At 45.7% G+C, this 72,089-nt stretch overlaps 1 protein-coding gene across 1 annotated transcript; it reads left to right on the top strand.

Moving 5' to 3' along the window:
* Window positions 1-21,520: 21,520 nt before the first annotated feature.
* Window positions 21,521-25,455, top strand: LOC150024708 (uncharacterized). Its single transcript, XM_090296116.1, has 2 exons — window positions 21,521-21,720; window positions 24,345-25,455. Exons 1-2 carry the CDS (start codon window positions 21,521-21,523, stop codon window positions 25,453-25,455), a joined length of 1,311 nt encoding a protein of 436 aa, XP_090152242.1.
* Window positions 25,456-72,089: the final 46,634 nt, after the last annotated feature.

Genomic DNA, 72,089 nt, shown 5'->3' on the forward strand with positions numbered 1-72,089 from the left:
TTTGAAGAATGTAAACCCTTTGAAGGTTGATGAAAGACTAGATGTGTTTGTTGTTGCTGAGCTGTCTTTTAGATAGGATCTGGGGTAGATTTTATGTATAATCCACTCTTGATTGAATCCAAAGCATAAGCATTCTATATCCTTTTAAAAGAAAAGTGTTTTTCAAACTAAGTGAAAAACAACCTGTTGTTTTGTCAAAACAACCGATTGTTTTATACTTAAGTGTTTTTAGAAAGGTTGAAAACTGTTTTTCAATGGTTGACTTGCTGTCAAACCAAAAAAATCGATTGTTTGTTTTGGGACCATAACAGAAAACTGTTTTGTGCTTTGACTGAGCATTAAATGATTTTCTAACTATTTACGCTCCAGTTTTTAATGCTTTGACCAATCTTTAAATGCAATGAATAGTTTGTTAAGATTTTGTAACAAACAACAACTTTGAATATATATAGAAAAACAGATTTTGATTTTTTCAACTGATTTGAGATTTTGAAAAGTTGAGAATTGCTTAGAGATTGCTTTTGATCAAAGTGTGTGAGATAGGATTTTCATCTTGTATTGATTTCAGATTTGTTTTGTAACAAGTGTAATCCTTTGTATTCTTTGAAAGAAACCTTGTGTTTTTGCTGAGAAGTGTTGTGTGTTCTTGAGGGGATCAAGATCAGCATTCTTAGTGTTGTTGTGCTTGACCAAAGGAAGTGTGTGTCTTGAGGGGATCAAGGTCACTTCTTTGTTTGTGTTGTAAGTAATCTAGGGTTGATTGCTTAGTGGATTCCCCAGTGATTTCTGGGAAGACTGGATGTAGCTTTGGGTTTAGAGTGAACCAGTATAAATCTCTGTGTGCATTCTCTCTATCCTTAATCTCTTTAAATTCAGTTTTTATATTTGTGAACTGGTATAAACAACCGATTGTTTTTCTGGTGCTGTGCTTATTTTCTTTGTGTTTTGGCAAACTGAATTCTGATTTAAGTGTTTCTCGAAGTAATTTCATTCTTGACTTAAAAGTTTGCGAAAACCCTCTTTAAACCATTCACCCCCCCTCCCTCTAGTTTAAAGCCATACATTCTAACAATTGGCATCAAGAGCTTGGTTCTTGAAATTTATTCAAGTGTGATCCTAAAACTGTTTTTTAAATGGCTGATAGACTACCTTTTGGGGAAGGTGCTTCAATCAACAGACCACCTCCGTTTTGTGGTTTGAACTACCAATTTTGGAAAGTCAAAATGAAAATCTTTGTGGAATCACATGACAAAGGTATTTGGGATGCAATTGAAAATGGTCCTTTTGTCCCAAAATTTGAAAAAGATGGATCTTCCATTAAAAAACCTTGGTCTCAATGGACTAATTCTGAAAGCAAGAAGCCCAAATTTGATTGCATTGCTAAAAACATAATAACCTCTGCTTTAAATTCAGATGAGTTTTCAAGGGTCTCTCAATGCAAATCAGCAAAGGAGATGTGGGACACCTTGTTGGTAACTCATGAAGGTACCAATGAGGTGAAGAGAGTTAGAAAGCATATTGTAATCCAAGAGTATGAGATGTTCAGAATGCTCAAGGGTGAAACAATTGCTAAAGTGCAGAAAAGATTCACGCACATTATCAATCATCTCATGAGCCTTGACAAGACCTTTGAAAAGGAAGAGCTAAACATCAAGATTTTGAAATTTCTTGATAGAGCATGGCAACCTAAGGTAACTGCAATATCTGAATCTAAAGATTTAACATCATTCAGTATAGCTCATAAAGGCAGATTTCCCAAACAAAGAAGGCAAGGAGAAAAGCCTAGCTACAAGGAAAATAAGGGCAAGAGAAAAAGAGCCTACATAGCTTGGGATGAGAATGAGATATCCTCTTCAAGTTCATCATCAAGTGAAGATGAAAGAGCAAACATTTGTTTGATTGCTGAAGAAGATGATAAATCTTGCAGGTCAAGTGAAGTAAGTTCTTGTGCTTCTTTAAATGAATAAAATTATAGTGAATTGCTTGAAGCTTTTCAAGAAACTCATGATGAAGCTAATCGATTGGTTCTTTCAAACAACCGATTGAAAGAACTTAACAGCTGGCTTGAAAAGAGAGTTGTACCGTCCCGTCCACGGGCGTTGACCAAAGTCAAAGTCAACGTCGGGGTCAAGGTCAACATATGGTGGACCACACGAAGGGCCCCAAAGAAAGGAAGTCAACAGAGTGATTACATAAGGCGTCGCCAAGACAAGGCGTTGCCGAGAAAGGGCGTTGCCTAAACAAGGCATCGCCAAGAAAGGGTGTCGCCTAAACAAGGCGTCGCCAAGCAAGCCACCAGCAGGGTTACTCCCCGACACCCATGGGTAGGAAAGACCATGGAGGGAGTGACGCCACAGAGGCTTCAGGCCCGCCTAGCGCAGAAACAATAATAAAGAAAAGAGAAAGGTGGCTTCAAGGCCATAGTACTAGCGCCAGTAGAGAGCAACTTGACTCGTGAAGTGCCCATGCCACCCTAGGGAGACCCTTGGGATAGATACGACTCATTAGAGGGTCATGCCCAGGGGTAACCAGGTGCAGCGTGCGAGAGGAAGGTAGATACGTTCTCAGAGCGAGTGACTAGAGGTTGGGGGGCATGAGTTGGCACCCACGAAGTCACCCCTTGCGCCAGATGCACTCCCCGGGATGAGGACTCACGCGAGGAAATACCCCTAAGCTGGGTCACAGTGTTGTGAGGCCCTCCACGTATATTAACGGCCAAGTCATGAGGACACAGGAGGACACGCGGCAGGGAGAATAGAAACATCAATGGTTTCCAAAGGGTTTGTCCGGTATGAGGTAATTAAAGCTATTTAAAAGTAATTAAAGTTTACGTTTCGAGAGTTTTAAGGTACTTTAAATGCTTTAAGTGGTTTAAACGCCTTAAAGGCGCTGAACGTTTCATAACCTTAAATGCGCTTTTAAGACGCTTTAAATGCGAGAGACGTTTAAAGGGAACCTGGGACGTTGGAAACAGGGATCAAACTTCTGGCAAATTTTCCCGAAAACACACTCTAGTTGCTTGTTCGAGCTCTTATGCTACGCACAAGGGACTAGAGAAGGATCGTTTGCCAGAACCAGAAACAGCACACAATACACAGTTCCTTTTACCACCTTCAGAGTGCCATCCACGGTGCTCCGATACGGAGGTGTAGAGTTTTGGTGTTTCTTGTTAGCTGACTTGAGCATCGGAGTGCAAACGACCGCTAGGGTGCCCATTTGTCCACTTCTTTGCAGGTGCTCACAGATTACCAAAAGGAAGGTGTCCCTAGCTGACGGGAAAGGTCGCGCACAAAGACGTACCCAGGTCAACCGGCAAGAACATTTGGCGCCCACCGTGGGGCCGATTTAAAACATCAGTCCCATCACAAGTTTCAGAGAGTTTATCAGAGCTACCATAACGACAGGAGGAATTCAGAGGAAAACGTTGAAGAATGAGGGCCACGAGACAAGGTTCCGCACGCGCTGCGAGTGAGGAAATGACCATGCAACAGGTCATGGATATGATGCAAGGGCTGCAGGAGGAAATGGCGGAATCGAGGGCGGAGCAAGAACGTATGCAGGCAGATCTCGCGGCCTCCCACTTGAGAAACGAAGAGCTCCATCGTATGAATGAGGAGTTGCGCCGTGGTTTGGGCAATAACCAAGGGCAACGTGACCTAGATGAGACCGAACGTCTCACCCCACCAAGGGAGTTTTCCACGCCATTCTCGCAGGAGATTCTAGAAGCAGTGATCCCCAACACGTTCACAGGGCCCAAGGTGATCTTCACCGGGATGAAAGATCCTGAGGCACATCTCACTGCATTCCACACGCAGATGGTGCTAGTAGGCGACTCCGATGCCGTGAGGTGCAAGCTCTTTATGAGCACCTTGACGGGAATGGCCATGGATTGGTTCATCAATCTTCCAGATGGCCATATCACTTCCTTCCCGCAGCTATCGCGGTTATTTAGGGAGCAATACCTAGCGAACAGGGCCCCACCGCCCGTTTCGTATGATCTGTTCGACGTAAAGCAGTACCAGGGCGAGACTTTGAAAGAGTACATCAACCGTTTCAGGGCCCAAGTAGTAAAGGTTGGTACTACGGAAGAGCCCATGATCGTGTACGCGTTCAGAAAAGGCGTGTGTCCCGGCCCCTTTTGCGAATCCATCATTCGCAATCGCCCCAGGACCTTCGCTGAAATAAGGCGTCGCACGGTGGAGCATATTGCCTCTGAGGGAGAGGTGTGTGAGAAGCGCACGAGCGTCGCATCCTCACGCCCGAGGGCACAGACACCCATAAAAGAGGATAGCAGAGATCAACCGGCGGCTAATGTGGTGGAGATACAGATCGATGACAAGACGTTCAAACTGGGGCGTTTGTTGAGCCAAGAAGAACGGGACGAAATGGCAGAGGTGATTTCACGCCACTTAGATGCTTTTGCGTGGTCCGCCTCAGACATGCCAGGCATCGACCCTGACTTTCTATGCCACCATCTTAGCATGGACGCCACGGTTCGCCCCGTGCGACAAAGGAGGAGAAAGTTTAACGAGGAAAGGCACCTCGTGGTGAAGGAAGAGACACAGAAGTTGCTAAGTGCTGGACACATCCGGGAAATACAATACCCCGAGTGGCTGGCCAACGTCGTTCTAGTGATGAAAGCGAATGGGAAGTGAAGGATGTGTGTAGACTTCACAGACTTGAACAAGGCGTGCCCCAAGGATTCATACCCACTACCCAACATTGACGCCCTGGTGGATAGTGCCTCGGGTTGCGAGATGCTGAGCTTCTTGGACGCTTTTTCAGGCTACAATCAGATCAAGATGCACCCGAAGGACGAGGGTAAAACAACATTCATGACGGAGACATGTAGCTACTGCTACAAGGTGATGCCGTTTGAGTTAAAGAATGCAAGCGCCATCTACCAGAGGTTAATGGACAAAGTCTTGGCGCCTATGTTAGGCAGGAATGTACAAGCCTACGTGGATGACATGGTGGTAGCTTCGCACGATAGAAGGCGACATACAGCCGACCTGGAAGAGTTGTTCGCCACCATCTCAAAATATCGCCTCAAGCTGAACCCTGAGAAGTGTGTCTTTGGGGTTGAGGCAGGAAAATTTTTAGGCTTCATGCTTACAGAAAGAGGAATTGAGGCAAACCCTGATAAGTGCGCAGCCATCATTGCTATGAGGAGCCCGACATCAGTGAAGGAAGTGCAACAACTGACAGGGCGAATGGCAGCATTATCAAGGTTCATTTCTGCAGGAGGAGAGAAGGGACACCCCTATTTCCAGTGCCTCAAAAGAAATAGTCGCTTTGCGTGGACCGACGAGTGTGAAGCAGCTTTCATCAAGTTGAAAGAGTACTTGGCGACGCCACCCGTCCTTTGCAAACCAGTGGTAGGCGTGCCCCTCCGACTATACTTTTCGGTAACAAAACGGGCCATCAGTTCTGTGCTAGTCCAGGAGCAGGACCAAGTACAGAAGCCCATCTATTTCGTGAGTAAGGCCTTACAAGGCCCAGAGACGAGGTATCAGTCGCTGGAAAAGGCAACATTGGTCGTGGTATTCTCGGCCAGGAGGCTCCACCACTACTTTCACAGTTTTACGGTGGTGGTGATGACGAACCTCCCCATCTAGAAGGTACTGCAGAAGCTTGATGTTGCTGGAAGGATGGTTCGCTGGGCGGTGGAGCTGTTGGAGTTTGACATCCAGTACGAGCCCAGAGGATATATCAAAGGACAGGTATATGCGGATTTCGTTGCAGAGCTCTCACCCGGAGGCGACCAAGAGGTGGAGTCAGGATCGCTGTGGTCGCTCTCAGTCGATGGCTTCTCCAATCAACAAGGAAGTGGAGCAAGGATAGTCTTGGAGGAACCCAATGGTGTGCTAATTGAGCAAGCTTTGCGTTTCGCTTTTAAAGCGAGCAATAACCAGGCTGAGTACGAGGCACTGATCGCGGGGATGCTCCTGGCCAAGGAGATGGGTGTGCAGAACCTCCTGGTGAAGAGTGATTCACAACTGATCACAGGGCAAGTCTCGGGAGAATTTCAAGCCAAGGACCCACAAATGGCGACGTATTTAAGGTACGTCCAGCTGCTAAAGGGAGCATTTAGCGCTCTTGAGCTAGTACATGTCCCAAGAGAGCAGAATGCCAGAGCTGACCTGCTTGCCAAGCTGGCCAGCTCAGACAAGGGGGGCAGACAGAGGACAGTAATCCAAGAGACGCTCAAAGCTACGCAAAAGTTCGTGGAAGATAACAGGGTGGACGTCCTCCATATTTGTACAGCGAGAGGGAGACCAAGGAGTCATCGTTCCTTGACTCAAGATACAATGAAGACGCCCCGCATCAGCACATACGCGGACGCAACCAAGGAAGGAAAGCATAAGTAGATATATGCTTTAGCCGAATGAGACACTTGGATGACGCCATACAGACGATACCTGGCGGATGGGATTCTCCTAGCGGAACCAGAGGAGGGCAAGAAGATTAATGGGAACGCTGCAAGATATACCCAGGTAGACGGGGTATTGTTCAGACACGGGTTTACACACCCTATCCTGACGTGCGTAAGTGGCAACGAGTGCATCAGGATAATGGCGGAACTCCACGAAGGTATCTGTGGGAGCCACGTGGGAGGAAGGTCTTTAGCTTCTAAAGTGGTACGCGCAGGTTTCTACTGGCCAACAGTGAAAGAGGATTGCGTGCGGCACGCCCAGCGTTGCAAGCAGTGTCAGAGGCACGCTGATTGGCACAAGGCGCTGCCAGAGGAGCTGAGATCCAAATATAGTCCATGGCCTTTTCATACGTGGGGAATCGACATCCTAGGCCCGTTCCCCCTGGCGATAAGGCAGATGAAGTACTTGATCGTCGCCATTGAATACTTCACCAAGTGGATAGAGGTGGAGCCCGTGGCCCAGATCACTGCACCCAAGGTGCAACACCTTGTTTGGAAGAACATCGTGTGTCGCTTCGGCGTGCCTAGGCGGCTGGTATCCGAAAATGGCACCCAGTTTGCAAGCCAACAGCTGAGAAACCTGTGCGCAGAGGTAGGCATCAAGCAGGGGTTCGTATCAGTCGAACACCCCCAGACAAATGGGCAAGTAGAGTCAGCGAATAGAGTTTTGCTGAGAGGGCTGAAGAGAAGACTAGAGAAAGCTAAAGGGGCGTGGGCAGAAGAAATGCCAAGGATTGTATGGGCATACCACACCACGCCCCAATCTTCCACCATGGAGACGCATTTCAGTCTAGTATATGGGTCAGACGCATTCCACCATGGAGAGCTCGCCACGTTACCAGAATTTTGTGGCTGAAGAATCCAACGAAGAGAGGCGAGTGAATCTGGACTTATTGGACGAAGCCAGGGAAGAAGCAAGAATAAAGGCTGAGGCAGTGAAGAGAAGAGTGGAGCGACAGTATAGCTCCAAGGTCAAGCCCCGGCAATTCCAGGTTGGTGACTTAGTCATGAGGAAAGCTCACCCATATGAGCTAGAGAACAAATTGTCTCCCAAATGGACCGGACCCTTCAGAATCACCGAAGCCAAGGGGAATGGTTCATACCATCTAGAGACTTTGGAAAGAGGTCCCATTCCGCGCAGTTGGATTGCGGCCAATTTGAAATTTTATTTCAGTTGAGTTATGTTAGTGGAGAGTAATGTAATACGATTTGTAAAGGGGACACTCTTTTTTCTTCTCGGGGGTTTTTTAATGAGGTCACCCAAGTAAAAAAAGAAGTTCGAGAAAACTTTGTCTTAGTTTTTCTCTTCTCGCTCGAAGTGTAAGACCAAAGGTTAAGGAGATAAAAGACAAAGACTCAAAGCAGCGTTAGGCGTTGCCAAGATAAGGCATCGCCAAGACAAGGCGTCGCCGAGATCAAGCGTCGCCAAGGTTAGGTGTCGCAAAGATCAGGCGTCACCAAGAAGAGGCGTCGCCAAATGACATGTCGCCAAAAGAAACGCCACCAAGGTGGGGTGTCGCCAGAATGTAGGCATCGCCAAGACGAGGCGCCGCCGAGATCAAGCGTCGCCAAGGTTAGGCGTCGCAAAGATCAGGCGTCACCAAGAAGGGGCGTCGCCAAATGACATGTCGCCAAAGGAAACGCCGCCAAGGTGGGGTGTCGCCAGAATGTAGGCATCGCTAAATGGGGAGACGACAGCGGAATTCGAAGCAAGTAGTAAGAGCGCATGCATGCGTCTAGAGATCAAGATAACAGGTAAGTCCAACACGAGACAAAATCCGGGAGCTTAGTCCCTGGGCAGGGGTTAAAGGATTCCTTCGGGACGCCCCCTCCTCAGGTATGAATAGCTAGCCCCGGTATCAAATGTTTGATAAGGTAAAATCTGGGAGTCTTAGTCCTTGAGCAGGGGTTGAGGATTTCCTTCGGGACGCCCCCTCCTCAAGTATGAATAACTAGCCCCGGTGTCGGACGGGAGTCTTCGCCTTGGTGTTTTGAGGACGATACGACGCTGCTGTAATAAGCCTCTCCTCAGGCGTGGGCACCAAGCACCAAAGAGATAAGGGACCAGTCGCCTTGGTGTTTGAGACACTCCATGGACGATGCGGCGCTATTATACCGGCCCTCCATGGGCGTGGGCACCAAAGCGCGACTTTGTCCCTAGTGTTAGACACGCTAAGGGCACCCAGAGCAGGCCTCCCCTTAAGCGTGGACACTCAGTACAGGTAAAATAAACCCTCCTAAAAACAATGGAGGGGAGTGCCGGAGGTAACGCACGCAGCATGGCAGAGGAAGCAGAAGTAAACGCAAAAACACATAAATGATGAGTGCAAGTACGAGATTTCAAAGACCCAAACATTACAGTTGAGGCGCCAAAGGACACGAAAGGGGGCATCGTGCGATTGAGCCACGTGTCAGGAGATGTGAGGATGACTCTTAGCGTCACTTTTTCTCGCTCAGAGAACGTCGTGTCGACAGCGTCCCCAAGGGTACAACGCACCGGCGAAGAAGAGAACATCGTGTCAAAAGCTCAGAAAATGTCAAGATCAAATCGAGCAGGGGAACGTCCCCTCAGTAATATGGAAAATGCCACGTAGATGGCGTGGGCGAGACCTTAGTCCTTTTGCTAAGGCAAACGTCCCGCCCTAGGGCATTGACCGGAGTCAAAGTCAAAGTCAACGTCAAGGCCGAAGTCGACGGAACACACCAGGCGTCGCCAAGATAGATGTCGCCAAGAAAGTCATCAGTCATCAGCAATGTTACTCCCCGATACCCTTGGGTAGGAAAGACCATGGAGGGAGCGACTCCGCGGGAGGCTTCAGGCCCGCCTAGTGCTTGGTGTTTTCAGACACCCTGAGGACGATACGGCGCTGCTGTAATAGGCCTCTCCTCAGGCGTGGGCACCAAGCACCAAGGGTTAAGGGACAAATTATCTTGGTGTTTGAGACGCCCCCATGGACGAGACGGCGCTGTTAGACAGGCCTCTCCATGGCCGTGGGCACTGAAGCGCGACTTTGTCCCAAGTGTTTAGGCCCAGAGCAGGTCTCTTCTTGAGCGTGGACACTCAGTACAGTAGACAGATGAGCCTCCACACCCTCGAGCAATGACGAAGCCGGAAGAGATCAAGTTCAAATTTTGCATTTGAGCAATGGCGGAGCAGCCAGCGCCTTCACGAGGCAGAGCCCTCGCAGATACGAAGGCTGAGCAGGTTTCGAGGTGAAAGTTAGAAGTGATGGGTAAAAGAAAGAGAAGAGAAGGTTACGTGCTACCTGAGCGCCATAGATACAAGTTCGCCCAATATAGCGAAAGAAACAGATAGAAGTACAGGCGAAGCAGTTGAAGCATACAAGAATGAAGAACAAAGGTAAAGATAGCAGTCAAACAACACTTAATTCCTCAGAAACATGCAAGTGTTAAAGTGAAGATTAAGGACAAGGATAATGTCAATTAATACCCACTGTTCCAACAAAATACAAATAGTTCAAAGTAGTTACGAAGTTATGAAGTGCAGAAAAAACGTAAAGAGCAAAGATGGAGGCTGAGGGTTTGCAGTTTAATCGCCCAGTTCAAGAGGCACAACTTTCCCATCGACGACGTTGATCCCTGGGTTCTCGCAAGACGCTTGAACCAGAGCCTCCTTGAAGCCTTCGTCGAACACGCCCACCATCTTGCCGGTGAGCTCCTGGTTTTCCCTCTCCAGCTCGTCGATCCTGGAATCCTTGGATGCCAGCTGTTTGTCCAAGAATTCGTTCCCCACCTGGAGCTTGTTCGCCTCGGTATGGAGTCTATTATATTCAACTTGGAGAAGGTCGAAGGCCTCGACCTTTGCCGCCAGGGCGCCCTCAGTCTCAGCCAGCTTCCGCCCCCGAGCAACATATAGTTCTTCAAGTTTTTTCTGCTGCATTTCGGAGGCACGAGCCACCTCTTGGAGGCCAATATTCTGGATTTGGTGGGAGGTGAGGTGGGCTAGCAGGTCTACATACGCTTGTTCAACCTCATGCGCGTATGCTTCAGCCCCCTCCTTACCTTCTTGGGCCAGCTTCACTGAAGCTTGGTGGGCTTCCTCCCTAAGCCCCCAAGCTTGCTTCTCCTTTTTCAGCGCCCCCATCTCTTGCTTTAGTTTTCGGAGGGCCTCCCTCCCCTTGGCAACACTCTGGGCCTCCCTCCCCTTGCAGGTCTCCTCTTTTTGAAGACCAGGACGCCACCTGAATCTTCACTATCATAGTTTATCTCCAGCACCCTTTTCCCTTTGTCTGGGCGTGCTAGAGCATGTCTTGATGCCGCGGCCAGTGGGACCGCAGCAATGAGAGGAGGAGAGGCAGGTGTTTGGCATGTTTGGGGATAAGATGGTGGAGTCGGTAGGGAAGTGACAAGAGCTGGGGGAGTAGTGGGCGGCACGTCGAGGGCGACGGAGTCCCCGCCTCCTTTGTGGACTTTGCTTTCTTCAAGAACTTGGCAAGTGCGAGGCGCCTTGAAGAAGCCATTACCGAACCTGCGACAGTCAGAATAACCAAGCAAAGACTAATTCAGATGAGCAGAATGGGAGCAGCAGTCAAGCACATGCAGGCAACCACAATGGTTCAAGCAATACAAGTAAGTTCATATAACCACAACGGTTCATACAATACAAGTACATTCAAATGAGACCAAGAAAAATACAAGCAAGTACCAAAATAGGTGGAGAGGCCGTGAGCATTGAACTCGTTAGCGATGAGCTTGGCGGTGTCGAAGACCACCCCGAGCCCAGCCATGGCCTTGCATACCTCCCTGTCAGCGGAGGCAAGCTCATCCAAAGCCTTGGGCTTAGTCGATACAGGGGAAAGCCCTCCAGTGCGGTGGGGTCGTGTTTAAAGGCGCGCACCTTGAAGAACTTTCCCTTCCACCCCTTGAACGAGTTTTAGAAAAGAGTGAGGATGATGCGGCCAGCGACGCCAGAGAAGCTCATCCAGAGGCTCTTGCCCTGTTTCTTCACCTCGAAAAACTGAAGAAAGACGTCCACAGAGGAAGGGATGCCCAGATACCCACAGAGAATTTGGAAACCCCTCACGAAGGCCCAGCTGTTGGGGTGAAGCTGGGCAGGGGCAGTGTTGATTTCAGTAAGCAACTCGCTTTCGAAGGGAGTGAGAGGAAGGCATAGGCCCACTCGTTTAAATACCATTTGGTAGACGAAGAAGAAAGGGCTTCCCCCGGTGGCCCTTTCATCTACACAAACGGGCTCCCCCGGCCTTGCACGACAAACGAAGATGCGGGAGTCATGGGTCTTGTGGAAGGCGTTGAAGTTATAGAGAGTGGGGTCCCCCCTATGGGCTTCAACGTCTTCGACGGAGGTCAAGGTGGAGCACTCCGCAAGAAGCTCATCGGAGGCCTAGCGGTATTCCTCCTTGTAGTGGGACCTGGGGGGTGGCGGATCGGCAGTGGCCTTGTTTCGTGCCATCGGATCAAGAGCTGAAGAATGAAGAAAAAGAAAGGGTTCAGCGAAAGGGGGTTTGAGGAAAGAAAAGGGGGAAAAAGAGAAACCCTACCCACGCGAGAAAAAGAAGAATGAGGGGAAAATAGAGAGGCACAAGAACAACACGAGAATATAAGAAAGTAAACAGTCTCAGGCAGTTCATCCATACATCACAGTAATGCAGTAAAGAGGGAGAGTCAGCAGGGGTGGAAAAAACTGTACCTTTGAGTATCGGAGTAGGTGAGGAGTGGAAGTGCGAAGGAGAGAACAGAGACCGCAGAGAAAGAACTCGAAGAAGATGAACAGTGCGAGAATGCGAAGAGAGTGGATGAAACAGTGGTTTCGAGCGCGGGGTTTTGGGTAACTTAAACGTTACGAGGAGCGCGAGAGGCAACAGATGGTGACCGTTTGATGATGCCACGTGTCGCAGGATTAGGCGCTCGCTGGGAGCGCAAGAGGCTTTGGATGATGACCGCGTGATGGGCCACGTGGTGAGCGATTAAGCGTGACCCAAAAAGCGTTACTTTTCCTGATTCAGGGGATGTCCCATCAGCCATTAAGAACATTTCAACTGCTCAGGGAATGTCACGTCAATGGTTCGGGGAATGTCGCGTCAGTAAGAATGACACGCCACCAGGGTGCCACGTGGATAGCGTGGGGCGAGGCCTTAGTCTTTTCGCTGAAGACAAGTCATCAGCTCAAGATTGGGGGGCTTGTGTACCGTCCCGTCCCCGGGCGTTGACCAAAGTCAAAGTCAACGTCGGGGTCAAGGTCAACATATGGTGGGACCACACGAAGGGCCCCAAAGAAAGGAAGTCAACAGAGTGACTACATAAGGCGTCGCCAAGACAAGGCGTCGCCGAGAAAGGGCGTTGCCTAAACAAGGCGTCGCCAAGAAAGGGCGTCGCCTAAACAAGGCGTCGCCAAGATGAGGCGTCGCCAAGCAAGCCACCAGCAGGGTGACCCCCCGACACCCATGGGTAGGAAAGACCATGGAGGGAGTGATGCCACGGAGGCTTCAGGCCCTCCTAGCGCAAAAACGATAATAAAGAAAAGAGAAAGGTGGCTTCAAGGCCATAGTACTAGCGCCAGTAGAGAGCAACCTGACTCGTGAAGTGCCCATGCCACCCCAGGGAGACCCTTGGGATAGATACGACTCATGAGAGGGTCATGCCCAGGGGTAACCAGGTGCAGGGTGCGAGAGGAAGGTAGATACGGTCTCAAAGTGAGTGACTAGATGTTGGGGGGGCATGAGTTGGCACCTAAGAAGTCACCCCTTGCGCCATACGCACTCCCCGGGACGAGGACTCACGCGAGGAAATACACCTAAGCTGGGTCACAGTGCTGTGAGGCCCTCCACGTATAATAACGGCCAAGTCAGGAGGACACGCGGCAGGGAGAACAGAAACATCAATGATTTCCAAAGGGTTTGTCCGGTATGAGGTAATTAAAGCTATTTAAAAGTAATTAAAGTTTACGTTTCGAGCGTTTTAAGGTACTTTAAATGCTTTAAGTGGTTTAAACGTCTTAAAGGTGCTGAATGTTTCTGTACCGTCCCGTATCCGGGCGTTGACAAAGTCAAGGTCAAAGTTAACGTCGGGGTCAAAGTCAGCATAAGGCGTCGCCTAGGTGAAGAGACGCCAAGTGCCAGCGTCGCCAAGAGGAAGCGTCGCCAAGGTAAGGCGTCGCCTAGGTGAAGGCATCGCCCAGTTAAGGCGTCGCCCAACTAGGGCGTCGCCCAGGTCAAGTTCCACAAAGGCAAGGCAATGACAGTGTGGCTTCCCGATACCCTTGGGTAGGAAAGACCATGGAGGGAGCGACGCCGTGGGAAGGCCTCAAATCCCGACGATCCGGGGTAGTAATAAAGAGAAGAGAAACCTGACTCGTGAAGTGCCCCTGCCGCCCAAGAGACGCCTTTGGGATAGATACGACTCATGAGGAGGGTCACGCCCAGGGTAGACCGGTGCGGGGTACGAGAGGAAGGTAGATACGCTCTCATAGTGAGTGACTAGATGTTGGGGGCATGAGTTGGCACCCAAAGGGTCACCCCTAGCGCAGACGCACTCCCAGGTAGGAGGACTCACACGAGGAGATACCCTCAGATGGGGTCACGGCGTTGTGAGGCCCTCCACGTGTACAGCAGCCAGGTCAGATTAGAAACACCATTTTGTCAGGTACAAGGTAATTAAGGTTATTTAATACAGTTTCCGTTTCGAGCGTTTAAGGTACTATAAATGCTCCCAATCGGTTTAAACATCTTAAATGCACTACGTTTTATAATTAAATGCGCTTTAAGGCGCTTTGAATGCGGGAATAGCTTAAATAGCGCTTTGAATGTTGGAAACGGGGTTTGAACTTTTGGCTAATTTTCCAGAAACACTCTAGTTGCTTGCTCGAGCCTTGAGGTTACGCACAAGGGACTAGGGAAGGATTTTGGCCAGAACGAGAAAATATACACTAGACACAGTTCCTTTTTACCACCTTTAAAGTGCCATACACGGTGCTCCGATACGGAGGTGCAGAGTTTTTGGTGTTTCTTGCTGGCTGACTTGAGCGTCGGAGTGCAAATGGCCACTAGGGCGCCCTTTTGTCCCTCTTTGCAGGAATCCACAAGATAATCAGTGGGAAGGAGTCCCTAGCTGACGGTTGAGGCCGCACACGAAGACGTCCCAGGTCAACCGGACGGAACAGTTTCATAACATTAAATGCGCTTTTAAGACGCTTTAAATGCGAGAGACGTTTAAAGGGAACCTGGAACGTTGGAAACAGGGATCGAACTTCTGGCGAATTTTCCCGAAAACACACTCTAGTTGCTTGCTCGAGCTCTTATGCTACGCACAAGGGACTAAAGAAGGATCGTTTGCCAGAACCAGAAACAACACACAATACACAGTTCCTTTTACCACCTTCAGAGTGCCATCCACGGTGCTCCGATACGAAGGTGTAGAGTTTTGGTGTTTCTTGTTAGCTGACTTGAGCGTCGGAGTGCAAACGGCCGCTAGGGCGCCCATTTGTCCACTTCTTTGCAGGTGCTCACAGATTACCAAAAGGAAGGTGTCCCTAGCTGACGGGCAAGGTCGCGCACAAAGACGTACTTAGGTCAACCGGCAAGAACAAGAGTGAAGGCAGTTGAAGAAGAGCTGGAAAAATCAAAGAGGTATTTTAAAAATCTGGAAGATCATTTCAAAAGCTCTTCTTGCAAGTGTGACACTCTCATTTGTGAAAATTGTGAAAACCTTGAAAAGAAAGTGCATTATCTTGTAAGTACTGTGGATAAGCTTTCTAAAGGAAAATCTAACTTTGAGAATGTCTTGGCATTTCAAAACTATGTTTTTTGGAAAGGCTGGTTTAGGTTTTAATCCACAAAACAAACAAGATAAGTTTTCAAAAAAAAATTAAAGAAAGCCAGTAAAACAACCGATTGTTAAGTCGAAACAACTCGTTGTTACATGCTTTTACTGCATGAAAAAGAGCCATTTGGTTAGCTTCTGCAAAATAAGGAAATTTTATGTTCCCAGAGGCTTCATGAAATGGATTCCTAAAGGATGTATGATTTCAAATGAGAAAAAGAAATCAAATGGACCCACATTTGTAAAGGGACCAAATCTTGTTGCTTGAACTCATGTTTGTGCAGGAAATCTAAAGAAGTGTGAGGGATTGAGTCATCTGATAAAGTTCTTGGAAGAAAAAGGTTAACATTGAAGTTGAATCAATGTTTTGTATCTGTCCAAAGGATCTCAATGGTCAAAAAGAGGCGTCTTGATCAAAAGCATATGGCTCAATGAAGGATCATCACAAAGGATAAGACCTTCCTTATCTCTATCTTTTATTCCTGTTCAAGTTTATAATCATGTTTAAATATCCTTTTTAAAATGTTCAATTTCATCTGCTTTGAATCCCTTATGCTCATTATCAAAAATTCAAAATTTGTTTTACTGCTGCAGAAAAACAACCGATTGTTTCCTCGAAACAACCGATTGTTTTGTGTCTGACAGCACTGTGAAGGAATCAATTTAATTTCTTTTTTGAATTTCTATCTGTTGCAGATCACATTAAAGAAAGAATCCTTGGTCAATGAACCTGTGTTGAAAGCTGATCACGTTCAGAAAGATGTTACAACAGTCATAAAGGAATATATTCCAAAATCTTGAAAATTTAAGAGCTTTTATGACTAGTCAAAGATCACATGTGATGACCATGTGATTTTCTGCTTTTTCTAACGTTTTTTGTGCAAGGCTTGGTCAAGTCTTTTCTCTCTGAAAATCTGGTACCCACTCATATCATTGAATGCAGTATGGTTCTGTTCTTGCTTTAAAATCTGTTGCAGCTGATCTCTTTCACAAGAACAACCAATTGAGCCATCTCTTTCAACATCTCTTGATCTTTTTGTGTGAGTTCTATCCACATCATCAAGGAACACATGCAAAAAGCCATGAGGTTAAGTGACTATCACTATCCATATGCTATTTTGATTTCTAAATTTTTGCTGTATTTTGAAGTGAATCTAGAACATGAGTTATTTGAGTTCGTTAAGTCAACTCAAGAGATGAACAATAAATCTCTTAGCAAGATGGGATTCACCAAAATAGGTGGCAAATGGATAAGCAAAGATGGTGACTGTTCCGGCCGGTTGACCGGGATCGTCTTTGCGCGCGGTTTGTCCTTGCGAGCTAGGGCACCTTCGTTTGGCTCCGTCTGCAATACCTGAAAAGAAGTGAACAAAGGGGCGCCCTCGCGGCCTTTGCACTCCGACGATCAAGTCAGCTAGTGAGAAACATCAAAGGTGACGCACCTTCTGAAGGTGGTCAGCAATAACTGAGTGACTAAAACTGTGTTGCCCTAATTGCCTTGTGCTCACAGTGGGTGCACAGCGAGAACAACTAGGGTTAGTGCTCTATGTAAAACTTGCGAGAATTAGGTTAAAACTTAGGTTAAAACTCGGATCCCCCTCAAATGCTCCCAAGGTCCCTTCTTATACATCTCTCATCATTAGAGCGCATTTAAGTGCATTGAAAGCGTATAAAAATGTCCCTTGGAATATACGAATCTTAACTTACTCAACGCGTACCTTGGCAAACTTTCCCTGAAACCTTTAATGAGCACGTGGGTATTGCCACGTGCCCCGTTTGACTTGACCGTTATTCTGTGTAGAGGGCCCCACAGTGCCGCTACCCAACTTAGGGTTTTTCCATCGTGTGAGCCCTCTTCTCTACGAAGTGCTTTGTCACGTGGGTTGACTTTTTGGGCGCTAACTCATGTGCCCTAATCACTAGTCACTTCCCCTGGGGGTGTATCTGCCTTTCTCTCGTATCATACACGTGGTTCTCCCCTGGTCATGGCCCTCTCATGGGTCGTATCTGTCCCAGGGTCTCCCAACAGTGGTGTGGATACTTCACAGGTCAGGTTTTACCCTCTGCTGGTACTAGAACTTATGGCCTTGGAGCCACCTTTCTTTGTTACTGTTCTGAACCGTTGAGGCCCGATGTCTTTCTTGGGCGATGTTCTCTTCTTGGGCGATGTCTTACTTCAGGCGATGTCTCTACTCGACGATGTCTCTTCTTGTGCGATGCCTCGAGCGGTCAACCTGTTGGCTTTCCTTCCCTGGGTCCCTTGAGGAATCCCACCATGTGTTTGACTTTGACTTCTAGTCAATCGTCCGGGGACGGGACGGTACAGTGACCATGGTGCCTCATCAAGTGCTGTTGTTGATCTTGATGAAGAGGAGCATGTTGTTGATATGGATTTTCAACATGAAGATCAACCTGAAACAAATCAAGATGCTGGACCCAGTGCTGGAAGTCAGGAAGATGGAATGCCAACCATGTCTTCTTTTGAGAGATACATGGTCAATAGGCTTGATGGATTTGTGGAGAATAAAAGAAATCTGCATGATCTGTGTGTAAGCAACTTCCAGAGCATTGATAACAGGTTCAACAGCATGGATTCACGCTTCATGACTTTGGATGAACAGATTGAAGTTGTTCAGAATCAGATTTTTGATCTACAATATGCCAAAGATGACTAAAGAAGAAAAACAATTGGTTGATATCTCGGAACAACCGATTGTTTTTGGTGTTATATTAGTTTTTCTGTTTCTGCTCTTTAATTCTGCTTTATCAAGAACAATTATCTTTATATCTCTTCATTTTGTCTATTTGTGAAGACAAATAGGGGGAGATTTATGCTGTGTGTTGTTTTCGTTATTATTTCTACAAAACAAATTATGGTTGGTTAAAGAAAGCCTTATAGGTTTTTCTGCTCTGATATTTTTTGCTCTGATATACTGTTTTTGTTTTTGTGCTAACCATATATTAGAAGTTCTTTGCTTTGCTTAAACTGTGTCTTGCAAGAACTGCTTCAGATTCAATCAAATCCAACACAAGCAATCACGGATTTGTCTTCATCAAATAGGGGGAGATTTTTGAACCAAGTGTGTTCAAGCTTTGAAGAATCCAAACCCTTTGAAGGTTGATGAAAGGCTAGATGTGCTTGTTGTTGTTGAGCTGTCTTTTTGATAGGATCTAGGGTAGATTTTACGTATAATCCACTCTTGATTGAATCCAAAGCATAAGCATTCTCAATCCTTTTAAAAGAAAAGTGTTTTTCAAACTAAGTGAAAAACAACATGTTGTTTTGTCAAAACAACCGATTGTTTTATACTTAGGTGTTTTTAGTTGAAAACTGGTTTTTAATGGTTGACTTGCTGTCAAACCAAAACAACCGATTGAATCGTGGAAACAACCGATTGTTTGTTTTGGGACCATAACAGAAAATTGTTTTTTGCTTTGACTGAGCAATAAATGATTTTCTAACTATTTACGCTCCAGTTTTTAATGCTTTGACCAATCTTTAAATGAAATGAATAGTTTGTTAAGATTTTGTAACAAACAACTACTTTGAATATATACAGAAAAACAGATTTGAGTTTTTCAAATCATTTGAGATTTTGAAAAGTTGAGAATTGCTTAGAGATTGTGATGTGATTCCAATAGCCACATAGAACAAGATTCTTGACACTTTGAGGAATCACCTTGAGCTGGAAAATGTAGAGGCACTTTCTTAGAAGTTGGATCATAGTTCTAAGATCAAGAACTCACCAAAACAAGTACCAAATCCCAAACTCATTTGGATGAACCAAATATTGTCAAATTGAATCAACAAAGGAGAAGGAAAAGAACAAACCGAACAGAATTGAACTTCAAAACAAAAGAACCGAACAGAATTTAAAAACTAAACAGAAAATAGGTGCTGGAAAATTAAAGGAACCGAAACAAAAACAACTCAAAACTCAAGGCAATAAGAACAAATTGAAGAAGAAGAAAGGAAGGAGAAGAGAATGCTCATGAAGATGGAGGAATGGTTGGATGATCACGCCACTAGAAGAATGGATGCTCCTAGATGAGTGTGGAAGCCGCCACTTGAGGAAACCATGGTCCTTCAAGATAAGACTAGAGAAGAAGCTCAAAGCTCTCCAAATGCTCACTCCAATTTTGAGTATAGTTTCTTTAGATAAAATTCAAATCTGAATTTTACAAAGGAAGCACCTCTATTTATAGCCTAAGGTGCTGAAAAATAGGTGGGAAATTTCAAATAAACTCATTTGAAATTCCCACCAAAAACAAGTCACATGGGAGGTGTGACCTTTTTCTACTATGACACCTCCCAAAAACTACACCTACACCTATCTACTAATACACCCCCCTAAAGGTCCTATTTAAAACCTAAAAGATGCTATAACAAAAGAGGTTTCTAAGGTTTCCCTCTAAGCACCTTCAACTAAAGACACTACAAAAAGAGAAAATAAATGTCCTCTTGCTCCCAAGGCTTTGAACATGCTTCTTGTAATCCTTTGAGGTGGACTTTGACCTCCATGGGCATCCTCCATTTGTGCCTCCACCTCTTCTTGAGCTTGATGAGTGGCCTCCATGTTCTCTTGGGCTTGATCTCCATCAGATTGCTTTTGATCAAAGTGTGTGAGATAGGATTTTCATCTTGTATTGATTTCAAATTTGTTCTGTAACAAGAGTAATCCTTTGTATTCTTTGAAAGAAATTGCTGAGAAGTGTTGTGTGTTCTTGAGGGGATCAAGATCAACATTCTTAGTGTTGTTGTGCTTGACCAAAGGAAGTGTGTGTCTTGAGGGGATCAAGGTCACTTCTGTGGTTGTGTTGTAAGTAATGTAGGGTTGATTGCTTAGTGGATTCCCCAGTGGTTTATGGGAAGACTGGATGTAGCTCTGGGTTTAGATTGAACCAGTATAAATCTCTATGTGCATTCTCTCTATCCTTAATCTCTTTAAATTCAATTTTTATATTTGTGAACTGGTATAAACAACCGATTGTTTTTGCGAAACAACCGATTGTTTTTCTAGTGTTGGGCTTATTTGCTTTGTGTTTTGGCAAACTAAATTCTGATTCAAGTGTTTCTCGAAGTAATTTCATTCTTGACTTAAAAGTTTGAGAACCCCTCTTTAAATCATTCACCCCCCTCTAGTTTAAAGCCATACATTCTAACAGTAACTTCATTTTAATATGGGCAGTTGCGGCTACTGCACATAACTTGTTCAAAGAAGGTCGTCCCAAAAGTAGTAATCGTTTTGGCCGCGTTTTCATATGAGAAAGTAGTCATCAACTTCACACATCCTCGCACCTCCACCTAGTCTCCTACAAAGCCAACCAGACATCCCTTATAAGGCCTCAACTGATCAGGGTATATTTGTTAACTCGTAAACGTCCTCTGAACATCACATCGGCTGAACTTCCTTGGTCGATCATAACTGTATGCACCTTTCATTCTACCATCACAATAGATATCACGATCGGATCATCCTCATGGGGAAACAGAGGGAAGGATCCGCAAGATAGCCAAACCTCCTCGTATCCAAGGACATTACTGGTCGTGCATTCTGTTTCCATTCGGAAGCTAAGTTTCCTCCTCCAAAAAAACCTCTTGCGATAGTGTTCATCTCACATCGATCGAACTTCACATCGTAAATGTCCCAAGAACATCACATCGGTCGAACTTCCTTGGTCGATCATGACTTTATGCATCTTTTGTCCTACCATCACAATAGATATCACTATCGGATCATCCTCATGGGGAAACAAAGGGAAGGCTTCGCAGGATAGTTAGACCTCCTTGTACCCAAGGACATTATTGTTCGTGCATAACATTTCCAATTGGAAGCTGAGTTTCCTCCTCCAGAAAACCATCTTGCGATAGTGTTCAGCTCCCCATCGATTGGAGCTTCATGTGTTTAGCCTCCGGTTGCAACTTCTCCTCTTAGCTTCTCTTGGCTAGCCTCAATATACTCCTTGAAGAAACCTTCTTTGACCAAACTAGCCAGTTGGTAACTTAAGGCTATGCATCGTCTGACGTTATGCCCAAATGCTCTGTGAAACTCGCATCAGACATCTTTTCATGATCTCAAATAATGATTTCTCTTTGGGGAACTTCAGCTTATTCGCCACCCCTGGAATGCTTAAAAGCTCTTTGCATGATACTCGGAATCTGGGCCTGATCGCCACCTCCTTTATAGCCCTTGTATAGGGCTCCTCCTTCTTAGTAACATATGGAACATACCTTATACACCGAGAACTTCTCCTTAAACATTCTGAAAAATAGGGAAAGGAAGTGCTATGACCATCCGGAATTCCGCTAAACCACCGCAGGGTTGTGATGGAAGAGGGCCAAGCACCAACCCAAAGGAGAGCCAAACATCAAGACATATTGGCCCAACTACAAGGGCCATGGCTAAGAGGCTTGATGAGGATTGGAACACTGCCACTGATGGCAGAGAAACTTACCTCTACATGTTCCAAGAGGTCCAAAATCAAGTGTAGCATAGTCTTTAAATTCTTGTCAAAGTAGCATAGGAATTTTCTTTTGTAAAATTGTTTAATTTGTAATTAGGGTGAATTTTGGTTCCTAAAAACCAACCTAAGTTAGATTAAGGTTTCTAGAAATTCCTAATCTAACTAAGGCCGGTCACTTTAGGCCTAATGGCATCACATGAGACACTCATTGTCACGCTTGCCATGTGTGCTTCCATTAGGCTCCAACTTTCATTTCATTAGGATTTGAATTTCCTATCAATTTGGCTCTTCATTTCCGGTCCTCCTTGGCTATAAAAGGAGGAGCCTACCTCATGTTTTCACAAGATTAATTCATTAGTGAAATGTTGCCAATTTTGTGCCATTCTCACTCTTTGCCTAAACTCTCTTCGGATTAAGCCATTAATCTTCTGAAACTTCACCTTCAAGAAGAGTAGGCCTCACCTCTCTCAAACCACACTTCTCATGCACCTCCAAGGCTATCATCACTCCTAGGAGATCCTTGTTTCGCCAACAATTCATGGAGCTTCCGCATTCATCAACAAAAACCGCAAGAAAGGAGACACAAATCCATCATTTGGTATCATGAGCTATGGTTCTACAAGAACTAAGTGTCTTCTTTCAATTTTATGTTTGTGTTTGTTGATCCTTTGGTGCATTTTTCTTTTAGTTTGAGTTCATATTTGTATGCTAGTTCCATACAAATTCATATACATCTACTTCATTGTGTTTTTGAAGTTTCTTAATCTGTTTTTAAATTCCAGAATTAGGACTCCTCTGCTTTTCAAATTCTGTACTGCCTGTTTTTTGTTATGAATTTTAAATACGTTGGAGAAAAATTCTGAAAATCTGGATTAATACAGTTTGATGTGTTAGAAAATCAAGAAAAAAAAGAATCAGATGAAAAGACAAAATAGAGAAAAAATGATAAATAAAACAAAAAAAAGAGTGCATCCTGGCGCCAAAATATACGGTAGTTGGACAGTGATTTTGAAAACTTTATCACAATTATTTGGTACATGTTTTTGGTGTGATTCCAGCGCCAAAAGTTTGCTAAGACATTGAATCGTTTGCGGTTAAAATTTCAGAAGCAAATTCAAAATAGCCAGCTCAGCATAAATATTTTAAGTCACGCTTTGTGAACCTGAAATTTTCCAGTAGTGTTGTTTTGGTTTTTCTAATCAATTCTAGTGCCTTTCTTTAGGTTCCTTTTGTGTGCTATCCTTTGTTCAGTGCCTATTTTTATTTGCTTGTAAAATTTTATTCAAAACTCTTTCTAATTTGTGTCATATAATTCAAATCCATTTGCTGTGGTCATGTTTTAAAATTTAAATTGTTTCTTACTTTCATTTCTTGACCTCTAAATTGTTGGTGGATTAAATTCAATTGGTGCTTAATACATGGAATTGACTTTGTGGTGATTCTATCTCTACTTAGTAGGTACTGTTTTGTATTTTTTAATTGTCTAATCATAAGAGGTTAAGGCAAGGAGCAGCAGCTAACACAAATACAAATACAAACACATACACATACACTTTGGAGAACACAACAAAGAAGAGCATTTACAAGCCAAGGAGTGCATAGTATAGAAATCTGAATTTTAATTTGCGTAATTCAATTTCTTTGTATTTCTTTGAGTTGTAATAACATTCAACCTTTGTTTAATTAGTGGATTAATCACGTGTAGACGGTGAGTGTGTCTTCAAAGGCTCCAAGTGTCTAGAAGCCTCACCTTAGGATTTGCCTAGTTTAAAGCTTTGTAGATTAGCAATCTTTAATTGTGCTTAGCTAGTTTGCTTTACGTTAATTACTTGTTTAGCATTGCTTATTTGCTTTGTTTGTTAATTGCTTTGCATTGTTTTCCTTTGCATAAAATTTGACTTTTCATTCCTCATTGTGATCTAAGTAATTTACTTAGAAAAAGAATTGTGTGAAGTTTTTGAGGGATAGGTTTTGGCAAGGAAAGACTTGGTACTTAAGAAGTCCTAGTGACTCACCTCTCTTTTCTAGAAAGCTACCTTCACTACTTTCCTCTTCTTTCTTGAAGTAAAATACTTTTAAACACAAATCTTTAGTCATGTCAACTCACTCTTCTAAATCTAATGAAAGTGATATAAAATCCATCAAATCTCTTATAAAACAATTAGCCAAGGACTTTCAATTACTTTCATATAGACAATTGGAGCATGAGGCCCAAATCAAGGAGTTGAGAATGACTAAAGAAAAGGATGAAAATTCTAAAAAAAAAAATACGTTCTCAAAATCATGATTCTTTTGGGGAGGAAAGCCTTAGGATAAATGAGTAAAAAAAATAAATAAATAAAAAAATAAAAAATGAGTATTATCAACCACCCCCTAGGAGAACTAGAAGAGATAGAAGAGAACAAGAGAGCCCAAGAGAGGTTAGGGTAGACCTACCCCATTTCCATGGAAAAGAAAATGTAGAAGTCTATTTAGATTGGGAAATGAAGGTAGAACAATTATTTGCTTGCCATAGAGTAAGAGAGGAGAGAAAAGTACCCCTAGCCACTCTTAGTTTCCAAGGGAATGCTATGTATTGGTGGACGGCTTTAGAAAGAGATAGGCCCCTTCATAGGGAACCTCCCATAGAGTACTGGAATGACCTTAGGGGAGCCCTAAGGCGGTACCATATACCCTCCTATTATCATAGGGAGTTGATGGACAAGTTCCAAACACTCCAACAAAGAAAAATGAGTGTAGAGGAGTATAGGCAAAAGATGGAGCTATACATGATGAAAGCCTCCATTAGGGAGAATGAGTCCACCACCATAGCTAGATTCTTAAGTGGGTTAAATCTTGAGATAAGAGATAGGGTTGAACTTTTACCTTATCAAGACTTGAATGACTTGGTTCAACTTTGTATCAAAGTTGAAAAACAAAATTTAAGGAAAAATTCAAGTCGAAAGGAAGGTTCATACCCTAACTCCTATCCAAAAAGAGATTTTAAAAGGGAGGGTAGTACATCCAAGGAAAAACCAAAAGAGACTCCCAAACCCATAGGCAAAGATATGCTCACTCCACCCCTTCGTACTAGGGATGTCAAATGTTTTAAATGCTTTGGAAGAGGACATGTGCAAGCACAATGTCCAAACCAAATAACCTTGTTTTTGAAAGGAATAGATGAATATACTAGTTATGAAGAAGAACCTAGTGAGAAAGAAGAAGGGGGAGAAGATGAGAGAGTATATCCTTTAGAGGGGGAATTATTGATGATTAGAAGAACCCTCAACAACCAAACTAGAGTAACCATGGAAACACAAAGAGAGAACATCTTTCACACAAGATGGCAAGTTTTAGAAAACATATGTTCTCTCATTGTGGATAGTGGTTCGTGTTGCAATTGTTGTAGCACTAGGTTGGTTGAAAAGTTAAATCTACAAGTAGTCTCTCATCCTAAACCTTACAAACTTCAATGGATAAATGAAGATGGGGAACTAACTATAGATAAACAAGTGAAGGTTGAGTTTTCTATAGGTAACTACCAAGACAATGTTTTATGTGATGTAGTACCTATGGAAGCTTGCCACATTTTATTGGGTAGACCATGGAAATTTGATAAGAAAACCTTGCACATTGGTCTAACCAACGAAATTTCCTTCACCCACAAGAAAAAGAAGTTTGTACTTAATCCTTTACCACATTCCCAAGTGGTAAGAGATCAAATACAAATGAAACAAAAGAGGGATAAGGAAAAAAATAGAAAAAGAGAAAATCCATAGGGATCAAAAGGCGTGGGAGAAGAGTGTTCCTTCCCACAAGGTCATTCAACAAGACAAAACAATTGAAAATACATTTGAAAATATGCTTCTTGTTGAACAACCTAGCCTTATCTTTTGTAAAGGAACACTTACATGCACTGCCACAAATCTTGAGACTATGATTCTACCTCCTCAAGTTAAAAATCTTTTAAATGAATTTGATGATATATTCTCTAAAGAGGGACCCATAGGACTTCCTCATTTTAGAGGTATAGAACATCAAATTGATTTGATTCCGGGGGCAAGTCTTCCAAATAGACCAGCATATAGAACTAACCCCGAGGAAACAAAGGAGATAGAGTCCCAAGTGCAAGATTTGTTGGAGAAGGGTTGGGTGCAAAAGAGCCTAAGCCCTTGTGTTGGACCTGTCTTGTTAGTGCCCAAAAAGGATGGCAAATGGAGAATATGCTGTGATTGTAGAGCCATCAACAACATCACCATCAAGTATAGGCATCCAATCCCAAGACTTGATGATATGCTTGATGAACTACATGGGTCAATCATATATTCCAAAATTGATCTTAAAAGTGGATATCACCAAATTAGAATCAAGGACCACCTAAGACACCAAATTATTATCACAAAATTGATGTATAGGTAAATATGTAGTAGTTTATTTTGATGATATCTTATTTTATAGTCAAAACCTAGAGGACCACCTAAGACACCTTAGGGAAGTTTTTCTAGTGCTTAGAAATAATAATTTGTTTGCAAATAGTGATAAGTGTACTTTTTGTGTTGATAGCATAGTTTTTCTTGGTTTTGTAGTAAACAAAAAGGGGGTACATGTTGACCCCGAAAAAATCAAAGCCATCCAAGAATGGCCAACTCCACAAAATGTAGGAGATGTTAGGAGTTTTCATGGTTTGGCTAGCTTCTATAGGCATTTTGTGCCTAATTTCTCAAGTCTAGCTTCACTACTCAATGAGTTAGTGAAGAAAGACACTACATTTTGTTGGTGTGAAAAGCATGAACAAGCCTTTCAAAGGCTAAAGGCTCAACTTACTAATGCACCCATTCTAGCTCTACCAAATTTTGCTAAAACTTAAGAGCTAGAGTGTGATGCATCGGGGGTTGGCATGGGTGCGGTCTTGTTACAAGGGGGGCATCTAATTGCTTATTTTAGTGAAAAACTTCATGGAGCCACCCTTAACTACCCCACCTATGACAAAGAGCTCTATGCACTTGTGAGGGCCTTAAAGACTTGGGAGCACTATCTTGTTTCAAAAGAATTTGTTATACATAGTGACCATGAGTCTTTAAAGTATTTGAAAGGCCAACACAAGCTCAATAAAAGACATGCAAAATGGATGGAATTTCTTGAACAATTTCCTTATGTAATCAAATAAAAGAAGGGAAGCACAAATATAGTGGTGGATGCTCTCTCAAGGAGACATGTTCACTTTTCAAAACTTGGTGCTCAAATTCTTGAATTTGACAACATAAAAGAACTTTATCAAGAAGACCAGGACTTTGCATCCATCTTTGCTAAATGTGAACATAGAGCACAAGAAGGTTACTATGTGTCCGAGGGGTATCTTTTTAAAGAAGGTAAACTTTGTATTCCCCGAGGTACACATAGAAAACTTCTTGTAAAGGAATCACATGAAGGGGTCTCATGGGCCATTTTGGAGTTGACAAAACTCTTGATCTTTTAAAAGGAAAATTTTATTGGCCACACATGAGAAGAGATGTCCAAAGACATTGTTTTAGATGTATTTCATGTTTAAAAGACAAATCTAAAATAATGCCTCATGGACTCTATACCCCTCTACCGATTGCAAATGCTCCTTGGGAAGATATTAGCATGGATTTCATCTTAGGACTTCCTAGGACTGCAAGAGGTCATGACTCCATCTTTCTGGTAGTGGATCGTTTTAGTAAAATGGCACATTTTATTCCTTGGCACAAAGTGGATGATGCTCAAAATATTTCTAAACTCTTCTTTAGAGATGTGGTAAGACTTCATGGTTTACCAAGGAGTATAGTATCCGATACAGATCCAAAGTTTATAAGCCATTTTTGGAAAACCCTTTGGGAAAAACTTGGCACTAGACTACAATTCTCAACATCATGTCATCCTCAAACAAATGGACAAACCGAGGTAGTCAATAGATCTCTTGGTACTATGCTTAGGGCAATCATGAAGGGCAACCACAAATCTTGGGATGAGTACCTTCCCCATATTGAATTTGCTTACAATAGAGTAGTTCATAAGACTACTAATGCTTATCCTTTTGAAGTTGTATATGGTTTTAACCCTCTTACTCCTTTGGATTTGTTACCCCTTCCTAATCCACAAGAATTTGTGCATAAGGAAGGAGCTATCAAAGCTGAATTTGTTAAGAAAATGCATGAGAAGGTTAAAATGCAAATACAACAACAAACTGAGAAGTATGCCAAATACAACAATAAGGGGAAGAGAGAAATCATTTTTGAGGAAGGGACTTAGTTTGGCTTCATCTTAGGAAGGATAGGTTTCCAACTAAGAGGAAGTCCAAACTTAGTCCCCGTGGTGATGGACCTTTCCAAATCCTCAAGAAAGTCAATAACAATGCATATAAATTAGATTTACCTACCGAATATGGAGTACATGATACCTTTAATGTCATTGACTTGTCTCCTTTTGTAGGTACTAATGAAGAAGATGACGTCTTGGATTTGAGGACAAATCCTTTCCAAGGAGGAGGGGACGATGGAAGAGGGCCAAGCACCAACCCAAAGGAGAGCCAAACATCAAGACATATTGGCCCAACTACAAGGGCCATGGCTAAGAGGCTTGATGAAGATTGGAACACTACCACTGATGGCAGAGAAACTTACCTTTACATTTTCCAAGAGGTCCAAAATCAAGCGTAGCATAGTCTTTAAATTCTTGTCTAGCATAGGAATTTTCTTTTGTAAAATTGTTTAATTTGTAATTAGGGTGAATTTCGGTTCCTAAAAACTAACCTAAGTTAGATTAAGGTTTCTAGAAATTCCTAATCTAACTAAGGCCGGTCACTTTAGGCCTAATGGCATCACATGAGACACTCATTGTCACGCTTGCCATGTGTGCTTCCATTAGGCTCCAACTTTCATTTCATTAGGATTTGAATTTCCTATCAATTTGGCTCTTCATTTCCGGTCCTCCTTGGCTATAAAAGGAGGAGCCTACCTCATGTTTTCACAAGATTAATTCATTAGTGAAATGCTACCAATTTTGTGCCATTCTCACTCTTTGCCTAAACTCTCTTCGGATTAAGCCATTAATCTTCTGAAACTTCACCTTCAAGAAGAGTAGGCCTCACCTCTCTCAAACCACACTTCTCATGCACCTCCAAGGCTATCATCACTCCTAGGATATCCTTGTTTTGCCAACAATTCATGGAGCTTCCGCATTCATCAACAAAAACCGCAAGAAAGGAGACACAAATCCATCATTTGGTATCATGAGCTATGGTTCTACAAGAACTAAGTGTCTTCTTCCAATTTTATGTTTGTGTTTGTTGGTTCTTTGGTGCATTTTTCTTTTAGTTTGAGTTCATATTTGTATGCTAGTTCCATACAAATTCATATACATCTACTTTATTGTGTTTTTGAAGTTTCTTAATCTGTTTTTAAATTCCAGAATTAGGACTCCTCTGTTTTTCAAATTCTGTACTGCCTGTTTTTTGTTATGAATTTTAAATAATCTTAGGATTAGGCTATTAATCTTCCAAAACTTCACCTTCAAGAAGAGTAGGCCTCACCTCTCTCAAACCACACTTCTCATGCACCTCCAAGGCTATCATCACTCCTATGAGAGCCTTGTTCCGCCAACAATTCATGGAGCTTCCGCATTCATCAACAAAAACCGCAAGAAAGGAGACACAAATCCATCAGGTTGTTCCCATGAACGTACTCATGAACACCTTACATCGAGCTACATTAGACCCCCCATCATGTGAGCCCTGAACGCCTTTAGGTGATTCTCAAGATCTTTTGCACCAGTGAACAAGGTGATCTTGGCTGCTATGTAATGGGGTGGAACCAGCTTGTCCATAATTTGTTGGGAAAACGGCTTGGGGAACATTCTCAATCAGGACACCGACCCTGTTGGCGTAAGCTTCTTCGCAGCTCCATATTAGTCCTGCGCAACTCCTCATTGGCCTTCGTATGCTCTTCCATAGTCATTTAGGAGGCTGCAATCTCTGCCATAAGGCGTGTCTGAAGGCACTCTTGGTCGGCTCAAGCCTCCTCTCATAGTCGCTTTTTCAATGCCTGGGCTTCTTCTCGGGCTTGCTCCTACTCTTGACGATATTCCTCGTTTGCCTCTTGGAGAGCCCTCTTGGTCTCCATAATTTGTTGCAAGGCTGGGGCCTCACCTCCTTCAGATCCCAACGGTCATTGCCTTGTGTTTCTCATCTCATAGTGTGCTCAGTTGCAAATGTGGATGGGATAAAGTTTTATCGAGCCCCACGGTGGGCGCCAAATGTTCTCGTCGGTTGACTTCGATTGGTTTTCGAGTTGAGCTCCGCTTTGACTAGTCTCCACTTGGTGCTCCGAAATGTCGTTCCGCTGGGACAAAGGGGGCTTTACCTGTTGATCACACTCCAACGATCAAGTCAGTGAGAGCATTGAAACTATAAAATTACTTCAGTCTAGAGTATTCAGAAAAGTGTACCTTTACCTAGGGTATCAAACTCCTTTTATAGACATTCTTTCAACAATTTTCCTCCATGAGAATATAATCTCAACATCGAGAATATAATATTCAACAATAATATCATTCAACAATAATCTGTTCACTATTTACTTCTTACTTTCATGTTTAACATTCTTAACTGCTCTTACTTGCATTTAATATATACTTTTACCAATTTAGTTATTCCTTTATATCTCAAACAATTCAATTATTTCTTCTGTTATTTTTAATTATCTTTTTCACGTAAATTTACTAGAAAATCTGGACTGATCTCGTGACACACTATTGGACCCATACTCGGTCCAGATCGAGTTAGGCGTAACTCCCACAACAGAGTTGACCATACCTAAACGCTTGGACCAAAGTCCCACCCTGACGAGTACAATTTTAGTTCTTTATTTTAAAAAATGGTTTATTGCCTTTTAAAGTTTATGTCAATTTGATTCTTCTGAAAGAATGATTATTTTCGATTTTAAGACATAACTTATAATCATTTTTAATTGATTTATGACATGAAATAGATTGTTCCATAAGATTGCCTTGCATGAAAATTATAAAATTCAATTCATGTTTGATCCTGCCTGTTGACCAAAATGCTGGAGCTTTGCCTCGTCAAACTTGGATCGACGTATGCGCCGCGTTTGCCTCCGTCCTTCGCCGCGATCCACCTCGAGAACCTGCAAAAGACGAAACGGCGCCGCTGCGGCCGATCGCACTCCAACGCCCAAGTCAGTGACCGAACCACCAATTACTAAGAGTAACACTCAAGAACTCTCAAGGAACCGTGAACCAGTTCTCTCTCATTATACTCAAGAACTCGCAAGCGTAAAGAAGACAATCTGAACGTGCGTACCTCAGAAGTTCGTTGGGAAACTCTTATATACCTGGACACTTTCTCTCTCCTGGCAGTTACACACCTGGACACGTGGCTCGCATCCAACTGTACACGTGCCATCATCTAGAGCCTCCTTGACTTGGGCGCTGCTTCTGACTCTCTTTTGGCTAAGTTACTTATGCATGATACTACTCAGTGCATAGTTGCCTTGGAGCGCGATCTCTTTTGGATTGGCGAGTTCGGGTGCCTTCGTACACACCTTCCCTGTGGTCTCGTCGGCCGCCTTCATGATCTGCACCACCTGTTCCACCGTGTATGATCGAGCAAGCTGTCCCCCGACCTCACCCTCTGGCCAGCTGGGAAATGTCTATCCGCCTTCATCTCTGGCGATGTCCTTTCTTCGGCGATCTCTAATCACTTGGTCGCCTGGGTTTACATCTGGCGACTTCATCTTTAACCCGGTGACCGCCGGTTCTGGTGTGCTGGAGATCGGAGCACGCCAACTTAATAACTGGCGACTACACGAGCCCCCCGACTTCCTTCCCTTCTGCCAGCCAGGCGTCCCATCAACACGCCTATACACTAGCTTGATGTCACGTCATCATTTCCGACTACCAGGGCGGTACAATGTTGAAATAATTTTTTTTTTCTTTGAACAACATTTGATTGAAAACCTGAGTCTTGTGAGAAAAAAAATACTGATACTACACATTTTCAATTTTCTGATGGCATGTGATTATCACCATGTTGATTATTTTATATAGCTTAATCTAGAGATAAATGTTTCTCGTCTTAAATCGTATTGTCATAAATTAAATATTATCACCATTTCTTGACCCAAATTTAAAAGATAAATTGTTAAAATAAATTTAAAAAAAGAAAAGGATTAAAAAAAATCTTAATAATAAGACAAAGGGCGATTTTTCTTTTTTCTTTTTTCAATTAAAAAATCTATGAATATTTCTTATAATAATTTATATTATCATGTTTGTCAATGATATGCTTACGTGGATCTCCATCCTTAGACAACTCTGTATGGCAGAGACCCTATCGGTATTTCACAAAAGTACAAAACAACGTCAGCATATCTTGTTTCTTACTAGACAGAACAAAATATTCAGATATTTGTGCACCCTCATGCTAATCATGAGTTGTAAAATTAATCACAATTAATTAACCTTATCAATTATATTAGTATGTAGGCTATCACGGAGTGCATCATCACTCTATATGAGAAGTAATAGTGTTAGAGCTAAGCCTAAAACTTTAATTAGAAAGGAGTTTTATTTTCCTAGTGTAAAACTTTTACTCCTACAAAAAGAAATAGTTTAGACATGTTTGGTTTTTGTAAGTATTTTTTTGTTAAAACTAGATTATGAGCATATATAATCTAAATCACTAAAAGTTTTGTTTATTTAAAAGTTATTTACGATTTCTAATATAATTATTATTAAATTAATAAATTTATTGATTGTGATTCAATCAACATGTACAAATTTTACACTTATGGGTACATATCAATTATATACGTAAAAAAATGGTTGTTATCCCTAAAGTTTCAGGAAAATATTATCCGAACCTTAATTTACCTTATTTGACACTTAAAAAATATACCCACGTGGATAAAAGATAACGTGGGTTTGCTATCGATGTGGGACCAAGTGATATATGATTTTTGTAGGTATCTCTTTTGAATATCATATTTTCAATTTACAATAACTTGTGGAAGTAATCGAATTCAACCTAATGAGTAGGGTGGTTGACTAATATGGGATCATTACACAAATTAGTTTTTATAATATTATATTATAAAATAGAATAGGGATGAATAAAAGATAACAAAGATGAACAAAAAAAAGTAAAAGAAAAACAAAGGATATGAGAATGAATATCTCTTCTATTATTTCATGAAATCAAAATAAAATAGTATGAATATATACAAACAGTACAGTCATTCTAGATCTAGCTAAAGATAGAAAGAATCAATCAATAAATACTAAAATCATAACAGACAAAGACAAAATAAAGGTTATTCACCTCTATAAAGAGAAACAACTATGAATTAGAAAAGACACAATTAATATTAGCATCCTTCTATAACTCTTGTATCCATGTCCTTTAATACTCCAAGTTGACGAGCAAATATTGATGTGACCCATCTTGGAACAAATACTGTTGAAAGATTGAAGACTTAAAGCTTTGGTATAAATGTCAACTAGTTGCTCTGTGGTGGAAATGGGAAGCAAATGAATGAGACCCTTCTTTAATTTTTCCCTAACAACGTGACAATCTATTTCTATATGCACTGATGCAGAAAAGCAAAACTACGACGACTATTTTAAATTTAAAACGACAACTATATAGCCACATTTGATTTACACGTAGTCTTAAATCCAACACATAAGAAGACAACTATTTAGTCGCATTCGTAAATGCGAATTATAAATGCGGGTATGGTAAATAGCCATCGTTGTATATGGTTGTTTTTTTTTTAGTACAATCTGTTTAATGCTTATACCCATCTAGACAAATACATAAATTTAGAGAATCAATTTTTATATATTGATAAAAATGTATTACAAACACTAATAATATATCTTTATTTATTTAATTCCTAATTATTCATCAACTAACTTATAGTTATAAATATTTAGGAAATATGTGGACCAAGAATGTCTTAGATATGATATGGCTTCTGAAAACTGATCCTGCCTGTTGACCAGAACGCTGGAAATTGCCTCGTCAAAGGATCGACGTGTGCACCGCTTCAAGCTTCCGTTCTTCTTCGAGATTCACCTCAAGAACCTGCAAAAGAACAGAGCGGCGCCGCTGCGGCCGATCGCACTCCAACGCCCAAGTCAGTGACAGCACCACCAAATACTAAGAGCAAGAACACTCAAGAAATCTCAAGGAACCGTGCAAGCGTAAAGAGTATATTCTGAACGTGCGTACCTCAGAAAGTTCGTTGAGAACTCTTATATACCTGGTCACTTTCTCTCTCCTGGCAGTTACAGACCTGGACACGTGGCTCACATCCAGTCGTACACGTGCCATCATCTGGAGCCTCCTTGACTTGGGCACTGCTTCTGACTCTCCTTTTGGCTAAGTTACTTATGCATGGTTCTGCCCAGTGCATAGCTAACTTGAGAGTGCGATCTCTACTGGATCGGGCGAGTTAGGGTGCTCTCGTACACCTTCCCTGTGGTCTCGCCGGCCACCTTCATAATCTGCACCACCTTCACCTTCGGCGATGTGCTTTGTTCTGGCGATCTCCAATCACTTGGTCGCCTGAGTTCACATCTGGCGACTTCATCTTCAACTGGGCGATCACCTGGCATGCTGAAGATCGGAACACGCCAACTTAAATAACCGGTGATTACACGAACCACCCGACTTCCTTCCCTTCTGCCACTCTGGCGCCTTATCCACACGCCTACTCTGTAGCTTGGTGCCACGTCATCACTTCCGACTTCCAGGGCGGTACACAAGCCCCCCAGTCTTAAGCGAAGACTTGTCCAGCGAAAAGACTGAAAGAGTCACGTCAACACCGGTCTAACGTCAGCACTGACGCAGAATTCCAAGCGGTTGTACCTTCTGCTTCTCTGACGCTCCACCAAACCCCTCGTCCATCACTCGACACGTGGCTTCATCAACGGTTACCTTCAGCTACCGTTTGCGCTTCCCAAACCCATTTCGAAAAAACTCTTAAACCCATTTTCACTCTACTATTCCATCACTTTTCTTCGTATCTCCAAACGCTCTCATCTTCTCCTGCAAAAAACTCTCTCAGCGCTCTTCAAAATTCTGACCCACCATCATCCTTCATCGTCTTCCTGATCATCAAAAGGTACCTACTTTCCTTCTTATGCTGGTTTTCCTTGCATTTTAACCGATTCGCATCATCCTGTAACTGTCTGGTGCATACGTTGTGGGTTGTTTTTCCATTTCTCCTTTCTCGTTCCTTAGGGCTTCGTCTATCGTTACAACGAACCTTCGTTCGTTCGCCTTTCACCCTCCTCCCATGATCGAGTCAGCCTTTGCGAACCCTGATCGTTTCTCCTTTTCTTCTTCCTTTGTAGCTTCGAGAATGACTCGCTCAAAGATCACCCCGAATCCTCCTCCTTCATCGCGAAACCCTTCTTCTCAAGCACTCAACCCGTAACCGCGAGCGCGCGGTGCTTCATCTTCCCAGGCTGAGAGGCCTGCACCCTCCCGCCCGAACCTGGCCCAGGCGACTCCACCTACCACCGGAGGAGCCCCCGTTCCCCCACCAGACTTCAAAAAACTCTACCCCTGGGCCAACTCGACCCTGTTGAAGGAAACGTCTTCCGTGAACACTGCTGGGGCAGTTTTGCGACTGACTAAGGGGGATGAACCTAACCAAACGTTTCATAAGGAGCACGATGAGAAGATGATAGTGCTACCTTGCCCCCCCGATCTGCCCGTTTGTGCTGATGACAAGGTGAGTGCTGACGGGCCCTTCTGCTTCGTCTACACAACGCTATTCAAGAAGGTGAAACTAAAGTTTCCCTTTACCCGATTCGAGAGGGAACTCCTTACCGAGCTCAACATTGCCGCCGCCCAGCTTCACCCCAACAGCTGGGCGTTTGTGCGAGCATTCCAAGTGATGTGCGACCACCTGGGTTGCCCGCATCCGTAGACGTGTTTTTATTTCTCTTCGAAGCCAAGCACCCGGGAGACCGCCTATGGGTTAGCTTGAATGGGATTGCTGGGAGATCGATCTTCTCCATCTTCCAGCAATCCTATAAAGATTGGAAAGGGAGGTTCATCCAAGTGCGCTCCAACGACAAGGACGCCACCCTACTTGACGGCTTCCCCTTGTACTGGGTGGACAAGGGGAAGAAAGAGTCCAAGAGCTGCTTCAGGAGGCCCAGAAGTCCTGACAGCATGGGTGCATTGGACAGAGACCTCTGTCTCTTTTGGAAGAGTGTGGCGGAGGCCAACATCACTTTCCTCACCACTACCCTGATATGCTTCGAATTCTACGAGGACCAACTAGAAATTCGAATAGGTTAGAACATTTAAACTGTTGTTTCAATACCGCTTTTGTCAACTTGTTTCTGGGCGTCTTGTGCGTTGCGCGCAAGACTTTGGTTTTATTTTTTCTGCATTCTTTATCTGCTTCGCTGTTTCATACTGCCTTGTGCATTGACTTCTTCTTTGAACTAACTCCTGCATTTTTACTCTATGCAGATAACATGTTGGGCCAAGGCAAGCTCGCGGAGTTGAGGGCGCTCGCCCGAAACCACGGGTTGGCGACGGGCTCTCAAACAGTGCCCAACTCGGTGGTGGAGAAAGCCATCGCCCACGGACGATCGCCACCTAAGGGCCCGGCTCCCTCTGATGTCCAACCCGCCGCCCAGCGTAAAAAACTCGTCCTCAAAAGGCCTAAGAGGAAAACTCCTCAAGTGATCCACGAAGAGGAAGAGGAGGACGACGAGGCCACTGAAGATGGCCTTGTCACGAAGAGGAAGAGGGTGGCACCTTCTTCACCACTTGCACCACCCCCTCTTCCCACGTCGACGCCACCATCCACGTCTGCTCCTCCTCCATCATCGCCACCCCCACAAGCTCCTGTTTCACCAGTCCAAGCGATCCCGCTGGTCACTGCGCCACCTGCGGTTGAGGCCCAAGAGCCAAATTTCATGGAGGACCCCCCGAGTGCCTCCACACCATATGTATCAGCTGGAGGGGGTCCCCCTTCAACTGCCTCAGCCGCAGAGGTTGCTCCAATCGGGGATGAGGTTGCTCATACCTCGCCGATTCTGATCACTGAATCCCCGATGCCGTCACCACGCCAAGAGGCGCCTACTGAAGAACCTGCTAAGGAAGGTGGTGACGAGAACCAACAACAGGCTCCCACAGTGCCTCTTCAAGCAGCAAACCTCCCTCTCGAGGTTACAAGGATGTGGGAGCCTCTATCTGCTAAGCTGAAGATGATAGCAGAAGACATCCCTGCCATCATAACCAGAGCGGTGGAGAGCTCCACCAGGAGGCTCCAAGACGACCTCTTCAACCTCAAAACCGAGAATAGCACCATCAGGGTCGAGGTGGAGAAGTTGTCTACCAATCTGACACTTGCGGAGATTGAGCACTCCCGAGTAGAAGACGCGATGAGCACCGAGCTCAGGTTGGCGCGCAAGGAGGCCACTGATCTCCGCCACAAGGTTCAACAACTTGCTCAAGAAAAGATCGAACTGGAGAGCAAGATTGTGCCTTACCGCGTCAGGGTGGCTGACCTGGAGGCTCTCATAAAGGCCGACGCCGCCAAGGTGAAGAAATTGGAGAAAAGGTCAGCCGACCGAGAGACCCTCCTTGGGCAGGTGGAAAAGGCAAGGGACGACGCCATAGCTGATCTCGCCGAGGCCAACAAAGAGAAGGGAAAGATAGCTGCTGAATTGGGCCAAGTGCAAGCGAAATCCAAGAAGGTTGCTGAGGACCTTCTCCAAGCTCAAGAACTCAACGAGCAACTCAAGAAGCAAGTTGAGGAGCTGGAGCAGCATAATAAGGGACTGAAAGAACAAGCTGAAAAACTCGAGAAACAGATTGAAGAGCTCAAGAAGCAAATTGAAGATCTCAATCTGAGTTCCGCCCAAATTCTGGCTGCCGGATTCGAGGCTGCACGGGAACAGTTCGCCTGCTTGTTCCCTGATCTGGATCTCGGCATGGTGTCGCTGAACAATGAAGTGGTGGATGGAAAAGTGGTGCCCGCCGAAGACTGATCAATTTAATCCACCCACTGCTTTTACATTTTCCCTTGTATATAACTTGTAACAAACTTTATGTCTTTTCGTACATATGTTTTAACCTGATATTTGCTGTTAATGACAAAAGTCTTCGTTTTTCCTCTTATAACTTCTTCAATTGCTTCAACTTTCCTTGCGTGTTTAATTCCAAAGAAATGACTTAGCAAAACTGTAGGCACGATCTTTGACTTTAACTGCTTCGAACCACCTCAACCTTAAGCAACAATCACTTTAACAACTCGCAAACTTAAGGCAATTAACCTTATCGTAAAAATACTCCTCGAGCAACAAACTTTAAATCAGCTACTGGCTTAAACACTGCTTCACCCGATCTGCTTCATCAAAACGGGTCTTTTACCTTTCTCGCCACTGTTTGAACTTTTCCTGGTTGCCAGAGACTCTTGGCGATCAGCTTCTTTCTGGCTTTACGCCTTGGCCATTGTTCTTTGATCTGGGGGTAGAGGCGCCTTTCGGATCCTCCTCTACCTTTCTGAACCTCAGGACCACAGGCCGGGTGGCTAGGCGCTCTCTTCGAACCTGCCTTAGCCACCCTCCAAACTTCGTCCACCCTTAACACCGTACCTGAACTCGTTCGAGACGAGAAGGATTTTATCTTGCCTGAGCTCGCTCATAGGCGAGAAGGTCTTTAACTCGCCTGAACTCGCTCATAGGCGAGAAGGTCTTTTACTTGCCTGAACTCGCTCCTAGGCGAGAAGGTCTTTTACTTGCCTCTACATTGCCCCAGGGGTTACATCTTCTCGCCCCCAGAAACACTGAGGACTTTTTACTGGTGCCTCTACATTGCCCCAGGGGTTACATCTTCTCGCCCCCAGAAACACTGAGGACTTTTCACTGGTGCCTCTACATTGCCCCAGGGGTTACATCTTCTCGCCCCCAGAAACACTGAGGACTTTTCACTGGTGCCTCTACATTGCCCCAGGGGTTACATCTTCTCGCCCCCAGAAGCACTGAGGACTTTTCACTGGTGCCTCTACATTGCCCCAGGGGTTACATCTTCTCGCCCCCAGAAGCACTGAGGACTTTTCACTCTTCCTTGCCTGCACTCGCTCGACGACGAGGAGGTCTTTAACTTGCCTCAGGACGCGCGAGGGCGTTGAGGTCTTTTAACTGGTGCCTCCGATCGCCGAAAAACGATGAGGACTTAAAAAACTTTAACTGATGCCTCCAATCGCCGAAAAACGATGAGGACTTAAAAACTTTAACTGATGCCTCCAATCGCCGAAAAACGATGAGGACTTAAAAACTTTAGCTGATGCCTCCAATCGCCGAAAAACGATGAGGACTTAAAAACTTTAACTGATGCCTCCAATCGCCGAAAAACGATGAGGACTTGAAACTTTAACTGATGCCTCCAATCGCTGAAAAACGATGAGGACTTGAAACTTTTTAGAAAGCATGCTATATTTCTTTAACTTGCCTTGAGTCGCATATAAGTGACAAGGTCTTTCTTCAAAACTTTCTAAAAACAACAGGCACGCAATCTAGAACAACTTGTATTTTGAAAACTCTTCTTTTATTGGGTGGCCTCATTAAAAACCCTCCTTAGGGAAAAAAGAGTGCCCCCTTCAACTGTTTTAACAGAGACATTGTAATGTAACTCGTGTTTATCTTTACTTACAAAGTTCTCAACTGTAATACAACTTCAAGTGCGTGGCGTTCCAAGTGCAAGGAATCGCCCCTCCTTCCAATGTCTCTAAGCGATAGGCGCCGTTCCCGAGCGCCTCGATTATTCTGAACGGTCCAGTCCACTTGGGCGACAGTTTATTCTCCATCTCGTACTGGTGGGCCTTTCTCATCACCAGGTCGCCTTCTCTAAACTGCCTTGGCATCACCTTCGAGTTATATCTTCGTTCAATCCTCCTCTTCACCGCCTCAGCCTTCAATCTCGCCTCTTCTCTGACCTCATCCAGTAGATCCAGGTTCAGCCTTCTCTCTTAATTCGAGTCTTCCTCTACAAAGTTCTGGAATCTCGGCGAGCTTTCCTGAATCTCTACTGGAATCATCGCATCACACCCATAGACTAAGCTGAACGGGGTCTCATGGGTTCCTGACTGCTCGGTGGTGTGGTATGCCCAAACTATACGGGGCACCTCCTCAGCCCAGCTTCCCTTGGTTTTTTCTAGCCTTCTCTTCAAACCTCTCAACAACACCCGATTAGCTGACTCCACCTGGCCATTTGTCTGAGGGTGCTCGACGGATGCAAACACTTGTTGAATTCCCACCCCTTCGCAAAGCTTCTTCAACAGGTGGCTTGCAAACTGAGTCCCATTGTCCGACACCAGGCGTTTAGGCACTCCAAACCGGCACACGATGTTCTTCCACACGAAACCTTCGATCTTGTGTGCGGTGATCTGGGCCACTGGTTCTGCTTCGATCCACTTGGTGAAATATTCAATTGCCACCACCAAGTACTTCATCTGCCTGATCGCCAGCGGGAAAGGTCCCAGGATGTCGATTCCCCACGTATGAAACGGCCAAGGGCTATAGATCGACTTCAACTCCTCGGGAGGCACCTTATGCCAATCGGCGTGCTGTTGGCATTGTTTGCAACATTGGGCATACTTCTTGCAATCTTCTCTCATCGATGGCCAGTAATATCCTGCACGGAGAGTCCTCGCGGCCAGAGCTCGACCCCCGACGTGGCTTCCGCATATACCTTCGTGGAGCTCTGCCATGATTCTCGTGCACTTCTCGCCATGTACACATTCCAGGAGTGGATGAGTGAACCCAAACCTGTACAGATCGCCATCAATCAACGTGTACTTGCTAGAATTTTTCTTTACCTTCCTAGCATCTGTCGGATCCAGTGGGAGAAGGCCATCTGCCAGGCACCGCTTGTACTGTGTTATCCAGGTGTCTGGCTCATGGATAGCGCAAACCTGCGTCATCTTCACCTTCTCACCTCGACATGCTCTAATTCTCGGCGATCTCAGCGTTTCTTGCGTCAGGGACTTATGACTTCTCGCTGCTTTCTCCGTCGACTTGCTTATCTGCAGAACCAGGTGATCTGCTACAAATGCTCTTGGCGTCTTCAGAGTTTCTTGAATCACCGTCCTCTGTCTACCCCCCTTACCTGAACTGGCGAGCTTGGCTAGCAAGTCAGCTCGGGCATTCTGCAATCTGGGCACATGCACTACTTCAAAGGAGGCAAAGGAACTCTTCAATTCCTGCACATACTCCAAGTAAGCCGCCATTTGTGGATCTTTAGCCTGGAACTCGCCTGTTACTTGCCCCGTGACCAGCAGCGAGTCACTCTTCGCCATCAGCACCCTGACTCCCATCTCTTTAGCCAGCAAAATCCCGGCGATCAGCGCCTCATATTCTGCTTGATTGTTACTGGCTTTGAAGGCAAACCTCAGAGATTGTTCGATCAGCACGCCGTTGGGTCCTTCCAATATGACTCCAGCACCGCTGCCCTGCTGGTTCGACGATCCATCCACCGAGAGTACCCAACGGAAATCGTCCCCTTCAACTCGCGTTGCCTCAGATGAGAGCTCGACCACGAAATCTGCAAAGATTTGCCCCTTAATCGGGCCTCGGGGCTCATATTTGATATCAAACTCTGACAATTCTACTGCCCACTTCACCATCCTTCCTGCAACGTCAGGCTTCTTCAAGACCTTCTGGATGGGCAGGTCAGTCATCACCAGTATTGTGAAGCTATGGAAGTAGTGGCGCAACCTCCTCGCCGAAAATACCACAGCCAGCGCAGCCTTTTCGAGGGCCTGATACCTCGCCTCGGGCCCCTGCAACACCTTACTCACAAAATAAATAGGCTTCTGAGCCTGATCTTGATCCTGGGCGAGCACCGCACTCACCGCCCTCTCAGTTACAGCAAAATACAACCTGAGAGGGGTTCCCACCAGCGGTTTGCACAGAACCGGCGGGCTCGCCAGATACTCCTTCAGCTTGACGAAGGCTTCCTCGCACTCCTTCGTCCAAACAAACTTATTGTTGCGCCTCAGACACTGAAAATAGGGATGGCCCTTTTCTCCGCTAGCTGACACGAAGCGAGACAGGGCCGCCATCCGACCTGTTAGCTGCTGAACTTCTTTCACCGTAGCTGGGCTCCTCATCGCCAAGATGGCGGCACACTTATCGGGGTTGGCCTCTATGCCTCTTTCAGTCAAGAGGAAACCCAAAAACTTTCCAGCCTCCACGCCGAAAATGCATTTCTCTGGATTGAGCTTTAATCTGAACTTGGCGATCGTTGTGAACAATTCTTCCAAGTCTGCAACGTGCTTGCTCTTTTCCGGCGAGGTCACGACCATGTCATCGACGTACGCTTGCACGTTCCTTCCCAGCATTGGTGCAAGTACTCGATCCATCAGCCTCTGGTACGTGGCCCCCGCGTTCTTCAGCCCAAACGGCATCACTATATAGCAATAGCACGATCTCTCCGTCATGAAGGCTGTCTTCTCTTCATCCATGGGATGCATCTTGATCTGATTATATCCCGAGAAGGCATCCAGGAAGCTCAGCAACTTACACCCTGCAGCACTATCTACCAGGGCGTCTATGCTTGGTAAAGGATACGAATCCTTTGGGCAAGCTTTGTTCAGGTCGGTGAAATCGACGCACATGCGCCATTTCCCGTTACTCTTCTTCACCAGCACGACATTTGCCAGCCATTCAGGGTACTGGACTTCCCTGATGTGGCCTGCAGCAAGGAGTTTCTGTGTTTCATCTTTAATCGCCTGCCTCCTCTCCTCGTTGAACTTTCTTCTTCTTTGTCGCACTGGTCTCACCAAGTTGTCCATCGCCAGATGATGGCACAAGAAGTCGGGATCAATCCCGGGCATGTCCGAAGCGGACCATGCAAACGCGTCCAGATGCCGCTCAATCACCTTGGCGATCTGGTCCTGGAGCTCGACCTCCAGAGATCTTCCCAGCTTGAAGATCTTTCCCCCGATCTCTTTCTCGAGCCACTGCTCGACAGGTTTTGGCTTGGATTCTCTGGCGATCACCGCCCTGGCGATTCCCTGCTCTCTCGCTTCCTCAGGGCGATTTCGCGCCTCTTCCCCCTCCAGCTCAGCGTCCACCATCTCCACCTCCCTCCCGACGGTCTCTTCTGTTACCGTTGATCTGGGCTTCACACCGGGAGGTGGGGTGGTTGTTACATAACTCACTGATCTCTTGTTTTTCAGGCTATTCTCATAGCACTTTTTTTGCTTCTTTCTGATCAGACTTGATCGTGATCACCACCCCTTCCATAGACGGCAACTTCACCTTCATGTGCCGAGTCGACGGTATAGCGCCTATCCTGTTAAGCGTGGGCCTTCCCAACAGGATGTTGTATGCTGAAGGAGCGTTTACAATGAGGTACTTGATTTTCTCTGTCCTCGAACCAGCCTCATCTGTAAACGTGGTTCTCAACTCAATGTACCCCCTGACCTCCACCTGGTCACCAGCGAACCCATACAGGCACCCTCCATAGGGCCTTAGCTGGTCAAGGGGCAACTCCAGCTGCGTGAAAGTCGGCCAGAACATCACGTCTGCCGAGCTTCCCTGGTCCACCAGAACTCTGTGGACCTTCCTTCCCGCCGTAATCAACGAAATGACTATGGGGTCGTTGTCATGGGGCACAACGTTCCGAAGATCCTGCTTAGTGAACGTAATGTCTACCTCCGGCGAGTGATCTTCAAACATATCCACTGTCATCACCGACCGCGCATACTTCTTCCTCTGCGATGCGGTGCATCCACCACCCGAGAAGCCTCCTGCAATGGTGTGGATTTCCCCGTGGATAGGCATCTCGTGTTGCTGGGCTTCTCCACCCGCTGGCTGGGAACTCGACGCTCCCCCCGCCCTCCTGTCCAGCAGATAGTCATTTAGGAACCCGCTCTTAACCAGATCATCGAGCTGATATCCTAAGGACAAACACGAGTCCAAAGTGTGGCCAAAGCCCTGGTGAAACTCACACCAGGCGTCTGGCTTTGGTCCCAGCACCTTGTCGCCCACCTTCTCAGGCGCTTTCAACCTAGCAGATATATTGGGAATGGCGATCAGGTCCGCCAATCCCATAACAAACTTGTGCTTAGGCGGGCGATTGTATTCCCGGCGTGCTGGTTGCTGGCGTCCCTGGCCCCTCCCCTTGTTCCTCCTATCATAAGGATGGCGAGTCCTCTGGTCCTTCCTGGCCGCCGCCGCTGTCTCCAGCACCCTTTGCGGCTGGATCCTGGTCTGGGCGCGTGGCCTAGCGGGAGCCACGCTCCCTCTCTTCTCGGCGACCTCACTCTCGTCGGCGATGTGAGCCACCGCAAGTCGCCTAACCTCAGCAAACGTGGCGGGGTGTGCCCTGATCAACGCCTCGCAGAATGGTCCCGGCAGCACGCCCTTCTTGAATGCATAGACCAGCATTTCTTCATCTTTGGCCGGCGATCTGACCATCTACGCCCCAAAGCGATTTAGGTAGTCTCTGAGGGACTCTCCCTGATATTGCCTTATATCGAACAAATCATAAGACACCCTGGGCGGTGCCTTATTCACGATGTACTGCTCGACGAAAATCTTCGAGAACTGTTGAAAACTGGTTACGTGACCGTTAGGCAGGCTCACAAACCATTCCAGCGCCGTTCCCTGGAGCGTGCTCACGAACATCTTGCAATACACGGCGTCTGATCCCCCTGACAGCATCATCTGTGTATGGAACGTGGCGAGGTGAGCTTCAGGATCCTCCACGCCGGTGAAAACAGCCTTAACCGGAACCACGCTTGCAGGAATAGGTGTGTCAGTAATCGCCTGAACAAAAGGCATAGGAAAAACACGAGGTGGTGACGACGGCGCCACCTCTTCAGCAGAAGAGCGCCCTTGCTGCTCCTGAAGAGCTTGACGCAGCTCCTCAGTCACCTTGCTGAGCTCCTCATTCCTGGCGCGAGAGGCGACCAGGTCCTCATGCATTCTCGCCTGTTCTATGCGCGAGGCTTCCACAGTTGCCTGCAACGAACGCATCATTTCTGCCATCTGTGCCATGGTCATGGCGGCGGCGCCTTCAGCAGCGACGGGCACGACTGGACTTGAACGATTGCTTCTCATTTTTCTCATGAAACTCAGCGAATCACAGAATGCAGCGAACGACACTTACTTCAGTTAGGATCGACTCAGCGATCAATCGGAAAAAACTGTGCGAAACTCCGCAAGAAAACTCAGAAACACCGCAAACCTTCAAACAAACTTGCAACTTCACCAGAAACCACCGCTTTTCCCGCGGATAACCAAACGATCAAAAGAACTCAACTCCACCGAACAAATCGCGCGTAAACAGCAGAAAAACCTCACTCCACCGATCAAAAACCCAAACGGACAGTGTAAAACGCGAATTCACCGAACGAATCTCAAGCAAACAGCGAACGATGGTTGCACTAGCACACAACCACGCAGAAAACTTCAAAAACCTCCAAGAACTCACGCTGTGGATGGGAGCAAGTTTTACACGGCCCCACGGTGGGCGCCTGATGATCCTGCCTGTTGACCAGAACGCTGGAAACTGCCTCGTCAAAGGATCGACGTGTGCACCGCTTCAAGCTTCCGTTCTTCTTCGAGATTCACCTCAAGAACCTGCAAAAGAACAGAGCGGCACCGCTGCGGCCGATCGCACTCCAACGCCCAAGTCAGTGACAGCACCACCAAATACTAAGAGCAAGAACACTCAAGAAATCTCAAGGAACCGTGCAATGTTCTCTCTCACAGTGTGCTCTCGAACTCGCAAGCGTAAAGAGTATATTCTGAACGTGCGTACCTCAGAAAGTTCGTTGAGAACTCTTATATACCTGGTCACTTTCTCTCTCCTGGCAGTTACAGACCTGGACACGTGGCTCGCATCCAGTCGTACACGTGCCATCATCTGGAGCCTCCTTGACTTGGGCGTTGCTTCTGACTCTCCTTTTGGCTAAGTTACTTATGCATGGTTCTGCCCAGTGCATAGCTAACTTGAGAGTGCAATCTCTACTGGAACGGGCGAGTTAGGGTGCTCTCGTACACCTTCCCTGTGGTCTCGCCGGCCGCCTTCATAATCTGCACCACCTTCACCTTCGGCGATGTGCTTTGTTCTGGCGATCTCCAATCACTTGGTCGCCTAAGTTCACATCTGGCGACTTCATCTTCAACTGGGCGATCACCTGGCATGCTGAAGATCGGAACACGCCAACTTAAATAACCGGTGATTACACGAACCACCCGACTTCCTTCCCTTCTGCCACTCTGGCGCCTTATCCACACGCCTACTTTGTAGCTTGGTGCCACGTCATCACTTCCGACTTCCAGGGCGGTACAAAAACATTGGTAGCTCATTCGTGAAGAACTGCATTTCAAAATATGGTTGACATAAATTAGTTTTAAGATACATATATGGTAAAGAATAATAAAAATAATTGACCATCATGTTACCTCATGCCAATCACTTTAAGGACTAGTCTTACAATGCTAACCATCCATTGCATAATGTAATATCCACACTCATAGCTCCCTAGTTGTTTATTACATTATAATTTAATAATAAGTATAAGCTAATATTCATAAACAATGAAAATAGAAAGAAAAAAATTACAAACCTTTAACTTGAACTGGATCGACCTTTTAGGATGTTATATCCATGCTATGAACTGATTAATACAAAAAACCGCGTTAGTAGATGCTTAATTAGTAACATACAGAGTTAAGTTTATAGAGTACTTACCTATCAATGATATTTTTAAAACTTGTGGATGGCTTCTTGTGTAGGGAACAAAACCACACAACAGTCTTATCAACCGTTGATAAGACAAGTAATTGCCAATGACCCTTATTCATCCATGAAAAGAGTTAGTAAATATTTAAAACATGAAATAATAATAATTGACGACATATAATTCCTCTTTTTCTTGGGTGTTAGTGATGTATGATTGAGTTTCATTTTCCTTTGTTCAAGTGGGATTAGTATATGCGGGATTTAAGAATTCATACACATTTTCCTTCCCCTCAGTGATACAGATGTTAGGATTGATGGCTAGAACAAGAGGGAGGGGTGAATTGTTTCTAGAACCTTTTCGCAAATGTATGATTAACAATGAATCTTTAACAATCAATTCAGATAAGCAATTCAGAGAGACAATTAAACAAAGATTCAGAAAACTCTTTCAGTATTTTAATCGGTTAAAAACACGATATAACCGGTTGTTTATGTTACATAGACAAAAGCAGTTTGTAAGGCAGGAATATCAACCGGTTGAAAAAATGAAATAACATGTTGTTTATGACAACATATCAAATACAAACAGATTATAATAGAGAGATAAGAGATAGAGAAATTCACACACAAGGATTATACTGGTTCACTCAATCCCAGAGCTACATCCAGTCCTCAGTCAAACCACTGAGTATTCCACTATGTAATCAATCACAGATTACAACAACACACCACAAAGATGTGACTTTAAATCCCATAAAGCCTACTCACCCCTTTGCACCAACACACACCTCAAGCCAGAATCACATTGACTTTACAAGATTTTACATACACGTTTACATAATGTAATTTGAACAATTACAAGAAACTAAGAAATGGTAGAAAACACCTGGATTACAAAAGACCAGAAACCCTATGATCAGTTCTTGAATCACAATAGAGCTCAAAGGCAATCTTGCTAAACTTGGAAAAACACTTTTCACAAACAGTTGGTAATCTCTCAAATCAGAGTGTAAGAACTTCTCTTTTCCATCATTCAAACACTTGAAGGAAGGCTATATTTATATTCCTTGAGAAACTACCGTTGTGCCTGATACTTATCTTGGTAGTAATTCTTTCAATATCACTAATCTAACTCCCTTTGCTGCAGGTTTTCAAAATTCGTGGACGAATTCTCTCCAACCCGGGGAGTATGATGGAAACCAAGTAGAGGAAGCCCAAGCCCAAAGGATCACTAGGAGCATGGCTAGAGTGTTGGGAAAAGAGCATCAAATGATGACTCTTCTTATTACTCTTGTATAGTTGTAGGTGGTGTGGATATTAAATAAATAGGTGTGAATGTATAAAATAAAGTCACATTGTCCATGTGACTTAGGGGTGGTGTAGGCATATTATAGGAGGTGCAAAGAAAAGAGGTCACACCTTCTTCATGTTCTAATTGGCGCCGAATTTGAGTGTCATTTAGAGGGAAATTTGAATTTGATTAGCTTTTCATTTCAGCACATCTAAGGCTATAAATAAAGGTGTGTGCTCTTGTAAAATTCAGATTTGGATAATTGATATAGAGAAACTCTACTCAATTTGAGAGAGCATTTGTGAGATTTTGATCTCCTTACCATAGTCTCATCCTGTGTGCTATTGGAGAGTTACAAGTGGCGACATTCCTTCACTCATCTTGGAATTCCATCACCAAGTGGTGTTATCATTCTCCAATTCCATTCCAGTCGGTCTTCAACCATCTAAGTCACATTCCTTTCATCTCCTTTGCTGTTTTCAATCGGTAGTCTAGAATTCTTCAAATGTTCTTCATCTTTTCACCGATTATTTTGTGTTCATATGTTGTTTCTAGCTTCTAATCGGTTCATTATGTTCTTTGGCTAATTTCAATTAGTGCATTCTATTTCTTTGATCAATTCATTGGTAGAATATATTTTGTATTCAATTCTCTTCAGTTTTAAGCAATTACATGTTTTTCAATTGTGTTCTATTCATGTTCTTGAAGTTGTTCTTGTTTTCCTTTCAATTTCGCCATATGTTTGTGTTAAGGACATGGTACTCATTGTTCAAATGAGTTTGGCTTTTCATTTGGATGGCATTATCCTCCATTGAATTGTCCTTAAGCCTCCTTAAATGTTGTGTATCTTGTTTAGTGTCAATCCAACTCATATCAAAGGCAGATTTTGAACAACCAAATCAGTTAAAACAGATTTTCAAAAAACCGTTATGAAAACTTACATTTAATCGGTTAAAATTGCGATTTAACCGGTTGAATAGTTTTGATAGTTATAACTGATTAAAAAAAAACAGTTTCAAAAACTCCTTTGCCAGCTAAGTGACAAACAGCCGATTGTCTCGAAACTTTAATCGGTTGTTTTTCCTTTGCATGGAAAAACACTTAGTTCTTTAAAACAAATTAAAACAGGCTTTGTGTAGGAATCAAGACTGATCTTACATAAATTATTAACACTCTAAACTACACCCAAACCAAAAGCAACAAGGCTTCAAACTTCATCTTGGATTTGAAACATCAAAGCTCTCATTCTCTACATCTCCCCCTATTTGATGGAGACAAATCCTTGGTTGCTTTGAGGAGTTGTGTTTAGAATTTAATCATCACCTGCAATCACAAAAAGAAGCAGAAAAACACAGAATATTCTTTGCCAAAGGTTAGAGCACCATAAAACAGTTTTCATAGCCAAACCAGAGTGAAAAACAAACTATAGGTGCAACAACAAAAGAACAACCAATTAAAACGCAGGATTAACCGGTTAAAGTTATCAGAGCAACAAACAAGCTTCTATCTAATGCAGTGATTAAAAGCAATTAAAAAGTGCATATTATAAACGATTACATCCAAAGCACCAACTAATTATCCCCCTATTTGTCTTATCGAATAGACAAAAAGAAAGGATTTAACAACAACACATAAAAAACAAAGATAAAGCGTTCATGAAAGAAAGCTAGTACACATAAAAAGAAGGACTATGGTCCTTGCCAAACTGTAGATCTGAAATCTGGTTTTGTATAACCTCAATATGTTCATCCAGATTTCCAAAATGTGTATCTAGACCCTGGAAGTTCTGATCGAATTACTGAAATCGATTTTGGAACATCTCATAGAGATTGTTTTGTTGTTTAGCAAAGCTATCCATCCAGTTGAGCATAAGCCTTTTAAAGGATGTCATTGAGGTGATTCTTTCTCTCCCAATATCAGTGTTATGTTCAACATAATCAGTAGCAGCAGGTTTAGTAGCTTCATCTTCATCATTGATTCCACTTGGGCCAGCTTGATCACCATCCTTGCTCACCCATCTCCCACCAATTTTGGTAAATCCCATTTTGCTTAGGGATCCATTATTGATCTCACTTGAGGGCTTGATGATTTCAGCTAGTTCTTCCTCAACATCTTCACCAAATCTGGATATATGTTTCCAGTGAGCTCAAGGAATTTCTTCAATCTTTTCTCCTTGAGGAGACTTCGCACAGTGCACAGATTCTGTTGATTCATCCATATGAAGGAGACAAGCTTGGGTGTGTTGATAGTTTTCCTACTTGTTTCAAGTAGAAATTTGTTGATGTGTTCTGATTCTCCTGAGAACCACCCTTCAATCTTTCCACCACTTCTAACAGCCCTGGTTTTCATTCTTTTTGCGGATGGAGGAGTTCTAGCCATTGCTCAAATCAGTGAGGGACTTTGGCATACTGTAGAGAAAACTTAAAGCAGAGAAAAAGAAGAACAATAGGTTGTTTATGAAAAACAGCAGGTTAAAATCTTTATTAATATAGCCAAAACCCTTGGTCAAAGATGACACAACATGGGTTGTTTTCAATACTGAAAAACGGATCAAATCAGAGCCATAAAGCTGTTTGTGTCAGTCAAAACAGAAAATGCAGAAAATCACATGTTAATTTGACCAAGCTTTAAAAGCAGCTTTGATTTCCAAGATTTGAAGCAATTTGAATTGTAAAGAGCAGATACAACAGGTGTGAATTGTATTCAAACAAGCAATCAATGCAATATTGACCACAAATATCAATGGGTTTGAATAGAAACACAAATCAGATCTCAGAGATTAAATGCAGATTTTCCCAGTGCTAACAGAGAGCAAATAGTCGGTTATTTCGAGGAAATAACCGGTTAAAATTCTAGGACAGCAAGGAACAGCCAAACATCTTTCAGAAAGATAAGAAGTGCTAAAAAAATTCATACCTTTTCCTTACCTCAACATTTCTAGAAGCTCACGAGGCCAAACAAAGCCAAAACGTAGAATGATCATGTACTACTTACTTTCCATAGGGCATGAGCTTTAGTAAGGTGGATGTTTTTGAACCATAGACATTGCTTTGATCAGTTTTCAACATAACATCTATTATTTTAAAAGATCCTGCAAAACAGTATTTATGCATGTACAAGACAAGTATAGCAGCAGGATAACAAGTTACACGTAAACCAGTGAAATCAGTGTTGTAAACCAGTGTAGAGATGTTACAAATCAGTGTGTGCACAAATTATGATAACAACAGATTTAATCAGAGAAGAGCGTCATTTTTAAAGTTATTAAGATAACCAAAACACATATAAACTCTTTCTCTAAATGACCAAAAGCATGATTGAAAGGAAAATAGGTTTAACCATGCATAAGCAAACTTGACAACATTATACAAAAACGTCATAGGAAAAACAATCGGTTGTTTCGCAAAAAATAATCGATTGTTTCGAAGAAACAATCGGTTAAAATTCTGTGACAGCAAATAGAACATAGAAAACCCAAATCCTTCACCAAAATCTGAGAAACACATATACATGTTAAGGCACATATCATTTGAATGATAATTGAACAGATATTAACCAGAGATCCTTTATGGACATACATAATTGAACTCAAGAAAGATTCTCCAAGCAAAGAAGAAAGATAAGAACATATCTTGTTAAGAACATATGAGTAGATTTGATAAACAGTTCTACAATTCATAAATCCAGTTCTAATACAAGAACCTGCATCCATGAAAGTCAGTTTCAACATATTCTTCATTATGAAAACAAAGTCTCTTGTTGTTTTTCCTTTAGCAATCATTCTTTAAGCACAAAAGTAATTTTTGGCTGCCAACGATACCTATAAGAAAATATTAAGAAGCAAGATTTGGTCCCCTTATGAATTTGGGTCCAATGATGTTAGTAGCGACCTTAGGAACCTTCAAAATCTTAGGCACCCATTTTAAAATACCTTTGGAAACACAAACTTTTCTTATTTTACAAAATCTAACAGAGTGACCCTTTTTCATGTAGTAGAAACAACAAACAACCGGTTGTTTCGTACTTTTAACCGATTGATTTTTCAAAAGGTTTGAAAAAGATTTTGAAAAGCTAAAGTTTTTCTTTGTGGGTTAAAACCCAAACCTGATTTCCCAAAAACACACTGTTGAGAATCTAAAACATTCTCAAAATTTGATTTCCCTTTAGAAATAATATCAATAGTTTTCACAGGATATAAAACTTTTTCTTGAAGGGGTTTACAATTTTTACAGCAACATGAATCACAATTGCAAGAAGAGTTTTTATAAATCAGTTCAAGATTTTTGAAATCAACATTTGTATTACTCAAATCATTTTCCAAAGCTGTGATTTTCTCTTTCAACTTGTTGTTTTCACTTTTCAATCGGTTATTTAAAAGGGCTAATCTTTTAGCTTTTTCATGAGTTTCTTGAAAAGCATTTAGAAGTTGAGAATAATTTTCACAATTGTTCGAAGAAGATGCACTTACTTGGTTTGATCCAAATTCTTCTTTTGTCATAAGACACACCTCCTTTTTGGATTTTGAAGAGAAAGATTCAGCAGTAGATTCTCCTTTGTCCATCAAGACTCTCCTTGGATTCTTGTGATACTCTTCAAGGGTATTCCACATTTCTTTGGCAGAGCTGCATTTTGAAATCTTGAGCAATTCATTAGAATCAAGTGCAGATACAATAATGTTCACAACTACACAATTAAGATGTTCTCTTTCAAAAGAAAAAGTTTCAAATATAGGCATGAGATAGCTATTTGTAATCACATTCCAGATTTTCTTATCTATAGAATTAACAAAGAATTTCATTCTTATGCACCACAGTTCATAATTCAAACCACAGAACAAAGGTGGTTTGTTTAAACAAGCACCTTCCCTAAAAGAAAACTTTTCAGCCATTTAAAAAATATTTAGGATCAAAACTTGAATAACTTTCAAGAACCTTGCTCCGATACCAATTGTTAGGATTGATGGCTAGAACAAGAGGGGTGGTGAATTGTTTCTAGAAACTTTTCAAAAAGGTGCGTGATCACGTGTCTTGCACGTGCCTAGGTGGGGGCGTGCTCAGTGGAACACGTAGGCCAGAAAAGATTGATGGTTCAGAGGTGAACGTGGTCGCCGGTTCATGGAACTGGCGTTCTGCGATGAACATGCCCGGTTGTCGCCGGGTTAGCTCGTCATCAACGTATTTGGCGATTGGCGATCGTGTAGCTCGACGTCGCCGCAGGAAGCACGTCGCTAGATCTTCCGACAAGCTCAAATTGAAGCTGGTGAAGGCCTAGAGGTGTAAGTTCAAGTGTACAACTCCAGTGAGGCGATTGTTGCGCGTGGAGGGTGTTTGGGTTGAGGGGACAGCTCGCCTATCAGCGACGGGATTCCCAGAGTGGACATTCGTTGATGGCAAGGTTTCCTCAGCCAGAACACGCATGGCGCAGCGGTAAGGAGGGTGCCATTAGAGACAAGCGATATCACAGAGATGGTGCACTTTGCTGCACTTGATACTCGCCTTGTCGGGTGGTGCTCTAGAGCATGTCGCGTGTTAGTTTACTCCTTGAGTTGAGGACTTAGCCGCGCGACTGGCTACTATGCAAAAGTGACGTTCAGGTTGCTCCAACCCAGGTGATGACACGTGTAGGGCTGGGAGAAATAAAGAAGTGACGCTCGAGTTATCCTAGCTCAGATGATGACACGTGTAGGGCTGGGTGCTACCTGCCATCCCAGCCCAAATGGCGACACGTGCAGGGCTGGATGCGAGCCACGCGTCCAAAAGCATAACGGCTTGGAGAGAGAGAAAAACCTAGCTATAAAGGTAACCTTAACAGAATTTGCAGAGGTACGTTTTCATAACGGCTTGTACTGCCCAGGTAGTCGGAAGTGATGACGTGCAGCAAGCAATAATATAGGCGTGTTGAACGGAACACCTGGCTGACAGAAGGGAAGGAAGTCGGGGAGCTCGTGTATTCGCCAATTGTTAAGTTGGCGTGCTCCGATCTCTAGCATATCTAAACCGGCGGTCACCAGGTTTGTGTCATAGTCGCCGGATGCGAACCCAGGCGACCAAATGATCATAGATCGCCGAGAGGAGGACATCGCCGAAAGATCAGGAAAGCTTGTTCAAAGCTTTCAAAGGGCACGAGTGCGAAGGATGAAGTTATCAGATGATCATTCCCTAGCTAGCCAGAGGTTGAGGCCAGGGAACAGCTTACCAGGACATGCACGGTGAAGCAAGTGAAGCAGATTATGATGGCGGCCGGCGAGACCACAGGGAAGGTGTGCATGGTGACACCCCGTACTCGCCACACAGAAGATATCGCGCTCCAAGGCAGCTATACACCGAGTTACTTCTTGCATGGGTAATGATGTGATTCCACTAGCCATATGGAGAATGATTCTTGACATTCTTAGGAATCACCTTGAGTTGGACATTATAGAGGCACTTTTCTTAGAGTTGGATCATTGTTCTAAGACAAGAACTCACCAAAAACTAGTACCAAATCCCAAACTCATTTGGATGTTCCACATATTGTCAAATTGAACCAACAAAAGGAGGTAAAACTAAGAAGTACCGAACAGAATTGCATAAGAACACATTTCAACCGAACAAAATGAAATTAAAAGGCAAAGAACAGAACATAGGTGCTGGAAAACTAGAATAGCCGAACCAAACATCAAGAAAACAAGCTAGAACAAAGAATTAACAAAGAAGAAAGGAAGGAGAGAAGAAATGCTCATGAAGATGGAAGAATGGTTGGATGATCACGCCACTAGAAGTATGGATGCTCCTAGATGAGTGTGCAAGCCGCCACTTGAGGAAACCATGATCCTTCAAGATAAGACTAGAGAAGAAGGCTCAAAAGCTCTCCAATGCTCACTCCAATTTTGAGTATAGTTTCTTTAGATAAATTCAAATCTGCATTTTACAAAGGAAGCACCTCTATTTATAGCCTAAGGTGCTGAAAAATAGGTGGGAAATTTCAAATAAACTCATTTGAAATTCCCACCAAAAACAAGTCACATGGGAGGTGTGACCTTTTTCTACTATGACACCTCCCAAAAACTACACCTACACCACTCTCCTAAGTCACATGGGTAATGTGACTTTATTTTACATTTTCACACTCCTTTATTTAATAACCACACCTCCTAAAACTATACAAGAGTATTTCAAAGCTTGGCCTTGCCCCTCATGGGATGGACTTGGGCTCTTTGGGCTTCGGCCTTCTTGGGCTTGGGCTTGGGCTTTGGGCTTGGGCCTCATCTTTATTTTATGTCTTCTTTTAATTTTGAGAAGACTAGAAGGAAGAACTTCAAATGTGAGGGTGGATGTCCTCTTCCTCCATTAATAAAAGCCTCCTTTATTTGATTCTCATCAGGTAACTTAGTCGAACAGCCTGAAGAGTAAGAAGTGACGCTCAAGCAGAGGACGCTCCAGATGGTGACACGTGTACAGCTGGATGCGAGCCACGTGTTCATATGTGCAACCGTCAGGAGAGAGAAAGTGCACAGGTATATAAGAGATTCTAACGAACTTCTGAGGTACGCGCGTTTAGAACACTACTTTACGCTTGGAGAATACTTGAGTGACGGAGAGAGTTTTTGAACGGTTCCTTGAGTTCTTAGTTTTCTCTCTTAGAGTTTTAGTGGTCCCGTCACTGACTTGAGCGTCGGAGCGCGACCGGCCGCAGCGGCGCCACTCTGTCTTTTGCAGGTTCTTGAGGTGAATCGAGGTGTGAAGGACGGAAGCTAGCGTGGTGCAAAGCCGATCCAGAGGAAGAATACCTTCGACGTGGCAAGGCACTTGCGTTCTGGTCAACCGGCAGGATCATCAGGCGCCCACCGTGGGGCCGTGTAAAACCTGTCCCCATCCACAGCGTGAGTTCTTGAAGTTTCTGTAGTTTCTGTGTGGTTGTGTGCTGGTGCAACCATTTTCCACCGTTCGTTCGAGTTTGTTCGGTGAATTCAAGTTTTCTGTCGTTCGTTTGGGTTTTAATCGGTAGTTTGAAGTTTCCACCATTTGTTCGAGCTTTCGATCGCTTTTCTTGAAGTTTCTTGCTGTTTGCGCGGTTTCCAATCGGTTGGTTCGGAGTTTTAGTGTTCGTTCGCGTTTTTAGTTGGTGAATTGGGAGTTTTGTTGGAAGAGTGGTAGTTTTGTGGTGAAGTCCTGTTGTGGTTGCGTTTTTGGAAGTTCTTGGGAGTTTGGGAGTTTCTGACCGATTGATTGCTAGATCGATCGTTTGCTGGATTGATTGCGTTTTCGTTCGTTGAAGTTTGGTCTGCTGAGTTTTCATGAGAAAGATGAGAAGCAACCGTTCAAGTCCCATTGTGCCAGTTGCTACAGAAGGCGCCATGACCATGGCGCAGATGATGGAGATCATGCGTGCGCTGCAGGCGAATGTGGAGGCCTCACGCATAGAGCAAGCGAAGATGCATGAAGACCTGGTCGCCTCTCAGGCCAGGAATGAAGAGCTTAGCAAAGTGACTGAGGAGTTGCGTCAAGCTCTTCAGGAGCAGAGAGGACGCCCAGTTGCTGAAGAGGTCGCACCGTCGTCGCCACCTCGCGTTTTCCCTATGCCGTTTGCTCAGGTGATTACAGACACGCCTATTCTTGCGAGCGTGGTACCTGTGAAGGATTCTTTCACCCGCGTGGAGGACCCTTTGGCACATCTCACCACGTTCCACACGCAGATGATGCTGTCAGGGGGCTCGGATGCTGTATATTGCAAGATGTTTGTGAGCACGCTCCAAGGAACAGCGCTGGAATGGTTTGTGAGCTTGCCTACAGGTCACATAGCCAATTTCCAGCAGTTTTCGAAGCTTTTCGTCGAGCAGTACATTGTGAACAAGGCGCCACCTAGGGTGTCTTATGACCTGTTCGACATAAGGCAGTACCAGGGAGAGTCCCTCAGGGACTACTTGAATCGCTTTGGAGCACAGATGGTCTGCTCGCCTGCCAAAGACGAGGAGATGCTGGTATACGCCTTCAAAAAGGGCGTGCTGCCGGGACCTTTCTGTGAGGCGCTGATTAGGGCTCACCCCGCCACGTTTGCTGAAGTTAGGCGACTTGCGATGGCCCACATCGCCGACGAGAGTGAGGTTGCCGAGAAGAGAGGAAGCATGGCCCCTGCTAGGCCACGAGCCCAAACTAGAATCCAGCCGCAGAGGGTGCTGGAGATGATGGCGGCCAAGAAGGATCAAAGGACCCGCCATCCTTATGATTCGAGGAAGAACAAGGGAAGGGTCACAGGGCGCCCCAGGGAGTACAATCGCCCACCAAAGCACAAGTTTGTCATGGGGTTGGCGGATCTGATCGCCATTCCAGACATAGCAGCCAGGCTTAAGGCACCTGAGAAAGTGGGCGACAAGGTGTTGGGACCAAAACCAGACGCCTGGTGCGAGTTCCACCAGAGTTTTGGTCACACCGTCGATTCGTGTTTGGCCCTGGGATACCAGCTCGACGACCTGGTCAAGAGCGGTTTCTTGAATGATTACCTGCTGCACAGGAGGATGGGGGGCGCGTCGAGCTCCCAGCCGGCGAGTGGTGAGGGTTGGTAGCATGAGATGCCAACCCACGGCGAGATCCATACCATCGCTGGAGGTTTCTCGGGTGGTGGATGCACTGCATCGCAGAGGAAGAAATATCCAAGGTCTGTGATGACGGTGGACATGTTCGAGGACAACTTGCCAGATGTGGACATCACGTTCACAAAAGAAGATCTCAGGGACGTTGTGCCTCACGACAACGATCCCATAGTTATCTCGCTCGTCACAGCGGGAAGGAAAGTCCACGGGTGCTAGTGGATCAAGGAAGCTCGGCAGATGTAATGTTCTGGCCGACTTTCACACAGTTGCAACTACCCCTTGACCAGCTAAGACCCTATGGAGGGTGCTTGTATGGTTTCGCTGGCGATCAGGTGGAGGTCAGGGGGTACATCGAGCTAAGAACAACGTTCACAAATGAGGTGGCCTCGAGGACGGAGAAAATCAAGTACCTCGTCGTGAATGCCCCCTCAGCCTATAACATTCTGTTGGGGAGACCAACCCTCAACAAAATAGGAGCTGTGCCCTCAACTAGGCACATGAAGGTTAAGTTACCATCAATGGAGCGGGTGGTGATCACCATCAGATCCGACCAGAAGGAGGCGAAGAAATGCTATGAGAATAGCCTCAAGAATAGGAGGTCAGTAAGTTACATCACCACGACGCCGCCTCCTGGTGTGAAGCCCAAGCCAACAGAATGGCGAGTTGTTGATGCGGCAATGGAGGTGGCCGCCGGAGGCGATGTCACCATGCTGGATGCTGAGGTTGAGGGAGAGAGCGGGAGACGGGAGGAAGAGGCGAGGAACCGCCCAGAGGAAGCGAGGGAATTGGAAATCGCCAGGGCGGTGATCGCCAGGGAAGCCAGACCCAAACCCCTCGAGGAGTGGCTCGAAAGGGAGATCGGGGGAAAGGTCTTCAAGCTGGGAAGATCTTTGGAGGCTGATCTCCAAGACCAGATCGCCAGGGTGATAGAACGACATCTGGATGCTTTTGCATGGTCTGCTTCAGACATGCCGGGAATTGACCCCGATTTCTTGTGTCACCATTTGGCAATGGACACACAAGTTAGACCAGTGCGGCAGAGAAGAAGGAAATTCAACGAAGAGAGGAGGCAGGCGATTAGGGATGAAACACAGAAGCTCCTCGCCGCAGGCCATATCAGGGAAGTCCAATACCCTGAGTGGTTGGCTAATGTCGTGCTGGTGAAGAAAAGCAATGGGAAGTGGCGCATGTGCGTCGACATCACTGACCTGAACAAGGCTTGCCCAAAGGATTCGTACCCTTTGCAAAGCATAGATGCCCTGGTCGACAATGCAGCAGGGTGCAAGTTGCTGAGCTTTTTGGACGCCTTCTCGGGGTATAATCAGATAAAGATGCATCCTATGGATGAAGAGAAAACTGCCTTCATGACTGAGAGGTCGTGCTACTGTTACAAGGTGATGCCCTTTGGGATGAAGAATGCGGGGGCCACGTACCAAAGATTGATGGATAAGGTACTTGCACCAATGCTGGGAAGGAATGTGCAAGCGTACGTGGATGATATGGTCGTGACCTCGCCAGAAAAGAGCAAGCACGTTGCGGATCTGGAGGAGTTGTTCACCACAATCGCCAAGTTCAGATTAAAGCTGAACCCCGAGAAGTGCATTTTTGGCGTGGAGGCAGGGAAGTTCTTGGGATTCCTCTTAACTGAAAGAGGAATAGAGGCAAATCTTGATAAGTGTGCTGCCATTTTGGTGATGAGGAGCCCGACTACCGTGAAGGAGGTGCAGCAACATACAGGTCGGATGGCCGCCCTGTCTCGTTTTGTATCAGCTAGCGGAGAGAAAGGCCATCCGTATTTCCAATGTTTGAGGCGAAACAACAAGTTTGTCTGGTCGAAGGAGTGTGAAGAAGCCTTCGTGAAGCTTAAAGAGTACTTGCAAGCCCGCCGGTTTTGTGTAAACCCTTGGTAGGAACCCCTCTCAGGTTGTATTTTGCTGTGACTGAGAGGGCGGTGAGTGCGGTGCTCGCCCAAGATCAAGACCAGGCTCAAAAGCCTATTTATTTCGTCAGCAAGGTGTTGCAAGGCCCGGAGGTGAGGTATCAGGCCTTGGAGAAAGCTGCACTGGCTGTAGTATTTTCGGCGAGGAGGTTGAGCCAGTATTTTCATAGTTTTACAGTGCTGGTGATGACCGACTTGCCCATCCAGAAAGTCCTGAAGAAGCCTGACGTAGCAGGGAGAATGGTGAAGTGGGCGGTGGAGCTGTTGGAGTTCGACATCAAGTATGAGCCCCGAGGTCCGATCAAGGGGCAAATTTTCGCCGATTTTGTGGTCAAGCTCTCATCGGAAGCAGCACGAGTTGAAGGACCGTTCAGAATAACCGAGGCGCTCGGGAACGGCGCCTACCGCTTAGAGACATTGGAAGGAGGGGCGATTCCTCGCACTTGGAACGCCACACACCTCAAGTTATATTACAGTTAAAGCTTTGTAAGTAAAAACGAACATGAAGAGATTTGCAAGCTTTCTGTTAAAACAGTTTGAAGGGGGCACTCTTTTTTCCCTAAGGAGGGTTTTTAATGAGGCCACCCAATAAAGAAGAGTTTTCAAAGAATTTAAAGCTTCTAAGATTGCATGTTTGTTGTTCGAAAGTTTTAGAAAAAAGACCTTATCACTCGTATGTGATTCAAGGCAAGTTTAAAGTTATGCTGCATGCTTTCTAAGAAAAAGTTTTAAAGTCCCCATCGCTTTTCGGCGATTGGCGGCATTAGTTAAAGTTTTAAAGTCCTCATCGTCTTACGGCGATCGGAGGCACCAGTAAGGATTAAAGACCTCCTCGCCGTCGAGCGAGTGCAGGCGAGAAAGAGATAAAGTCCTCAGTGCATCCAGGGGGGAGGAGATGTACACCCTGGGCAAGTTGAGGCACCAGATAAAGTCCTTCTCGCCGTCGAGCGAGTTAAGGCCAGATAAAGTCCTTCTCGCCGTCGAGCGAGTTCAGGCCAGATAAAGTCCTTCTCGCCGTCGAGCGAGTTCAGGCCAGAAAAAGTCCTTCTCACCTCAGAGTGAGTTCAGGCAAGATGAACTGAAAAGTCAGGGGTGTTCGTGACCTTAAACGGCGGGAAAGGAAGGAAAACGCCTTTCCCCCTTTAAGTGAAACATCAATATTGACATAGTAAGACCAGAGAAGACTTCCACGCTTGTAGGCGGTATGAAGGCAGATAAAATCCTTCTCGTCTTGAACGAGTTCAGGTATAGCGTGAAGGGTGAAAGAAGTTTAAAGGATAGCTAAGGTAGGTTCAAAGAGAATACCTCGCTATCCGGCTTATTGTTCTGAAAGGGAGGTAGAGAAGGATCCGAAAGGCGCCTCTACCCCCCAGATGAGGGAACAATAGCCAAGTTATGAAGGCAAAGAAATCTTACATCGCCAGAACCCTGTGGCGATCAGAAGAATTCCAAGCGATGACAGGAGTAAAGGCTAACCTTGCCGGGCAGATAAGGTAAACTGTATTGTGATACCAGTTTAAGTTAAAACCTGCTGCCTAGTAAGTAACTAATTGCCTTAAGTTTGCAAGTTACATTAAATGTCATCGCTTGAAGGTTAATGAGTTGCTCAAGTTTTACTTCGAGTTAACAGTTCGATAAATTGTTATGGGATTAATGGTTTGCTCAAGTTCAAAGCGCGAGTAAGAAAGCAGATGAAGGTTAAAGAACGCGAAGTAAACAGAAAGACGAGGTGCAAAAAGCGGAAGAAGTTATATAAAAGCAGTGTCAGTTCAAATACATAAGAAGAAAAATTACAAGTAAAGTTTGTACAAACAGAAATAAGCAACAAGCTTTCAAAGAGCAAAGTGATGGAGGGAGACAATTAATCTTCAGAAGGCACGATCTTCCCATCCACCACCTCGTTGCAGATGGACACCATGGTCAGATCAAGCTCGGGGTATTGGCAAGCGACTTGCTCCAGGGCGGCGTCGAACCCGACGGCAAGGACTTGGGTGGAGCTTTGCTCGAGCTCTTCGGTTTGTTGCTTCAGCTCGTCAGTTCGTTTCTTCAGCTCTTCAGTTTCCCCGCGAGCTTGAGCTAGGTCTTCAGCAACCTTTTTGCCTTCGTCCCGCGCCTAGGCCAGCTCTGCAGCAGTCTTCTTGTTCTCCTCTTGAGCTTTGGCGAGCTCAGCCATGGCGTCGTCCCTCTCCTTCTCGACCTTCCCAAGGAGGACCTCCCGATCAACTGACCTTTTTTCAAGGTTCTCCACCTTGGCTGCATCTGCTTTTATTGATGCCTCCAAGTTGGCCACCTTGAGCCTGTAGGGTACCAGCTTACTCTCCAGCTCAATTTTCTCTTTAGCTAGGAGGTGCAGTTTCTGGCGCAGATCAAAGGCCTCCTGGCGTGCGCCCCTTAGCTCAGCGCTCATGGCGTCTTCCAGCCTTGAATGATCGATTTCTGCCATCATCAGGTTGCAAGACAGTTTTTATGCCTCAATCCTTATCAGGCGGTTCTCCTCCTAGAGCGCTGAGTTCTCGTCCTGAAGCCTCTTGTTCGAGTTCTTCACAGCCTTCGTTATGATTGAGGGGAGGTCCTCTGCCATCATCTTTAGTTTAGCTGTGAAGGGCCCCCAGACCTCTTCGATGGAGGGGGGAAGGCTTGCAGTTGTTGCTGGTGGAGGTGCTGGAGGAGCCTGGTGCTGACTTTCACCACCACCCTCTTGAGTTTGTAAAGCAAGGGGGGCTTCTTGGCGTGGTGGTGAAGTGGGAGATTCGGTTATAAGTATTGGCGAGTTGTGGGCACCTTCATCTCCACCTGGTGCGGCCCCAGCAATAGAGGTGGTTGAAGGAGGACCCTCTCCAGCAGATACGAATAGCGTGGAGGCGCTTGGAGGGTTCTCTATGAAATTAGGCTCGCTGCCTTCAACCACAGGGGGCGCGACCGCCAAGGGTGTTGCTTGGACTGGCCGTGTTGGAGCTGGGGGAGAGGGCGGTGTTGGTGTTGGGAGAGCGGGTGGTGAAGAGGGTGCCACCCTTGTTCTTTTGGTGACGAGGTCGTCCTCAGTCGCCTCGTCATCCTCATCCTCTTATACCACTTGAGGAGTTTTCCTCTTTGGCTTCCTCAAGACAAGCTTTTTTCGTTGGGGGGCGGGCAGTGTCTCCGGAGGAGTTGGACCTTGGGGAGGAGATCTGCCCTGAGCAGCGGCGATCTCCACCACCGAGTTGGGCACGGTTTGGGAACCCGTCGCCAACTTGTGAGTTCGGGCAATCGCCCTCAATTCAGCTAGTTTGCCTTTGCCCAACATAAGGTCTGCACAAGGTAAAAAATAGATGAGTAAGCACAAAAGCAAAGGCAAAATATACGAGTATATGCACGAATAACGTAAACAAGTGGCACATTAATTAAAAACCAAGACCAGTACGCAACAAACAGGATGCCCAATGATAGATGGTAGAAATGCGAAGTCAGTCCCAACACAAAACGAAAACCTTGGTGTCGAGCTAAGGGCTAACCTATATGAGCTTCATGTTGGCGGCTGCTACACTCTTCCAGAAAAGGCAGAGATCTTTGTCTAGCTCGCCCATGGTGTCTGGACTTCTGGGCCTCCTAAAGCTTTCTTTGGCGTCTTTGTTCCCCTTGTGTACCCAGTACAAGGGGAAGCCGTCGAGCAGGGAGGGATCTTAGTCGTTGGCGCACACCTTCACGAATTTTCCCTTCCAATCTTTGTAAGATTGCTGGAAGATTGAGAGGATTGACCTCCCAGCAATCCCATTCAGGCTAATCCAGAGGCGGTATCCTAGATTCTTAGCTTCGAACAGGAAGAGGAAAACGTCAACTGAAGCTAGTAGTCCCAAGTGTGCGCACATAATTTGGAACGCCCTTACGAACGCCCAGCTGTTGGGATGAAGCTGGGCGGGGGTGATATCGAGCTCGGTTAACAGCTCTCTCTCTAAGCGAGTGAAGGGAAGTCTTAGCTTCAGCTTCTTGAAGAACGTCGCGTAGATGAAGCAGAACAGCTCGCCGTTTTTCGCTTTATCGTCTGCACAGATCGGCTCACCCGGGAAGCAGGGCAGCACGGCCATTTTGCTGTCGTGCTCCTTATGGAATGTGAGCTCGGATTGGTCCCCTTTCCTTAGTCGGTGCACGCCCAACTCCGTGTTTATTGAAGAAGTCTCTTTTAACAAAGTTGAGGTGGCCCAAGGGTAGAGTGCCTTGTAGTCCTTTGGAGGTAGGGGGCGCCTCCGGCAACTGGCGCAGTTGCCTGAGCGTGGTTGGCGTGAGAAGTTGCAGGCCTCTCAGCCTGGGAAGAAGGAGCGTCAGATGCTCGTGGTGGGTTACACGTTGGTGGAGGATTTGCCCCAGGAGCAACCCTACGCGCTTGGGGTGGAGGGTTTCGCGACGAAGAAGGAAGGTTCACGGTGGATTTTGCGTTCTGGTCAACCGGCAAGATCACGGCTCATTCTGCTAGGGTTGTGTGCTTTTCAGTACGGTCCTACAGAGCATATTTTCTCTCAGTTTTTTGGGTGTTCTTGTCACTGACTTGAGCGTCGGAGAGCCACCGGCCGCAGAGGCGCTACCGTGTGTTTTTGAGGTTCTCAGAGAGGCTATCTGTGGTGTGGACTTGGAGGGCACGTGGTGTCAAGCTGGTGAGGAAGACCGTGACGAGGGAACGCTCTTGCGCTAAGTCAACCGGCAGGATCATCTGGCATCCACCGTGGGGCCGTATAAAAGGTGATTCCCAACCATAGTTCGTGTTTGTGGTGTTTTTGGTGTTTTCTGTTCGACTGCTCGCTATCGCAGTCGATTCCTGGAGTTTTCACCGTTTGTTTGGAGTTCTTTGAGTTGCTGAGTTTGCTGAGGAAGGATGAGGACAATACGCTCCAGTTCAGTCGCGCCATCAACAGACGAAGATGCTGTGTCCATGACACAAGTGATGGACATGATGAGGACGCTGCAGGAGAACGTGGCTGCATCGCGTTCTGAACAAGAAAGGATGCATGAGGCGCTGGTAGCCTCGCAAGCAAGGAATGAAAAGCTCAACCGGATCAACGAAGAGCTGCGCAAAGCCCTTTAGGAGCGGGAGGAGCGTGCGACTGGGGACAGATCTGCACCCCCATCCCCACCGCGTAGCTTTCCTATGCCATTTTCCCGAGAGATCATGGACTCGGTGGGCCCGGCTAACACTGTGGCGGTGAAAGCGTCTTTCACTGGGGTGGAGGACCCTGAAGCCTATCTCACGACGTTTCATACTCAGATGATGCTCTCGGGGGGCTTAGACGCGGTGTACTGTAAGGTGTTCATGAGCACTTTGAGCGGAACAGCATTGGACTGGTTCGTCAGTATACCTACTGGCCACATTACCACGTTTCAACAGTTTTCCAAGATGTTTGTTGAGCAGTATATAGTGAACAAGGCGCCACCTTTGGTGTCTTACGACCTGTTTGATATAAGGCAGTACCAAGGGGAGTCCCTGAAGGATTTCCTGAACAGATTCGGAGCTCAGATAGTCCGTTTGCCAGGAAAGGACGAAGAGATGTTCGTGCACGCCTTCAAAAAGGGTGTGTTACCTGGGCCTTTTAGTGAGTCGCTCATCAGGAGCCACCCCGCCACGTTTGCTGAAATCCGACGACGTGTTATGGCTCACATCACCGCCGAGAGCGAGGTCACCGAGAAGAGGGGAAACGTGGCCCCAGCTAAACCGCGCGCCCAAGCAAGGGTACAGCCGCAGAGGGTAATGAAGGCGACGACGGGAAAGAGGGATCAAAGGATGCGCCATCCTTACGACCCTAAGAAAAATAAGAGCAAGGGGCCAGGGCGGCCCAGGGAGACTAATCGCCCCCCAAGGTATGAGTTTGTAATGGGTTTGGCCGATTTGATCGCCATCCCAAACATTGCTGCCAGGCTCAAAGTGCCTGAGAAAACGACAGAGAAGGTTTTGGGGCCAAAGCCAGACGCATGGTGCGAGTTCCACAAGAGTTTTGGCCACTCTATCAACTCGTGTTTGGCTCTGGGACACCAGCTCGCCGAGCTGGTCAAAAGTGGTTTCTCAAAGGATTACTTGCTAGAGAAGCAAGCGGACCAAGCGTCAGGATCTCAACCGGCGGGCAGCGAAGGGCAGCAGCACGAGGTGCCCATTCACGGTGAGATCCTCACCATAGCCGGCAAATTCTCCGGTGGGGGGTGCACTGTGTCGCAACGCAAGAGGTACGCGAGGTCGGTAATGTCAGTGGAAATCTTTGAGGATCACTCGCCCGACATGAACATCACGTTCACCAAGGGGGATCTTAGGGACGTGTTGCCTCAGGACAACGACCCTATTGTGATGTTTTGGCCGACTTTTGAGAAGTTACAACTGTCCCCCGATCAACTGAGACCAGATGGGGGCTGCTTGTACGGTTTTGCCGGGGACCAGGTGGAGGTGAAGGGGTATATCGAGTTGAGGACGACCTTCACTGACGGTTTGGCCTCACGAACGGAGAAGATCAGGTATCGTGTTGTAAACGCCCCGTCAGCGTACAACATACTATTGGGAAGGCCAACGCTCAACAGAACAGGAGCTGTGCCTTCGACAAGGCACATGAAGGTCAAGCTGCCATCTATGGAGGGCATGATCATCACTATTTGCTCTGACCAGAAGAAGGCGAAGAAGTGTTACGAAAACAGCCTTAAGAACAAGAGGTCTGTGTGCCACGTAACCACAACGCCTCCCCCTGGCGTGGAGCCGGAGCGCGAATCCCGGCGAGTTTCGGATACGGCGTTAGAGGTGGTCGCCGAGGGCGATGTGCCGATGGGGAATGTAGAGGCGAGGTCAGAGAGCTGGGAGGGAGAAAGAAACTGCTGGGAGACCGCCAGAGAAACCGGTATCACGAGGGCGCTGATCGCCAGCGAAAGGAGACCTCAGCCAGTAGAGGAATGGCTCGAGAAGGAGATCAACGGTAGACAAGAACCCTGGATAGCGAGACGCAGGACCAAATCGCCAAGGTGATAAGTAGACACTTGGATGCATTTGCGTGGGCTGCTTCAGATATGCCGGGAATCGACCCCGATTTCTTGTGCCATCGTTTAGCAATGGACCCCCAAGTCAGGCCCATCCACCAAAGAAGAAGAAAGTTCAATGAGGAGAAGAGACAGGCGATCAAGGAAGAGATACAAAAACTCATTGCAGCGGGCCACATAAGGGAGATCCAATATCCAGAATGGCTCGCTAATGTTGTTCTGGTCAAGAAGAGCAGCGGGAAATGGCGGATGTGTTGACTTTACAGACCTGAACAAGGCCTGCCCAAAGGATTCTTATCCTTTGCCAAGCATAGACGCCCTGGTAGACAGTGCATCGGGGTGCAAGCTGCTCAGTTTTCTGGATGCCTTCTCGGGGTACAACCAAATCAAAATGCACCCCATGGACGAAGAGAAGATCGCCTTCATGATGGAAAGGTCATGCTATTGCTACAGGGTAATGCCCTTCGGGTTGAAGAATGCAGGGGCCACATACCAAAGGTAGATGGACAAGGTGCTCGCACCCATGCTCGGAAGGAATGTGCAGGCATACGTCGACGACATGGTCGTGACGTCCCTGGAGAAAGGCAAGCACGTCGCCGACCTGGAAGAGTTGTTCATCACGATAGCCAGGTACAAGCTGAAACTGAATCCCAAAAAGTGTGTTTTTGGTGTAGAAGCAGGGAAATTTCTGGGGTTTCTCCTGTCGGAGAGGGGAATCGAGGCTAACCCCGAGAAGTGCACCGCCATTTTGGCAATGAGGAGCCCCGCCAATGTGAAGGAGGTGCAGAACCTCACGGGGCGGATGGCCGCCCTGTCTCGATTCGTATCGGCAAGCGGAGAGAAGGGTCACCCATACTTCCAATGTTTGAAGAGGAACAACAAGTTTGTTTGGAAAAAGGAATGTGATGAGGCCTTCGTAAAGCTCAAGGAATATTTGGCGAGCCCTCCAGTTCTATGCAAACCCCAAGCCGTAACACCGCTCATGCTGTACTTTGCCATAACTGAGAGGGCGGTCAGCGCAGTGCTCGTGTAGGATCAGGATCAGATCCAAAGGCCCATATATTTCGTTAGCAAGGTGCTGCAAGGCCCAGAGGTGAGGTACCAGGCCCTAGTAAAGGCAGCATTAGCGGTTGTATTCTCGGCGAGGAGATTGCGCCATTACTTCCAGAGCTTTACGATATTGGTGATGACTAATCTGCCAATCCAGAAGGTTTTGAAGAAACCCGATGTGGCCGGAAGCATGGTGAAGTGGGCGGTCGAGCTGTCGGAGTTCGACATCCAATATGAACCCCGGGGATCGATCAAGGGGCAAGTCTTCGCCGATTTTGTGGTCGAGTTGTCCTCCGAAGTAGCACAGAACGTCGAGGATGACTTTCGCTGGGTACTCTCAGTTGATGGGTCGTCCAACCAGTTGGGCAGCGGGGCTGGGGTCATTTTGGAAGGGCCCAACGGAGTGTTGATAGAGCAATCATTGAGGTTTGCTTTCAAAGCAAGCAACAATCAAGCAGAGTATGAGGCTTTGATCGCCGGAATCCTGCTGGAGAAGGAAATGGGGGCGAAAGTGCTGATGGCCAAGAGCGATTCGCTATTGGTCACTGGACAAGTGACTGGCGAGTTCCAAGCCAAGGACCCGCAGATGGCAGCCTAATTGGAGTACGTGCAAGAGCTAAGGAGATCTTTCGTTTCATTTGAGGTGGTGCACGTGCCGAGAGAACAGAATGCCCGAGCTGACTTGCTAGCCAAGCTCGCCAGTTAGGGCAAGGGGGGCAGGCAGAGGACTGTCATTCAAGAAACCTTGAAAGCGCCTCGAGCATTCGTGGCAGACCACCAGGTTCTTCATGTTTGCAGATCAATGGAAAGAACGGCGAGAAGTCATAGATCCCTAACGCAGGAAACTCTGAGGACGCCGAGGGTCAGAGCGCGCCCAGCGGAAGAGGCGAGATCGATGCAAGTTTGCGCTATCCATGAACCAGACTCGTGGATAACGCCATACCAACGCTATTTAGCGGATGGTGTGCTTCCAGTTGACTCAGCTGAGGCCAGAAAGATAAAGAAGAGTTCCAGCAAGTTTACCCTTATTGACGGCGAGCTGTACAGGTTTGGATTTACACACCCTCTTCTTGTGTGTGTACACGAAGAGAAGTGCACGAGGATTATGGCTAAGCTCCATGAGGGGATTTGCGGGAGCCACATTGGAGGTCGATCGCTGGCAACAAGGACTATCCGTGCAGGCTACTACTGGCCCATGATGAGGGAAGATTGCAAGAGATACGCCCAGCGTTGCAAGCAATGCCAGCAACACGCCGACTGGCATAAGGCGCCCCCAGAAGAGTTAAAGTTAATCTACAGTCCTTGGTCGTTCCACACGTGGGGAATCGACATCCTGGGACCCTTCCCATTGGCAATCAGACAAATGAAGTATTTGGTTGTGGCGATCGAATACTTCACGAAATGGATTGAAGCAGAACCAGTGGCCCAGATCACCGCACACAAAATCCAGAGTTTCGTATGGAAGAATATTGTGTGTCGTTTTGGCGTGCCCAAGCGTCTAGTATCAGACAATGGGACCCAGTTCGCAAGCCACCTGTTGAAGAAACTTTGCGAGGACATCGGGACACAACAAGTGTTTGCATCTGTGGAACACCCGCAAACGAATGGGCAAGTGGAGTCCGCTAATCGGGTTCTGCTCAGAGGATTGAAGAGGAGGTTGGAAAAGGCCAAGGGGTCTTGGGCTGAGGAGGTTCCCTGCATAGTGTGGGCATACCATACTACTGAGCAATCGGGAACCCACGAAACCCCGTTTAGCTTGGTGTACGGGTGCGACGCGATGATCCCAGTTGAAATGCAAGAGAGCTCGCCCAGATTTCAGAACTTCGTGTCAGAAGACTCGAACGAAGAGAGGAGGATGAACTTGGATCTGCTGGATGAGGTCAGGGAGGAAGCGCGGGTGAAGGCCGAAGCAGTAAAGAGAAGGGTCGAGCGCAAGTACAACTCCAAGATAAAGCCGAGGCAGTTCGAAGATGGCGATCTGGTGATGAGGAAGGCCCATCAATACGAGATGGAAAACAAATTGTCGCCCAAGTGGACAGGTCCATTCAGAATAACCGAAGCACTCGGGAATGGCGCCTACCGCTTGGAGACGCTGGAGGGAGGGGCGATCCCCCGCACATGGAACGCCACCCACCTCAAGTTCTACTACAGCTAAGGCATTGTAAGTAGCAATAAACTCCAACAATTTGAGATGTATCAGTTGAAACAATTTTTCAAGGGGGCACTCTTTTCCCCGAGAAGGGTTTTTAATGAGGCCACCCAATAAAGAAAGTTTCGAAGTTTCCCAGTTATTAAATTTTCATGTTGTTTGTTTTTTAAGTTTGCGGGGAAAGATCAAAAATAGTAAACCCAAATCGCATGCATCCAGTACAAAATTTTCGAAACGTGAAGTCTTTAAAATCCTCATCGTCACCCGGCGACCGGAGGTACAAGTTTAAGTTTTAAGTCCTCTTCGCCACATGGCGATCGGAGGTACAGGAACAAGGTTTTTAAGCCCTCACCGCCACCTGGCGATCGGAGGCACAAGTAGATTTAAATTTTTTCTGACCGCCGTTAGGCGAGAAAGAGATTTAAAAAGACCTCCTCGCCTCGACCGAGCGTAGGCGAGAAAGAGATTTAGAAAAGACCTCCTCGCCTCGAGCGAGCGCAGGCGAGAAAGAGATTTAGAAAAGACCTCCTCGCCTCGAGCGAGCGCAGGCGAGAAAGAGATTTAAAAAGACCTCCTCGCCTCGAGCGAGCGCAGGCGAGAAAGAGATTTAAAAGACCTCCTCGCCTCGAGCGAGCGTAGGCGAGAAAGGACTAAAGTCCTACTCGCCATGAGCGAGCACAGGCAAGAACAGATTGCAAGACCTCTTTGCGTGAGCAAGTTGAGGCAAGTTGAAAGCCCTCAGTGCATCCGAGGGAGGAGGAGATGTAGCCCCTGGACAAGTTGAGGCATCAGGAAAAGTCCTTCTCACCCTCGAGTGAGTTAAGGCAAGATGAAACTGAAAAGTCAGGGGTGTTAACGATCTCAAGAATGGGAAAGGAGGGTTGGAGAAGAACTCTTTCCCCTTAAGTGAGACACCAATATTGACCTAGTAAGACCAGTTAAGTTAGAAGTTAAAGGGTGGTGGGAGAGGTTCGCAGAGGGCACCCCACCACCCAGATGATTGTTCTGAAACCCAGGGAGGTAGAGAAGGATCCGAAAGGCGGCTCTACCCCCGGATGGGGGAACAAGGAGATAAGCAGTCCCAGAATAAGAAGGTGGGAAAATCGGGAGCGGCCCCGTCGGGACGCGTTCGATTGAAAGGGAGGTGGCGTCGCCAGAAACCCATGTTCTAAGAGTGAGGTATAAGGAGAACCGCATGGCGAGAACCGCACCACCGAAGTTCTGAGCGACGATGTCGGGATGCCTTTGGCCCTTGATGGGTCAGGCGAGAGAAGTTCCAGGTGCTAAGTAAGTAATTTCGTACTAAACGTTATCGCTTCAAATTAAGCATTTGTTTAAGTTAAGGTGGTTTGCAGAAAGTTAAGCACCAGCGAGTGCACTACTGAGTTTTAAAAGTTAAGTACAGGTTGGGGCGAAGTACATGAGTTAAGAAGCAGTTCGAAACAATTAATCGCACGGTAGATAAGTCAAAAGACTAACATACATATACATCTGCATGTGTGCACATAAGTATTAAACAGTTCGAACATAATGAAAATATTACATATGGGTCAGAGTGAGGCACGAAGGGTTTTAAGGCGATGGATCAGTTGGGGGCACGATTTTGCCATCGACCACTTCGCTGTACACGGAGAACTCGGACAGGTCTAGATCGGGAAACTTGCAGGCGAATTGCTCCAGAGCTACCCCGAAGCCGGAAATGAGAACTTGGGCGGCCTTGAGCTGGAGCTCTTCGACTTTTTCTTTGAGCTCGTTGTTCTCTTCGCGAGCCCGGGCCAACTCAGCAGCAGTCTCACCTAGTTCTTTGATCGCCTTATCCCGATCTTGCTCAACTTTACCCAGAAGAACTTCCCTTTCGGTTGACTTCTTCTCGAGCTTGGACACTTGAGCCTCGTCGGCCTTTCTCGCCTCCACCAGCTCCGCAACCTGCTTCCTCAGGAGAACGAGCTTGCTCTCCAAGTCTATGGTCTCTTGAACCTTATCATGCAGCTTTCTACGCAGCTCATTCTTGTCATCGTGCACGCTTCTGAGCTCGTCTTTGAGCGCGTTTTCGACCCGCGAAAACTTGATGCCTTGCAGCAGCATGTCGTACTTGACCTTGTCGGTTTCAGCCTTCGCGGTGCTGGCTGCCTCTTTGTAGATGCGACAGTCGAGTTCGACTTTCTCCAAGTGGTCTTTTAATCCTTCAGCGACGATGTGAGGAAGGTTTTCGTCGGCCATAGCATGTTGGCGGGCGTTAAAGTTCTTCAAGGCCTCTTAGAGAGAAGTCGGAAGGCCCGATGTTGACGGTGGGGGCGGGAGCTCTTCGGCAGCTTGTGATGAAATCTGCGTGTCGGTGAGCTGCTCAGGAGCGGCCTCAGCCACTGAGGCGTTTGAAACAAGAACATCCCCAGCAGACTCGAATGGTGTAGAGGCGCTGGGGGGTGCTCGATGAAGTTTGGGGTGGCTTTCTCAGCGTCTGGAGGCTCAACCATGGCCCTCCTTTTCCTCTTGACCAGCCCGTCTTCGGTGCTTTCATCCGTTTCTTCGTCTGATACCACCCTGGGGGCTTTCCTTTTAGCCTTCTTCAGGGGGAGTTTCTTACGTTGGGGGGGTTGGAGGAGCAGTAGTTGTGGGTGGACCAACCGGCGGGGACTTGTCTTGAGTGGCGGCGAGCTCCGCAACAGAGT

Source organism: Phaseolus vulgaris, chromosome 10, assembly GCF_051622355.1.
Source record: "Phaseolus vulgaris cultivar YP4 chromosome 10, ASM5162235v1, whole genome shotgun sequence".
Classification (NCBI taxonomy): domain Eukaryota; kingdom Viridiplantae; phylum Streptophyta; class Magnoliopsida; order Fabales; family Fabaceae; genus Phaseolus; species Phaseolus vulgaris.

Excerpts from the sequence above, each read along its gene's own strand:
- LOC150024708 (XM_090296116.1), top strand. The coding sequence starts at position 21,521 with ATGACCATCCGGAATTCCGCTAAACCACCGCAGGGTTGTGATGGAAGA. Across the intron at positions 21,721-24,344 it reads CAAGAGGTCCAAAATCAAGT|GGGAGCCCTAAGGCGGTACC; the intron begins GTAGCATAGTCT and ends GAATGACCTTAG.